We start from the raw sequence: 72,089 nt of genomic DNA, 5'->3' as shown, positions 1-72,089 counted from the left end.
GCATTTTGTACACATTGTTTGGTTAGAGAACTGCATAATTCAGAGAAGTGCGAATTTTGAATGAATTTTGAATGATAGCCATAGAATGGACTGGTGATAGCTGTGTTTTGGTGAGCGTATTAGTTAGAAAAATGTGAATCAGCTAGTTTCTCATTAAAATGCAAACAAAACCACATTCTTCCTCCATCCTTAGCTGCAGAACCGTAGGGTGGAATTCAACACCACATTCTTCCAATCAGCGCAAGCATCTCAGCTTGCCAGGTAGAATGACCCTCCCCTTTTGTCCACCTGCATATTGTTCTGGGGGTTCTCCCGACCCTGGCACCAGAGCCAATTTTGAGAGGCACACAAGGGGGAGGAAAACCTCATTGTGCAAATGGAAGTCTTTGCACAGGATTTCTTTCGATGAGACTGGTTAGGTGAATCCCACCCCTTGGCAGAGAGGCCAAGGGAGTATTAACACTAGGCCCTAGTGTGATGACATAGTTTAAAAATTATGCCAGAGCCATGAAACCCTGCAGGTGTGTGTGTGTGTGTGTGTGCTTAAACCAGGCCTTATTCACATATGATTTTTCTAATTACATTGCCACTACAGATTTGATTCCACTGTCCAATGAATTTTGGTGCATGTCAGGAGGGCAAACAAGTGAGTGGCTTGGACAGGAAAGAGTTAATGAGGCTTTCCCACATTGGATATGGCACAAAATATGAGATGAAGCCTTTACAAGTCCCATCTCATAGGAGGTTGCCTTGCATTATCCCATATCAGACCATTAGTTTGTCTAGCCCAGTGTGGTACATTTTAATTAGGGTAGCCAGTGCACAGAGGTTAAACTGTTTTTTTAAGGCTGGATTTATGAGATTTTCATACTCATTTGTGGCATTTGTTTGTAAATACAGGATAGCATCCCCAACGCCACCCAAGAGCACAGAGTACTGGGGCCTCTCCAAAATGTCCCTTGCTTAATATTGGCTTCATTTAGGCATGCAAAGTAGAAAATCACAAAGTCTGTTTAGGAAGGTATAGTAATGTCCCCATCTTATGGAATGGCAGAATTGTAAACTGATATGGTAATTGCTCCATACCACATTGCAGTGACATCTGTTCAAAACTGACAGGGACCCATAGCTCCTATATTTCATGAAGAAGGACCCTGGTTCAATCTCTGGACTCTCCAGTATGGTTGCTTTTAAAGAATGAGCTAGTGACTGATATAGAAGACATCTGCCTAGAGATCAGTACTGGACAGAATATACAGTATCGGGTAAAATTCTGGCCTAGTATGAATCCTTTGGCACACATGAAACCCTATCCTACACATGGTTACTCAGATGTAAGTGCCATTAAATTCAGAGGAGCTTTCACCTAAAAGTGCATAGGATTTCAGCATCAAGCTTCTAGATCTGTATGAGCAGTCACTCATACTGATTTTGATGACTATGGACCCAGTCCACCTAAAATTAAACACATATAAGTCTCATTCATTCTAGTGAGAAAGATTTAGCCACATATTTAATTCTCTATTTTAAAAATGCTTGAGTTTGATTGGATTGTGTCTCATAACTGTCATTTTGGGCTATTTGATTTGTCAGCTGCATAAATGTTGTTATGATGAATAAAGCCCTTGGAACAGTGTTTCAAGTACTGTTGAACCAATGACAAAAAGAAAATGTCCCGGTACTGTAGATTAGGATCTGGACTCCAAAGTCAATTAACAGTCAGTGTTTTCCCTGGTGTTGGCTGAACAGACATGACCTCATGCTATTGAACGGCAGTTGCAAGCAAAACAGTTCAAAAATTATCAGACATATTACAAGCACATTCCAGAAATGAAGACAGTTGCCTTAACTGGACTGGGCACAGTTTTGTACAGGATGCCAAGTTCTTTGTTGCTATTCATGGGCCTCCTTTGCATTATTTCTGGATATCTTCATCTATAAGACATTGGATCAGGCCAGCATTGCACTCACTTGTCCTTGATGGGGATGGCGTGAAAGCTAGTTTAGTTCCCATTTTAATGTGACCTTACTTAATTCACACTTCTTCTTTTTAATATTTTTTATTAAAGTTTTCACAATACAGTAAGATAATATCTAGATCAGACAGAATTGAGTAAACAAGAAAGAAAGGAAAGAGAGAAAGTGAAATAGAGAAGAAGAAAAGAGAAAAAAGAACAAAGGGAAAAGAAATATTAGTGATAAAGGGGGGGAATTCTGTTGGTTTACATTAGGAAAGGATTATTTAAGACATTCAGTCCATATCAGTAGCCATCTTCTCCCTTTTCTGTTAAACCATATTTCCTTAAAGTCAAAGTCAAAGTGTCTCATCGTCATTCATTTCTTTTTCCCACAAGAAGTCCAAGAGGGAATCCTAAATTGTTATTATTAGTAGTAACTAGCTTTACCTCCTTGAAACAACATACAAACTGAAACACATTGACCCTTCAAAATTAACACTTCTGTTGATTTGGTGACACAGTTCTGCAACCAAAACCATGTTGGTTCAAGGAACAAATAAGTATGGAAGGAGAATTCCCTGGATGCCAAGATCCAAGTTTGGGGCAAGTACTATTTAATGAGAGAACCCCAGCAGAGATTCAAAGTCACATGCAAGAGGGATATTTTCACCATGAAAACAGCACATAAGTAAGTTTAACCCTCCCCACCCCAGCTTCAATTCTGACAAAAATAGTCCCCACTCACGAAGTAATTGGCACCGATGGGAGTTTTCTCAGCTAATTGCTGCATGAAAGGCGATTTCCCATGAGATCTAGTTTGCAAAGAGAAGAGTTAGGTGCATTGCTCCCCTCTCTGCACTTAAGACTGTCAAAGTTTTGGAGTACCAGAGTCTGTTAGTGAATGGTAGAAATTAATAAACGGTAGTATTTAGATAGTATTTTGGGATTTGAAGGGAAGATACAAGCTGCAGAAATGTGCCAGGGAAATTTTTTTTTGGGTTAGCTTATGCAAACCAGCTTGGCCAGGCTAGCTAAGTGCACAGCCACTGAGAAACAATGAGGAACCAGGTACTGGACCACTGAGGTCATTGACAATGCAAACAGCTATCCTCACCCCACCCCTTCCCACTCCGAAAAGTGGGCAGAGACAGGAGATTTGGGAGGCTGCCAAGGTGACAGGGGGCATGATGTAGCAGGAAAAACAGAGAGGTTTGGAGAAGCGGAGGGGCCACTTAGCAAAGGTTATTGGGAAGGAGAAAGGAGGTGCCAGAACTCCAGGCAGAGGTCATGCAGGACAGAACCATCTTGTCAGGCTGGGACAGAGGCACAGAGATGGTGTGCTGGATGCCTTGGGCTTCAGTGCTGCACTGCTGTAGGGAACAAGCCTCTCTGGAGGTGTAATGCTGTGAGCTCTCTTTCTCTACCTAGACCCAGGTGTATGTCAGGCTTCAGTGAAACTAATTCCTCACATGGTGGGCAGCCAAGAAGCAGATAACAAGAAGAGTACTTACCAAGTCCTTTATTCAATATTCACAGAGAGAGGCTTTGAAAAGTGCCTCTTCATTCCAGTAATGGCATTGCTCCAAGTAAAGTCCCACCCCCTCTGTCTCTCCTATTGTACTTCATCCCTGTGCTGGCTGATCTGTGCTTTCTGCCTCTGAGCTTTCTGTTCTACTACTCTCAATGCATGCCAGGTCCTAGGAGAAGGGGGGTCAGGAATGCTTTCTAATGATAACGTGTCAGCCAGTTGCTCCGGTTCTGCTGCCCCCCGCTCCTCTCCCATTATCTCCCAGCTTTTTTCCTCAGAGTCATGACTTTCTGCAAACCACTGATGTAAATCTATACTACCATCCTCTTCTCAGGAAGGTTCAGGAGAAGGGGGGGGCTGTCTCTACCATTCCTCCTCTGATGTCCAGTGCCTGACAGTGTATATACCATATTTTTCCATCTATAAGAATGCCCCCCCCCTGTATAAGATGCCCCCTATTTTGCAGGACACCGATTTAAGAAAATGAGGAGAGATCTATCCATGTATAAGATGCCCCCAAATTTTGGACATCATTTTTAAGGGGAAAAACCTAGTCTTATACACAAAAAAATACAGTAGATGTAAAATAAACCGTATATCTTAAAACACTACAGTCTCTGACGTGCCTGAATTCTCAATGGAAACATGACCCTGGGTAAGCACCTGGAACCCCCTGGAATCTTGCTACCACTCGTCAGAGATTGGGGGCGGGCTGCAACCTTCATAACAATAATTGGGAAGGAGGAATGTAGATGAAGCTGCACACAGCATCTTTAATGTAATGTGCAGTTGAGTCCTTTCTGAAATCTAGATTTTGCCGTTCCTGCTGCACTTCCCAGCCTGTTTCCCCTTTTCTCCAGCCTTCGTTTTGCATCTACTCATGGAACGAGTCATCTTGGCTATGCAATGCACCAAGCCCCATGGGGGCAGCGGTAATGCTGTAGAAAATTTCCCTTTGCAGAATTATTATCAGTGTATTAAACAGGAGGGATATACAGCTTCCTCAGCAGACAGATAGGCTTATTTACTTTGTCTAGCTGAGATGAATACCCTGTCCTGTGATCCATCGTGCCCCACCTGAGCAGGCTCAAAGCTCTGACAACAGATGGAAGATGGAAAAATGCCCACATCTGGAATGCACATGACTGTCTGATGCAGGTGTCTCAGTGCAGCTTTGCTGCCCTCTTAGCCTTTTTATACAGGTATCCAGATCTACCAATATTAAATGCCCTGGAGCACTGGGAATTTCCTTCCTTTCTTTTCCCCATGCCTGGATGCAACTTTGTGTTATTGTACCATTCATTTTCATAAGGCAGAGCTTCATATATAAAAAAGCGCACTGTAGGAACAGACCTCCTTTTTCTTCATTAAGCCTGGTTATGTCAGTCCACTGATATTCTCTCATAGTATTTATATGCAATTTAGATGTTCATTGTACTTTAAAACCAGCAGTTGGGCAATGCTATTATCGGGGATAAGCAAACTATCACAAAATACTGAACTAGCTTTCAGATTCTCCAGAAGTCTTATTTATCAGGAAATTAGGAAAACAAAAAATAGGCTAGATGTTCTTGCCATGAAGCCTGCATTTAGATTCAGTCTCAAAATAGAGTTTGAACTAATCTCAGGTGCTTCAGGTATCAAGATAAACCTAGGATTCTAGGATAATGAAGTAATGGCTGGTCCCCATTTCCCCCATTTTTTAAAAAAGTTAAGTCTAGCTGTTACCCAGATTCATCCTACTTCAATCATTGTGTCCCACCAATTAGTATACACAAGGCTTGCTTCTACAATAAATTCCCTAAAGTTTGCAGGCAAAATATGTAGTGAAGTTGACAATGGCTTTGCCAATTTCACTCGGTTCTGCTTTGAAACAGCAGCAATTTCAACTCCAAGAGGAACTCCATAACTGAATGAAAACACCGTAATGGTGGAAAGGGAAGCAGCTAATGCAGAAAGCAAGCCATGATGTCATATTTGCGTCCATTGCTAAAGCCTAGCAGTTTTCATTTGTTTATGTGAGATGGGGAAAAACATCTGTATCCACGCAGGAGGGAGTGCTATGTGACACTATCAAACTGGGAGTAATCAAAATGATCAAGGGGTGGAGGAAAGGTTACAACATTTGGGGCCCTTATTTCTAAAAGGTACATAATAGAAGTGTACAAAAGGGTGGATAACAATAGTAACCAGAAATGAGGCCCATCCAATGAAAGTGAATGTTGGAAGATTCAGGGCAATCAAAAGAAATAGTTCTTCTTACAGTCCATAGATGCTCTTCCACAAGATGTCGTCATGGCCGCCAACTTGGATGGCTTTAAAAGACAAATTCATATAGGATAAGGCTATCAGTGACTGCTAGCCAGAGGTGCCAATTTGCGAGGGAGATTTGGAGGGGGGTGACATTGCATCAGGACGGCGTGCATCACATCAGGAAATCACGCACGCAACACACCGACGTTGCATCAGGTCAAAGGAGCTAGGGATGCTGTGGCGGCGCAGATTCAATGGCCAGCAGCTCCTCCTCCTCTTGCTGCAGGAGGAAAGGAGGGGAAGAAGCAGCCCCTGGTCAGTGGTGGAGGATGAGGAGCCGGCAGCCAATGAAGCCACACTGCCGCTGGATTCCCGACTCCCCTGACTTGACTTTTTTTTTAACATTGGAGGGGCTGCGCCTCCCCAAACAAATATGGAGGGAGGCAAAAGGGTTTGGCCCCTGGAGTTGGTGCCCCCGGTGCTAGCCAGGATGGCCATGTTCTGTCTCCACTGTTGGGGGCAGACAGTACCCTTCTGAACACCAGTTGGACTCGGGTCCTGCTTGTGGACATGTAGCTGACCATTGTGAGAACAGGATGCTTGGTAGCCTCTGGCTTGATCCAACAGGGCTTTTCTTATTCTTAGCCTTCCTATGTTTATTCCTTTCCTTTTTTAAATTGCTTCTGTTTATCGTAAGCCTGTAGGCAGGGTTTAGTTTCATTCTTACCACCTAGGCAGTGGCAAGAAGTGAATTAAGAAGAGTGTAAATAATATGATGGTGGAAAGTCATGCACAGGGGTGGGATGATTGTCCTCTTCCGCTTGTCATGGTCTGGGTTACAGGCAGTCAAAGTCCTGGCTGAGGACGTCAGGACTGGGGGCAAGATGGTGGGGTGGGAGCAGGAACAGGAGTCTGGAAGCCAGAAGTCAGGAAGCCAAGGGTCCAAGGATCAGAGAGCCGGGAGTCAAGAAGCCAAGGGTCAGGAACCAGGAGCCAAGGAGCCAAGGCAGGGTCCGAGGATCAGGAACCAGGAGTCAAGGAGCCAAGGGTCCAAAGATCAGGAAGCAAGGAGTCAAGAAGCCAAACACAGCAAGACAGGAATCGTGTTGCTGTGGCAAAGAACCAAAGGAAATGCTGACCTTATATCCCTTCCCAGCTCTTGCCACCAGGTGCTGTGTGTTACCAATAGGCCTCACCTGTGCGGCTGCGCCTTGCCTCTTCAGAACAAACTTAGGAAAGCCCCAATCCTGTGAAGTCCTACTGGTCACAGGGCCTGGCTCCTGCACACACTCCTGACACCGCTGAGCAAACAGTTTTGGGAGGGAAGTACATGGAGCAGTGAGGGAGGAAGGGGACATCCGCCTAGCCAGCTAGATCAGCTGAATCGACCCTGGCGATCAATGGGATGACAGATGTCACAGCCAGATCACCCCCACAGGCATTTCCTATTGCGCATGCTCAGTGTTTTGCTGCTCACCAAAGAGAATGTGGAACAGCCTCCATATGTCAGGCACCATGAACGACACCATCACTGGAAATGTCTGTTCCCAGGCAAAGACTTTGGTTAACCAAGGCCAGAGCTTAGGGATAGTGGGGGAATTAGAGAAGGAAGTGACTGTGAGATGGTGCTGCCATTGTGTGTTATTGCCTTTCTCATAGCATTAATTTCCTTTATTCTCCCCCCTTTTTTTACATGCTTGGATTTCGCCCTACTTAATGAGTGTCATTCATTTTAATGTATACTAATAAAATAAATGATACCATGCAGAAGAAGATGGGGGAAATCGCTTTTGGAACCATACCACTTCATTTTGTCCAGTGTTTGGACAGCTAGAGGGATAGTCAAAATATTTAACCTCTTCTACTTTGTATTATATATTTTGATGTTAAAAAAAATAGAAAAAGCAACCATTTAAGCTCCACGGCATATTTGAGGAAGCCCTACCAATGAAATTCATTAGTGCTTTAAGAAGAAAAAAGCAAAGTAGTTATTTGCCAAGCACATGTTATAGATTATCCATATTTCTTCTTTTTTTCATCATTTTTTCATTGTTCATAAGTCTCAAGACTGGAAACAAACCTTATGACATCTGGGCTTCAAGACAGAGGAATTACTGCATGTCTGAGTCACATAACTGTTTTGTTTTGTTTTGTTTTTTTGGTCCTTTGCTCATAATATACTTACTTTACTTAGCTTTATGCTTTAAGTAACTGTGTTGCAAGCAAATCCGCTGAAAACAAGGAATGAGTAAGGCAAATAGCTGATGCCCTTTCATGACCTTGTGGGGAGGGAAAAGGAAGGATATGGCTTAGCTAGGATGGAAATCAAAACTATACAATGACTGGTTCAGGTTGCTAGCAGCTAACACTGGCTCTCTGCCACTGTGCTGCTTCTCACTGTGTATCCCAAGTTTTAATGAAACAAAGTCATAACAAATATTTCAGCTTATTCCTGTTAATATGAAGGTTAACAAATTCCCAGCTTATTTGCCCAGCAAGGAAGCACTTTCTCAGACATTTCGCCTAAGGTTCATCTCGGGGCTATAGCTGTCATCTGCAAGGTATGATCCAGTCAAAGTGAAACACTTTTGGGGAGCAGAGGTGGAGCTAGCTGCCATAGCACTCGGAGCAGCGCACATGCTGTGCACCTGGGGGTGGGACCATGGGGCGGGACCAGTGTACCAGGGGGTGGGGCAGCATCCCAGGGGGGCGCCGCACGTGGCAAGTGTCCCAGGGGATGAGACACTCATAGGGACAGAGCAAGCCGCCCATGGGGGGTGGAGTGAGCTGCCCATGGCAGGATGCTTCCTGGGCCCCCACTGGGAGGGAGCTGTGCTGCTTTGCCAGCAGCCTTCCTCCCTTCCCTCTTCCTTTTGACAGCTCGGGGGAGGCTTCCACCCCCCCCCCAGGAAGCAGCTCGGGAGCGGGGGGCAACGGTGCGCCACCCGCCCGTGACTCTCAAGCCTCCCCCGAGCTGTCAAAATGAAGGGGGAAGGGGGAAGGGGGAAGGAGGGAAGGCTGCCAGCAAGGCGCAGCTCTACCCCTTCCCCCGACAGCTTGGGGTAGCCTTGGGAGTCACGGGCAGGCAGCGTGCCAAATGTCACCCCCCCTCAGTGATGACACACGGGGCAAACCGCCCCCACCGCCCCCTTCCTCCACCCCTGCTTGGGAGCCAGTTATTTCAATGGGAGAGTTGAAACAAGTGATGGAATCTCTTTCATTGATATCCATGGGTCTTAATATATTAGTTTATTATTTTGTGTAGCTCATACCTGTTGTTCTTCTCTGCCAGTACAAAAATATACACTGTGCATACTGGTGTGTGTGTGTATCAATTTTCTTTTAATTCATTTCCATGTCTCTCATCCAGGCCAGCATCCTTGACTCACAGTGGCCAACCAGGTGTGCAAAGAAAGCCTGCAAGTAAGACCTTACAATTCATTAATTGCTAATAAGTAAGCCCACATTTTGCATTATTCCGGATGGAAATTCAAATTGTAAGACAGGCAGTGACTGCTGTTGGTTTCTCAATTAAACCTTAATGGCCTATCAAACACAGATACAAAGATGACATAATGGGTAATTACCAGGCCTAATTTATTTATTTTCCTTTTATAGTTCCCTATGTTCCTCTCTTGCTTTTTTTCCAAGTGAGAAATGATTTTGATTAAACCCTAATTAAATGAAGTTATTTCTGAGGGAGGTTTTTTTTTTATATATAGACACCAGGTGCTTGTTGTCCGCATCACTGATGGGGCTTTGTTCTGTGCTTCTTATTTAGGAAATCTTCTGCTCCAGCCACCTGTCCTATGGCAGAGCCACGCAACCCAAACAGGCCATCATAAATCCATGAGCAGAGATCTGGATCATGTTAGGATGCCCACCTTGCAGAACAAAGCTGCAGATGGTTAGTGTAGGTACAGTAGCTTCACAAAGGGAAGAGGAAATGCCAATGAATTGTGCTTCCTCGTATTGTTCTCTTAATCTATAGTATGAAAAGGGCAAAGACTGGCATCTATTCAAAGGCAAGGATGGAGGTGGCAAACAAACTAAGGTTAGATCACTGCTGGCATTATGAAGGGTAGAAAAGGTGGAGAGGCCACTTCCTGTTGAACGTTTTCCGGTCATGTTTCAAGACCTTGTACTCTCAAGGTGTTAACAAGCAGATCTAAGGTGATCCAGCTAGCTCAGAACAAAGGTGTTGACAGCTGCCTTGTTGGATATTAATAACACCTGTTGCACTAAGCCATTTACTATTTCCATTAAGTTTGAAAAACACTGAATGCTTGACCTAAGCATAGTGGGTGTCAGGCCAAGAGAGATTTAACTTTTGCTCAACAGTGATTCCTGCTTGAGGTGAAAAGCAGCCGGCATTGGTAACTACTTTGATTTCCACAAGAATTAGCAGTCACAACTGTGTTCCTAGGAATATTGGGATGGCAGGTGACACAAATGGGTTATGGAGCAAAGAAGGAAGAATTAATTCTGATAAAAGCTCCATTCATGGGGAGGGGGGAGAGCTTTCCAGCATGAATAACTTGTTTCATTTATTTTCATCCTGTTTTTTAGGCATCTACAGCACAAATAATCCAGAGAATCAGTGCAGTGTAGTGGCTAGAGTTTTGAACTTTGAATGGGGAGACACAGGGTTGTTGTTGTTTTTTTTCAGGGGCAACTCACAGGAACTCAGTCCCACCATCGCTCAGGTGAGTTCCGGCAGCTCTCAAGTGGGCACCATTCTAAGAGAACGAGGGAGGTGTTCGTGTTGAGTTCCAGCACCTCTTTTTTTTAATAGAAAAATAGCATTGAGACCCAAGTTCAAATTTCTGCTCACTCATGATTCTCAGTGGGTGACCCTGAGTCGGGAACTGTCTGCTTAACCTGTCTCACTCACTGGCTATGTGGTGTAGTCATGAAGCCAAATCTGAGGGAGGGCATTAGATTTTTAGTCATATCGTGGAGGTAGAGAGGTGGGGAAATGGCATCCATCAGTTACAAATGGGAATGTGGCAGCCCCCCCTCCCACTGCAGTGCCAAATGGAAGCAGCTTTTTTCATAACTTGTAAATGGTATTCGGAAAGAAGGCCTTGAGGTCAATAACGTCGGTTAATTTTTGACTATTCCTTTCTTCACTTTTGTTAATTTTTGATAATCTCCCCACCCTTCCACCCCCTATAAACTTGGTGTTATCTTGGAGAAAGTCAAGCCTGGCTGTCATCCAGTGGTATCTGAAGAAGTAATGAAAAAAAGATACATTCTGGAGTTTTAATAATTCAGCTTTTATTCTACCGCTGCATTGTATTTGGACTGTGTATTATTCAACAGATGTATAACATTAGAAGCATTTATTACTTTACTCAGCTGATACATAATATTTAAACTATTTATTACTTTTGTTTGTATGCCAGTTTTAGTTGCTTACTCCACTGAGACACATGGCTTTCTATTCTTTTCTGTCCTCTCATTATATATATGATATATGTATTTCATTATTATTATTATTATTATTATTATTATTATTATTATTATTTTATCAGGTCTTTCTTTCAGCCAGAACTCACCAGAACTCAGCTCTGGCATCTCTCAGGTGGGTGCCATTGTCTTTATAGGAGAACAAGGGTGATGTTCATTGTGAGTTCCGGCACCTCTTTTTCTAGAAAAATAGTACCAGCTGTTATTGTCATCATTCATTGGTTCGTATCTGCTTTGGGGGCATTTGTCTCCTACAAATTATAGACTGTCAAATGGTTTGAATAAGGAAAACCAAAAGGAGACACTCAAGAGTGCGCAAAAATGAACATTTTATCTGTGCATTATACAACCAGGGCCACCACAAATAAGAACAATAGGTGGATTTTCTCCCATTCTATGTATGCTTCTCAATGTCATTGAGTGTGACATTAAAGAAAGCATGTATGCGCACATAAGGAAAATGTACAGGTGTGTAATGGCGGAGCATGATTTGCACACAAATTATAATCATGTACCACAGGGGAGTTCCAAATTTCCCTTTTAGAAAGCCCTACCCCACAAACCATATTTTTAAAATGTTGTGTGCACAGGGTAAGATAGCAGTTTGATAATAGCTTGGCTTGTTCCCTTTTCTTACAATACGAGAATGGAGAATGTAAACAGGCAAGTCTGCGTAGGCTATGTTGGAGCAGTACTGGTCATGTAACAGAGTTCATGTTGAGGACAGATCTAATGGATCATACTCAAGACTGTATTCGCCCCCCCCCCCTCCATGTCTCCAGTGCTTCACTCTCAAATTACTTCCAAGTTGGAGTGTGAGAATCTTCCATTTGAGTGTGCCCTTGATTGGTGAGTGTGCACAGCTTTTGTTATAAAACCATAGAATCATAATTGTAGAGGTCCATGTAGTCCAACCCCCTGAAATGCAGGAATCTCACAGAATACTATCTAATGCTGCTGTACTGATGTGCTAGGATACATTTCAAGGGCACTGGAAAAAAGCAGTGGTTTCTGCATAATACCTTTGAAGGAACTGCCAGTCTGCAGTGATTCCTGTATTTAGATCACTAAATGCATCCTTATAAGCTTTGCCATCAGATTAGAATGAATGAAAAGAGGAGGATGGAATTGCATATTTATGGGGGAAATCCTTGCATCATTGTAACATGTGCTATTTGTTTAGAAGACATTATTAGGGCTACTCGTGCCCTGCCAAAAAGAAGTCCAAATTCTGCTCCAAGAAAGTTCAGATTACTGTGTACTACTTCTATTCCCAAAATAAAATCTGCAATGTTTATGCAAATGCAGTTTGCTTGATATAAATCTGTGTGCTTTCTTTTGAATATGTGGAATGCCTTCCACAACTTCCCCAAGGAGGGGAAGAAAACAGCAGTGGTGCATTATGGGAGCAGCGGCTCACAGGTCAGGAAATATAGCTGGAGGCTGTTGTAAAAGGAAGTATAGCCACAGAAGGAACTGAACTTATGTCTTCTGAATGTGTAGACATTACATGTATGTATATTTCAATGACCATGGTGGCAGTGTTTTTTCTGGGGGTATGCAGTACCAGTACCTTTTTTCGTCTTCAAATGTTAAAAGTGCAGCACTTTCTGTAACAATTTCATGGTAAGTACATACACACTTTTTTCTATAAAAAGCACTGCGTGTAGGCCCAAGTCATCCATTTAATAAATGCAGAGACTTTCACAATCAATGCTAAGTATCAGATTCCTTGTGAAACTCTGCATAAAGAAAAACACCACAGCCAAGCATAAAACATACATTTTAATATAATGATAAATGGGGTAATTCTATATTTGTCATCTATTGTGTTCAACTTGTCCACCACCACATTTCTTCTTCTCTTAAATTCATGGGTACAATTTGAAAGTAGATTGTTCATGGCACAATGTGGAAAGGAGTTTGGGGCTTATACACACTCCTACTATGCGTGCATGGAATATTCAATGATTTGCTGATGGGCAGTGAAACTGAGGAAACATTATGCTGAATATTTAGAAAGGTGGGAAGATTAAATTCTTGAACAGCTTTTCTGAGAAAATTGTCTTCTGGAAAATGCCAGTTAATGCTGAATGAAACTGTTAGTTCATATGGGTAGATAAAGGAAGCAAAGGGCTAAGAGAACTGGAAGGAACAGGCAATTGTTTCTGTCAAGAATTTCATTCCTGGCATTTCCATGTTGGGTTGGGAGAAACTCCTGTCTGAAACCCCAGAGAGATCCTAGTTCAGGGTGGACAACCTTCTAGAAGTTGTTGGACTACAACTCCCATCACCCCTGTTGGCCATGATACCTGGGACTGATGAGAACTGGAGTTCAACAATGTGTGGAGACAAAACAAAATATATAAGGGTCTGGTGATTTCTGTTTCAGTGCATTTGAAGAAGTGTGCATGCACACGAAAGCTCATACCAAGAACAAACTTAGTTGGTCTCTAAGGTGCTACTGGAAGGAATTTTTTTATTTTTTTTATTTTGTTTTGACTATGGCAGACCAACACGGCTACCTACCTGTAATGTGTGGAGAGTAACAGATTATCCACCACTGCTCTCTGGACAATACTGGGCTTGATCCACTATTGGTTTGACTCAGTATTAAGCAGCTTTCTATGTTCTATTATAAGAGCAAGACCCCGATGAAAACATCATTTAGGAGCTACTCAAAGAAATAATTGTGTACTATGAAAAGATTTAACTGCCAAGGCTTCTGCTTGAGGCACTCTACAAATTTGGATATAAATGGTGGAAATAAAGCTTTGATTCAGACCCAGGATAATGAGAACACTCTTCAAAAATGTCCCTTTTTCTTAAAAAGCTGGACCACATCCCTGGGACATGGATTCTAGAAGAATAGGGAGGTGCCTCTGGAAAACTGTTTTGGAGGGAATTCAAAACACTTGAAGAAGAACATCACCTTTCGGATGCTCATTTGATGAGCTTCAAACACTATACTCAGACAGTTACCACATCAAACTTATGGACTAACCTCTTGAGATAGCTGAGTCAGGTACATCCAGTAAAATATTTCCAGCTTGTTTTTTTTAAATAAAAAAACCCTCTTAAAATGAGTTTTCCAAGGTTTCCAGATGAATTTCTTAAATGCCAACAGCTGTTCATATTGTTTGCAATCATGTTATTTTCCTTCCAGTGATGTAGTGTAGCTTCCCCTGTTGTCATTATTCAGTTGAACCTGTTTTTGTGTGTGTGTGTGTTTGTGTGTGTGTGGAAATACATCCAATACTGCTGATGAAGTACATGCTCCTCGGCATGCAGCATGGTTCAAACTGTATTGATTGTTGTAACATTTTCTTTGAGGGCAGAAAAAATGAAAAATTTAACTGGTGCAAAATATTGATGCCATGTTGCTGCCTAGGACTAGACAGTTGGAGCATATTATTCCATTGCTATCTAACCTGCACTGGTTGCCTATTCACTTCTAGGTACAGTTAAAGGTGGTTGTCCGTCCCTATGAAGCCATAGATGAGTTGGGACCTGGGTACATCAACAATTGCCTTCCATTCAATTTCTTCACGTGTCCTCACTGTTTGAAGTTCAGTAGAAGCCTACCAACAGCAGGGCATTTTTGGTCGTGGCACTAACTGGGTAGGATGCCCCCCAGGTCCTAAATCATGTAGGGAGCCTACCAGCCAGTGGTGGGGCAGAGACATCCTTCCAACACTTGTATCAATGCTGCTTACCTGGGGCAGAACAGCAGTGAGGTTGGAGCAATGTGGGCGCACTGGTGGGAGCACCAGATTTGTGGTGGTAGACCTCCTACTGCCCCTCCCACGTCCAGGTAAGTAGCAGTGATGCTGGTGTCAGGAAATTGAGTGTGCTCCACTACATGCCCCACTACTAACATAGGTTCTTCAGACCTCCCCGCACCAACATGTGGACTGGGGAGTGGGCAGGCTGAAAAGGATGCAATAGTGGAAGTGTGGTCAACATGCATGGACCCACTCCCCACCCCTTACACAGCTGCAATCTTGTTGGGGTAAACATTCATATCAAGCTATTACAAGGATTCCAAGAAAAAGAGATGGAGAAGACCACCTCAAGGTTTCTGCCACTTGAACTCCATCCCTGCCCTAGCCAGGACAATGTACCATCAAGCGCTCTGTGGAAAAGATCCTGGTGCCTTTTTAATATATTTAAAATATGTAATTTAGTGCTACTTGCAATCCATATTTGAAGGAGTTGTATTCTGAAAGGTGGGGTGTAAAGAATTGTAACGATTCTATAAATGGCAGAAAGCTATTCTGAGTTATTTACATCTGAGTTGGCCACAGGTGGTGGACATTATGCTAGCACAGTGATCATGTCGGATCCTGAACATCTATTTCCTGGCGCAACAGCTAATGAAATTTGGCCTAAAGGGGACAATATATTATAATGAACACTCCCACACAAAGAGCTAGACTATCCAACTCTGAAAGATTCTTGGATACAAATAAGAACATACAATCAGAAAACATTCCTTCATGAGCTTGTAAAACAATCTCAGATTACATATTAGAGCAATTCAAAATGGAAAAATGTTTATGGGAGATGTCTAATAACTTTGCCTTTTAGTTTATTGCGAATATTTGGAGAAATTAGTTTCACATTTCAGTCACAGTTTGGATAAAGCCGCATTTCAAGGAAACTACAATGAAAGAGTCCAACTTATTAGAACAGTAAAGATGGAAAGAAGAAGAGGTAGAAATGTAAGTCCTACCACACAGATCATAAGGCTTCTGTGGGTTATTTCAGACAACACAATGACAGCCACCCAGTGCTCATCAAACTGTTGGGAAAGGGGACCTGGGATATCAGTAGGTCTTGGGCAGTTGCTTAAAGATGCCAGACCTGAAAGAGCTTGTAGCATTGGCCTCAACTAAAACTCTTTGGGTGCTTCCAGATTGTTGCTATTTTCTAGTGAGATTCAATCAAATACCAGCAAGTTCAGGTTGTGCATACACAGCTCATAGGGAGGTCTTACCACACACACACACACACAGAGAGAGAGAGAGAGAGAGAGAGAGAGAGAGAGAGAGAGAGAGAGAGATTGGAAAGTGTGGGATGACACTTGTTCTGACCCATCATCTAGCCTTCCCACAAACAAATCAGAATGAATGCTCATTAACTGTAAGAACATAAGATGCCTGTGGGAAGCCAGCCAGCAGGACCTAAGTACAACACCACTTTCCCCTCTTCTCACCTAATCTCCCTACAAACAAATCAGGATGAATGCTCTATAAACAGGTCACCTGTAAGTGCCTTCACAATCTGAGACACCTACAAAGGGTTCCTGATACTCCTCCCCAAGGTACCTACTGAGAAGCTCCATTAGAAAAGCAACTGTACCAAGAGGAATCATCTAGGGAGGGATGCCAAATGTTGTCCTTGCTCAGGGTACCTTATTATCAAAGCCTGCCCCTGCTGGAGATCATGGAAGTTGTAGCCCAGGAAAATCTGGGGACCCAAGGTCGAGGAACACTATTGCAGGCAATAGCCTCAGCCCTGAAGGAGAAGATGGTATATACAAGCTTAAGGACATGTGTGTATTGTTTGGTGTGGTGGGAAGTCAAGTTATAAAGTTTATTTTGGAAAAGAAAGTGTTGGGAACATACATTGTCCATTTGTTTGTTTGTTTTACTCCATAGATTTTACTGTATAGAGCAGGTTATATTGGGATGAATAAAAATAACATGAAGGCATGTTCCTTATTTAACTCTGCACTCACTGAATGGGCTGTCTTTTCATTTCATAGTCCGTAGAGGGCAGAGGTATCTGTTGGTTTCACTATTACAACATTGCAGAGATGGTATATATTTCCTTAGGAAATGCTTTATCTCCTTTTGTTTCAGTAAATCAGTGCACCTTCTTTTTGAGTACTCAAATAAAATATGACCGACCCACTTTCCTATTCCACATAAAAACATTTAAATACTAGTTTTATGCCCAAGCATTTCTGATGTATGGCTTGCGTGACCTCATGCTCTATAGACATTATCCAGAGAGATATAACCAAAATCAATGCAATTAACAATACTATAAGGTAAGGGGTTTAGGAGAGCATTTATATGTTGGAGTCATCTGGAGCTGTGCTGAATAAAATGTTTCAACCTAGCTAAAACCACGTTCTTGGATTTAAGGAAACATGCAGTGTGATCATCTACACTGAGGGCTACACTGGTCATTACAGACCCCTCCAGGCATCCTGTTTATTGTGCATGATTTGTGCTCAAGTTGGTATTGGGGCAGTTATTTGCAATCCTGCTTTCAACGCTTGTCTGTGCCTGCAACAGTTTCAGGGTGGACACCCTGCTTCTTTCTCAACCAGTGTACCATCCTGCTGAAATCCTGTAACTTTTAATCCCACAAATGTTCCAGTTTGGTTTTTGGTTGTTGTTGTTTTTTTTAATCCCACGTTTGCTGTGTTACAGTGCAAGAATACTGCTGCAGATGGCAATAACGCCTATAGCCACTCCCAAGTCTGGAAGGGCCCTATGTTAAACAATGTGTTGTATTTAATATGCACTTCTAAAATTAGAAACAAACACTAAGGGTGGGGAGAACAGCATGATTCAGGCCACAGTGTTCACGGAGAGTGAAGTGAACCCCCCCCCCGCGCAATCCTAATGAACATTGCCCCACTCTGAGGCATTTGTCAATGGCAGCTTTCCACTGGATTTGTTGCTGTTCAGTTATTCAGTCGTGTCCGACTCTTAGTGACCCCATGGACCAGAGCACTGAATACAACTGAGCAAACGTGGAATTGCACCTGAAATCACATTTGGTTCCAGTAAGACCAGCTTTTCTCTGTATTTCAGCTTAATTCATTCGTGACGCTGCCTCTTAAGCTCTAAAGACCATTGGGCATGGCTTTAATTCACACCCTGTTATATTACTGGGCTGCATCCATATCGGGATATTAGTCACATTGACAAATGTACCAAATAAATCACCCCCATTGAAACATCACTTGCTCGGAGCCCGGTGCTGAATTCTTCTATTTTATACAAACATCAACATCATTACAGTTCAACAATGCTCACAAGAAGAGAAGCCTGGTTCTTTACATGGTTAATGTATTGTGCATAGTATATTTTTCACAGATTTTTTTTTTAGAAGACTTGTTAATTAATAGCACCTTTTACATAAAACCATCCCATACACATAGTCATCTAAATCAACAAGAAAACCTCAGTTCTAAGAAATACTTCTGCAAGCATACAGTACTGGTGGTTGTTGGCTGCTTTTTGTAAGTTGAATTTACATAGTGACCTGGTATATCGTGCAGCAATGTGCAAACCCACAGGAGAAGTCTTGAGTAACATTGATCAGTTCTCATGGGCATTTAAGTAACACGGCATGACTGCATAGCAACATTCTGAAGCATAAGACTCTGCCAGTGGAAGGCAGCAGAGAATCCCGTTAATAGCAGTGGAAAGTGGTTAGCATTCCGTAATGCAAGCAAAGCATGCTTAAGTCATTCCTTGCAAGATACATCACCATTCCGATTTTTCGTGGCTAGCCGAATATATGAGGTTTCAGTGAGCACAGGTAGCACCCATTGTAGATATATCTCCATGCCTTTTAGAGGCAAGGAGAAGGAAGGCAGGACTCCCAAACCGAATCCTGTCTGCGCTCTAAAGCAGAGTAATCAAGCAGCACCATAGACTTAGGTTTACAAAAGTCTACACAGCATGGAGTTTCATCCGTGTCTATCGTCGACTCTTCACTGGTTCCATCCTTTCCGTGTTTCAGTTTTTTTCCTTTCTTTGCCAAACCAACTGCTCAGAGTCCTCCAATGACAGTCATTCAAAAGGCACTGCTGGCTGGACTGCGCTGAATCGTTGCAGGAAGACCTCGGCACAGTTACCATTTCCCTGGAATAGGCACACCACACTCATACCAGCCCACATAGTAGTAAGGCGTCATGTATCCAATGCGCCCAAACGATACAGGCTCTTGCCGATACTGGCGATAATAACCTGTAGGAGTCAAAATACAGCATTTAGTATCTGAGCAGCATTGCAGGATGTCAGTTTGCATTTCTTAGTGCAGAAAGTATTGATCTGATGTGTAGAGATTATTCCTATTCTAATTAATTCAAGGGGCTTCTGGAAGCTTGACTGTCTGAAAGAAACAAGCAGAAGGTTCATAGTGTTTGGGTTATTCCTTCAGAGAAGCTGAGTACAGCTGGCTTAAACTGGTTCTGTTATCTCTTTCAGTCAAGGTCATGCTGACTATAATAGTGAGGCCAAAAGGATCCTGGGCTTCACTTTCTCTTTCTATCTCTCTTTCTTTCTGGTGTGGTGTTCTGTATATAGTGTTAAGGTTTAGACTTATTATAAGTTATTGTAAGTTTAAGTTAAGTCTGCTGCAACTGGATTTCTTATGGACAGTGCCAGTCCTGAATGTATTGGATTTGTGACCATTATGCTCATTTGCCTTCAGTAGCAGTAAAGCTCTGCTGGATGAAATATAATTGCCTCTGGTCTATTTTTGGGGATCCTGCAACGTGCTTAAGTTTTTGCTCTGCTAACTATATGTTGGAGTTCTGCTCTGGATCAATATTGAGTAGAATTTCATGACATAGGAATGTTATGGTAAAGTCTGGTCTAATCCTGCTGTCTGGGAAATCACCTCAAATGCCATGTCCTTCCTCACTGGATTGCCATTGTGTTATTGCACATGGCACACAACTTTCTGTTGGGTATTCTTGGAACAGTTGCATAGAAAAGGATACATAACTGTTCCAAGAAGCACCTTAGATGCCCAACAGAAATAGTCCCCTTCCTCTTGGGTAATCAGTACTGTTTCTAGACCTACAATTCATTCACATCCAATACCCAGCTTTGCTCTGCACATACTGCTCCATATTTCAGGTTTCCTGTACTTCCCAGTGCTGTGGCACAGAAACTGGTACTTCATACTTCACAAAGTAAGAACAAGAGTGGCATGGGAAGATTCAGCCATGTAGCTTACTGAATTTGACAGGCATGAAGAAGTTCAGTTACCTGTGATGATGTCAACTGCATTCTGCATAGCTATGAGTGCGCCAGCTGGAGAAATAATAACTTTTTGTCTATGCAATTTGAGTGCTGGGAAAATGAAATTTCCCTATAGCAGATGCATCTCTTTGTGGCAAGGTGTAAGGATGCCTCAGAATAATTTGGTAATTTGGATAATTAAGGTCCCCAAAATATGCTTACCTAGGAAAGGACTTTAGTTTCCCATAGAGGAGTAAGGAAAATGAGGGAGGCTGGAATATCAGCACTCACAATTAAAACAGAAGTCAAAGGTATCAGGGTAAAAGCAACATCAAAAATGCTATTTGTAGAGAAAAAGTGACTGCTTAAAGCATTAGCAGACTTCCCAACATTGTTTTCCACACATGTGGTGTTCTATCTGATCACTGTGCCAGTTCCATACTTTCCTTGTGTTTCATATTTCTGCTTTTTAGAGCCAGCAACCAGGCACATCTGGATTAGCTGCCCTTGCTTAGATTGCAAAGCACAGTATGATCTTGTGACTTCTGCATTTTCTGCCCTCAGAACCCAAGGGTTATAAAAACACCACCATTCTCAAAACCCATCAAAGGTGAGTGAACAATTTACAGCGCAGATTCAATTCAATGCATTTGTGTGATGATTGCTTTGCTTGAAACTGCAATATGTGATTTTGTTGAGAATTGTTAATGCTGAGCACCTGCAATCTGCAAGCTGCCTACAGTCCATTCCACCACTGCTGTGTAATGTAGATTTCTGGTACTCCATACTACCAATTTTGCTTTCTTTCTTTTTTTACCTTGAATTGGAGGCAGGGCTTCTACATACGACTGCGGGCCTGTTCTTCCATCCAAGTGTGAATCCACAAACTGGCAATGATCTTCACCTCTTCCCCAGCTATCCCCGATGCTGTAAAATGTATCTGAAAAAGTTGCACATGGGGTTAGAACTTGCAACTGCTGTAACACAGCAAGGGAAGAGGCTCATGCGCAAGAAGAGGCATCTGAAAACATCTGAAAATGGACGGGGGTTGTTCCCTGTTGAGCTCTTTTAGATTGGAGCAATAAACTTATCCAGGTTACTCAAACCTGAGTATCTGTGGGTTGTAATGATGAAATATCAGCAGACTCCACTGAGGCTGGCAGAGGCATCAGACTTTCAAGTTAGGGGCCAGCTCTGTTTAAATTTAGCAAAGACAAAAAATCTATCTGCATTCAAAAATTAAAGGTGAGGAAGTGCTTTAAAATGTCAGTCCAAAAGTCCATACATCCTCACCCAGGCATCCCCATCCAGACATTTAAGGGTTTTAGAATGTCTCTGGTTTAAATACTTTGCCTAAGCAACAGATTACAGTTGAATTTTCGATCTAATGAGAGGGCAAGGAAGGGCTCAGACAGAAGTAATGCTAATCTAGAAATGAAGGGTGCAGATCTCGAAAGTAGGCTTATTTGCTATTTTTGAATATAGCTGAAATAATAGGAGCGTTATGGTAAAAGAATCCACTGGCACAGTATGAAAGGAAGCCAGTGGTCGTCGCCAACATTCCTGAAGTCAGTAAAACAGATTTTAATGTCTGCTATTGGCTGAGAATCCCACTTGAAGATCTCGTGTCTTCTCCTTTTTTGAGTTCATTTTGCCACTGTGCTGGTAGCTGCTTTCAGAGGCAAAGACTCCCTTCTCATTGCATTAAGTGCAATTAGTTGATGTATAATTAAGAATGCACATCAACTAATTGCACTCAATGCAATGGGAAAGCTTTACCTCTTAAAGCAGCTACCACCACAGTGGTAGAATGAACTAAAAAAGGAGTAATTCAAAAAGTGTAATTTAGAATGCAGTGACCAGAGGAGGAACGACCGCTGGGAGTAGCACAGAAGGAAGAAACGCCATGCTGCATCTGTAGCAGCACAACTGGGCATCTTCATTTGCCCCAGCTACAACAAAACATGTCTCTCCCATACCAGTCTCTACAGCCACAGCTGGCGCTGCAATTGTACAACAGTTTGACTTCACCCCCCAAAGGAGCACTCCTCCATTGTCTCCCAAGACAGACGGACACCAACAATTAAGAATGCACATTATTGTGAAGTAGCAGCATATTCTCATCAGAAGAGAGAAGCACACACTTCAGAGCAGGGAGAGCAATACTGAAGCTGGCTTAGAAAATTGAACTGAGCTATGAATTTCTGGTCCCAGTCATTTTTGTATGTGTTCCCTCATAAGTCTTTTTATTTCTGCTATAAATATTTTAAATCAGCACAAGAAGCACATTCAAATATGCATTTTAAGCGCATTTCCTTCTCAAAATATGCATTCTTAGTATTTTTTCTCATGCTACATATGTCTAAACTTTACAAACTGGTGTCTGAGCTTGTTTTCCCACCACATCCTTCCTTTTCCTTTTGTAAACCTGAGGGCAGAGATTGTGGGGTAGAAAAACCAATCAACCAAGAGCAGAATCTTGGGCTTTACTTTATGTCTAAGGCTCTATAGCATGGGTAGGCAAACTAAGGCCCGGGGGCTGGATCCGGCCCAATCGCCTTCTAAATCAGGCCTGCGGACGGTCCGGGAATCAGCATGTTTTTACATGAGTAGAATGTGTGCTTTTATTTAAAATGCATCTCTGGGTTATTTGTGGGGCATAGGAATTCGTTCATTCCCCCTCTCCAAAAAATATAGTCTGGCCCCCCACAAGGTCTGAGGGACAGTGGACCGGCCCCCTGCTGAAAAAGTTTGCTGACCCATGCTCTATAGGATGCAAAGACAAATGGAAGGCTCTAAATCAGGCTGGGGCCAGAAGTCACAACATCCACAAGCCTAGACACTATTTCACTTTTATGTAAGACCCCAAATCCTCAGTCATGGTAACCCCAATGTAAGCACATACAGAAAAAGAATGGCCAGCCACACATCATGTGATTATATCTTGAAAAATTCTAAAGCACATGTTCTTTTTACCACAGTCAAATCCTCCAATAATCTAAAAATCACCCTCCCCTGCAAAAGCGGGACAGCATTTCCCTACCAATTTCTAGGAAAGGATAAATTCTTGATATGTTGGAGGGATGGGGGTTTACCAGCAGCAATGTTCACACTAAATATGGAATTTTGGCTCAGCCATAATTCTGTTGACCCAGATACATACCTCTTAGGTCATCGCTGAGGTAAATCTTGTATCTCAATGAATTGCAAAGGACAACACCTACAAATTTTCTGTACCATGTCCGTTTCACATATTGCTTGCCACTGCATTCAGAATATGTGGGGTCATATTTAAAACTGAATGGGATCCAGATTGGTTCACCACCTAAGAAAAGAGTTAAAGTAACACACTTAGAAGTCCAGTTATCAAGTTTCTTAGCTTGTTTATGTTAACCATCCTTTCTTAATTGATGTTCTATTTTCAGAGGTCATAAAAAGTCTTCAAAACCAACATATGAATCCATTCCTAAAGACATTTTCTTGGAAGTCTGTTGATTTTATCTAATGGTGTTGACTTACAATTAAATATGTTTAGGACTGTAGCCCAAGTCACAAATGGCATAAACCTGATATTCTCCACCGAGCCTTCAGGGCAGTTGTCAATATCATAGAATGAAGTAATAACATATTGTAATATAGCACCATGTCATTGTGTTAGTGAAATTGAGGTGTGCTTTGTTTCCATGGTACTTAATAGAATGGTGTGTCCAACATTACCACTCGATGCTTTTGACTTTTTAAAGTATATTAGCTTTATAATCTTAATATAGTTTAATGTGTTTGAAACTCAGGACAGCTGTAAAATGATACTGTTAGGATAGCCGCGGCAATGGGCATTTTAAAGATGATTTCTTGTCAAAACAAATATTTAAGCACAACTTTATTTTTGTGGGTCTGTATTTCTTTTAAAAAGAAAAAGAAAATGAAGAGAGCTAAAGCCAACAAATCACAAAAGCATTATTGACTTCGGTGTGCATTATTATCTGTTAACTTGATATTTTAAAATAAGCCTAGAAACATAAGCACTTTTGAGGGGTTTTTTTCTGAACTGAAATTCTGTTTTGTTCCCCCTCCCCTAAAGCTAACATTAAATCAAAACAGATTGCACAAAAGCAAGAAAGCCAAGCAGGTCTTTTCTGAACAGCAACTGTTGTTCATCCAGTTGCTTTAGCCATTTCAAACTATGTGGCGGCAATAAGTAAATGCCGCCACTTATTGACAGCCCAATCCACTATCTAATTATACAGAAGCACTTGGATTTAAAAAGGCAAACTCACACGACCCTTGTATTATGATGATGCGTCCAAATGAGGGAGTGGGTCCCCGATTCCTTTCCCGTGGCTGTCTATACCACTGCAAAAGGTCTCAAAGAGATCTGAGTGGCGATGAGGAGTGGTGGCTGGCATGGTGGGAATGCACTGCTCACCTGACCGCCATCTGGCTGAGTCACTGCAGCACACTGGGATTGGAAGGGGCGCAGTAGTGGCATGGTGGAAGCTTACCAGCAGGAGTGCCTGACTGGCTCCACTGTGCCATTGGTACCTAGCCAGCCTTGCCACCACATCCCTTCCTGTCCTAGCATGCTAACAGAGGTCAAGTGAGCGACACAGCCCCACCACAACATCTGCCACTGCTGGTAAGACAGTAACCACAACCAGGGCACCATGGATCAGAAAACTACTTCAGTGTGCATTCAAAGGCCCTATTCAAGCATTGACCCTTGCCTGCTCTGTGACCTCCTCCCTTCTCTTATGTCTTTGCTGCCCAGTTCATGTGCCTCTCGTGTGCTGTAATGGGACCTTGTGGGGAGCATGCTGGGTTTGATGGCCTTTTAAATGCATTCCTGGGAGAAGGGCTACTGGTTTGTTTTCATTATGTATTTTGTGTTCTCGTTTTGTATTTTTATGCTGTGAACCGCCCTGTAATCTTCGGGTAAAGGGAGGTGTACAAATCTAATAAATAAATAAATGAATAAATATAATGCAAAGAAATCTCATACAAGCAAAGCATGCTCTCCACTGCAGAAGCTGCCCTTACAGAAAGAGGTGCAGAGACTGGACAACAAGAACACAAGAGAGGGAGTGGAGCTACCAAGTGGCCCCACCTCCTTCTCATGTAATCGTACGAGGGGAGGGGATGCTTGAAAAGGGTTAATGTTCACCACAAATCTGGTCATAAGCTCTAAAAGCTTGTGAGAATCTGTAAAGACTCAAGCTGACATCAATTGTCCTGAATGAAAGTCCCATGAGCTCTGGCGTGTAAACATAGGCAGCAGAGGGCCATCCAAATCATTTCAGATGTAAATTGTAGTTTTGTGCATACGAAAGTGTGTACATAGGGAGCTGCCCCATTGACTGAAATAAATAGGGCAGTGTCTGTGTGGAGGGTGGAGTCCTGCACCTGCCCCAGGGCCCCCCACGCCTGCAGTAAATCACTTGATCGAGCAATAGGCACTTAAATACTTGGACTTCCTAAGTGTTGGATCAGACTATAAAAATATCAGCACAGACTGAACACATAAAAGAATTCTCGGCTACAAGCTGTAAACAGATCAAATGGTAAAATCGATGTTGCTTCTATAATAACTGCTACTCTACCCATGCACGAGACAAGGGAAGGTTACAATGTGAAAGCTGTTGTTTCCTTGCTTTCACCGCATTTCCCCCTGTGCTCTGTCTCCCTTGGCAACTGTTCCATGGGATGGGAACCACATTTTTAAAAGGAGGAAAGACAAAGCAACATTTGGTCTTTTCTTTAATCGGTTCTTTTGACTCCAAATGAAGCACACCATAATCTCGTAAACACACATAAATTTGTGAATAACACACAGGGGTAGTCTCATTGAGTTTGGCTGAAACGGGCTTCAGTACAACTGACTTGAGTTTAATGGGACTTCTTTTGTACCCAAAAAGGTTTTTTTCACATGTGCCATTCTTTCCAGCATTTCAGCCAGAATATTCTCAGTGCGGACAAAACAATGAACTGTTCATGGAAAGAAAACTACACAATGAATGTGAATCAGAGCACTCAGCATTCTCTTGCTATTCATCAGCATAGTGTCTCCCCATGAACAAATCTCAGTGAAACTGGCTATCCTTCACCATAGTTGGTGCTGTGAAGCATGCCATATGGTTTTCATTATACGTTCAGTTCAGCTTGGAAGAGTTATTTGGCACTTCTGAGTTATCAGGCACAAAACTCTGGGGTAAATTATCACTCCAATAATAATTTTAAGCCTTAATAGTAGCAGATAATCGCATGTAAATATATCTTAGTTCACATTTCCCATTGAAGTCCCTTAAAAGACAGAGATGTGGGGAACGTCAGGCACAGAGGCTGGATGTGGCCCTCCAGACCTATCTATCTGGCCCTCAGAACACCCATTCTCTCCAGGCCACACCCCCTCAGTGGCCTGCTTCAAACCCTGAGTATTTTTGCCTAACTGGATTGTGTCCTTTAGCTCTGAGACTGCAACTTTTTTGTCAGGGCAGAGGAGAAAGAAGGTACCGTATATACCCGAGTATAAGCCGACCCGAATATAAACTGAGGCACCTAATTTTCCTACAAAAACCTGGGAAAGCTTATTGACTCGAGTATAAGCCGGTTCACCTTTGCCGCTGTGGAGGAGGAGGAGGAACGAGCAGCCCGAAAGCAGCCCTTTGGGCTGCTCCTTCCGCTTCCTCCTTTGCCAAGTTTGCATTTATGCGAGCAGTTCAGGAATGGAACAAGCTGCCTGGGGAGAGTAAAGAACTGCCGTTCTTGTACGCTTCTTAAGGAATGGTTGACTGGGGAGAGCGGGTGGCGGCACGAGCGGAGAGAAAGGGCTTCTTTCTCGTCGCCCCCACTGCCCGCCTTACTCGAGTATAAGCCGAGGGCAGCTTTTTCAGCACAAAAAATGTGCTGAAAAACTAGGCTTATACTCAAGTATATACAGTATGTAGAAATTAGCCTCCTCTACAAAGGTAAACTACATTTGTTCCTCTGCCCACTTTCACCTCCAGCCCTGCTCACCCTGGCATGTGGCTCTTGGAAGGTTTCCCAGAAAGCAAGGTGTCCCTCAAGCTTAAAAAGGTTGCCCATTTTTATGCAAAGATATGTTGCGGATATCTAGCAGCTTTCAAGATGCTTCAAACTGTGTGGTGAAAAGTGGGGTGTATGTGTTTTTAATCAGCCTTGAAAATATCCCATGAAAGTTACTAGCCTGCAAAATGTTTTAGTAGCCTGCCGGGAGCTGGCAGAGGAGGGGAACAGAACTCCAGATCACCTTCAGCAGCCCCCCGAACTTCTCTTATTACTAATGCACATCTTTGCAAGGTGTAGAAGAGGAAGCTTCCTACCTCTGGCAACCTCCCTGGTTTTGATGCTGGGTGCAGAGGAGAGACAGGATACTGGCAGTGGCATGTGTGCTTCAATGGGTCTGCACTCCCTCTTGCTGCTTACTTAGACCAGGCTGGGGCAGCAGCTCATAGGACACATCACCCCATCCCAGGCTGGTCCAGGTAAACAGCAAAGACCTGGGTGTTCGGTGGGTGGTCCTGCATCAGTATGCAAACCACTCCTGTAGAGCACTCTGTCCCTTCTCCACCCATCCACATGCAATTCCTTGTCACCTGAGCTTACCAGGCCAGTGCATAAATGCAAGGCTGTTCTAAATAAATAAATGGAAATGGAAATATAAGATGGTTAAAAATGGACATACAGTACAGCAATCCACTATCCAAGACTTTAAAACTCTGTATCCTGTCTCCAGAACTTGACTGCCCCAGAAAGCATAAAGGAAGCAGATAACAGAATCAGGTGAAAGGGCAGTTTTCTGCATTCTGGTTTATCCGTAAAACTTATATCCCTCTCTCCCTTTCAAAGGAAGTCAATAATTTTAAATTTCTCTGTCAGCTGCACAATGTCACAACCTTGATTTTTGCAGTACTCAGGACAAGATAATATCTGAAAACAGCAAGGAGACTTACCCGGTGGTCTGACAATAAGTAGAGGATTATCTATAAAGAGGGAACAAGAAAATGCATGAGTGGCTTACACTGAAGATTTACGGTATATCTCCTGAAGCCAAAATAAAAACCAAAATGCTACATCAAAAATGGTGGGTCCAAAAGTTAATTTTCTTATTCCTGTTTATTCTGAAAGCAAAAATACTCCCACGCAAGTCAGTCTACAAAAAATTAGTTGAGTATGCAATATTCCTTTAAAAAAAAGTATTTATATTATGTTTGCCTTTATAACCATCTTTTTTTCATTTATGTGAGTGAAATTAGCATATATGTTTATTATGGATTTGTTTTTTTAAAAAACGTGGCAATGTTTCAATTGCACGGCATGGGGAAGGTAGAGAAAACCATGTTGCGTTGAGCAGTAGCTTGGCAACCATGAAATGTCAAGCTAGCCAAGCATTTGAATAATAAGCCAACCATTTCAACAGGGGATGATGATGGCAAATAACTCTTGCATCATTTGCAACGATAGCAAGCTGTAAACAGCTGAATGGGGATCAATGAAGAGAAACACAATTACAATATGAAACAGGGAAAGGTGATGATCCAAATGATCCATTCAGAAAACCCTATTGTGTGGACAGGCAGAGTCCCCCAAATCCTAGGCGACCCCCGAGCAGAATAATGACACAAGACAATGTGCTATAGATTGGCATGTGCATAATCCAAATCTGCAGGTGGCAGTGGTGGAGCATGCCTGCCAGATTCAGCAGGTGGCATAGCATGGCTAAATCATGCTGCCCTGTAACACACAGACACCCCCACACATACATGGTGTGATTAGCTACTGCTTTTCAGCATGACAAAATTATTCTTAGAACTAAGTGGAATGCTTTCATCCATTCCTGCAACACACTTTTAAAAGTAATGCGACACATTCTTTACTAACAAAACACTAACCTGGCTGTTGCCCAATTTCATAATTCTCAAGACTGTTCATTGTAAGAATTCTAGTCCATTAATCAATTACCGTATTTTTCTGTGTATAAGATGCCCCCATGTATAAGTCGACCCCTACTTTTTTGAGCCCAAAATTAAGAAATAAATATTTTAAACACTAAACAGAACAACTTTGATGTTTTATTAATTATTCAAAACACTGGTATAATTTAGTACCATATATTTAAACATCAAACAGTGAGGCAAGCTGTGTAATGGCAGCTGCTCCTGTCAGCTGAGTGCAACTCCACTGTAGCTGCAGCTCCAGCTCTCCCGCCTGTGTGTTGCACTTTCGTCTCAGTATTTACGGTATGTACCGTATTTACTCCACGAGCAAAAATAAAACAAATAAAAGATTTAACAATCTATGCTTTTAAAAAAAAACCTCTTTAAAAAGCCTTGTCAAAGAAATGAAACAGGAACAAGCTTCAACCAATTTTTTTTAAAAAAATACTGAAATGAAAAATTGTTTCCCATATTCCTTCCAGACACAATTACCTCCAGCTGCTCAGCTGCTCACAATTAAAAAACTGATTTTAAGTGTCTCGCCAATTTAGCAAAGGCACACTCACCATCCTTTTTAATTTTTATTTTATTTAACCTTCTCCCAATTCTCAGGGCAATGATATCCAAGTTCACACCAGGCAGCTCTGAAGACAATTGGCCTCCAGAAGGAACTAGTCAGAAATGTTAGTTAGGAGTTGGCTTCCTCTACTAGAAATGGAAAAAGTTACATGACCTACTTCCTCCCATTTGGCAGAGGATGATTGGAACCCTGACGTGTCATCTTGATTCTGCAAGGTTCATGCTTAACCTCTTGATTGTACAAGCTACTGCTTCTATCACCTGCTGAAAACCATGCTTTACTTTTCTATGCTTGCTTACACCATTTGTCAGCATGCAATCAGGAGGAATAATCTATGAATTAGCCACATGCTTTTGAATGATCCCGGGAGATTCCTTTCTGTTCTGATCCCCCATACCACCAAATTATCTTGCTTCTGGGTCTTCTTTGTCCCTGTTCTCTGCTTTATTGTCCACCCAAAAAGCCTGTCTCCATCTTTTCGATTTCAAAAGATAGACCTGGTTCATACATCTGGCAACCTAATGTGAGCACTTCCTGTCTGTGGGATTAGCACAGAGGTGGTATAATGGCAGCCCTCAAGTGTACTGACTGAGCCATATTTACCAAAAAGGTTGACTCTTGAGCTTTGATTCTTTGGCAGAAATCCCAAACACATGCATGGTTTAATTCAGGGGTAGCCAACATGGTGCCCTTCAGATGTTTTGGATTCTAACTCCCTTCAGTCTCAGCCAGCATTTCCAGTGATCAGGAATTATGGGTGTGTAGTCCAAAACAACTGGAAGGCACCATGATGGCTGCCTCTGGTTTAATTTCTTTGACTTTGCTGCTAGATTTAGTTAACTCTCAACATGACCTTGAAATGCAACCTTGCCTACAATACATCCCACCTCCAGTTGTCTTATTTGGGGCTAATTCTCTTTTCTTCAATTCTCTTTTCAGCTATGCTCTACTATTGGGGCCTATACTGTATATTGGGACCTATAGTAACCTGTTCCTTAACCACTTTCTTCCATCAAAATCTAGTCTTCCTTCATTCCTTCCAAAAATCACAATGATTCCTGCACTCTTTCTACTCACTTGGTGATATTCAGGGGGCTTAAATAATATTGTTCTATACATTTCATGGTGTATTTTTAGATTTTTAACTATGGCAACCTGCCCTGTAGCTTCAGGCAGAGTTGGGAAAACATTAGCAGGGAGGAACACTGCAAGAATGTCAGGTCATGTTCTTTACAAATATAATTAGTGAAAGTCTGGGATTTTCTGAAATCAATGGAAGTTTTTAAAAGCAAGAACGCAATTCCATAGCATGGAGGTAAAATGTTCACATTTGTGAAACCATACCTGATTCTGTGATGTAGGAGATTGAGGAGCTTATAGGTCCGTAACCATAGGGATTCTTCGCTTGGACTCTAAAGTAATACCTAAAGAAGAGAAAGAGAAGGGCAGAGAGAACACAACTATCCATGAAAATGGCACTAAATCCATTTATGATAATGAAGTTAGGGAAATGTCAAACAGATAGTCGCTGTGTGACATAGTATCTAAAGTGCATTGGCCCTTGCAGTTCACCATACAAGGAAATGTCACAATTTACATTGTAGTAAGGTAGCTTATCTAGATCTAAGTCCACAATTCTGATAAGGAAACTATTGTACTGCACCCTATAGCTATCCAATAGTGCAGATCAGAATTTGTAGCTAGCTGGACTATTGACCTTGAAGGAAGGTCAGGATGCATTTCTTTCCACAATGTAGCAGTAATTGCTTCATACCAGGTTCTGGGGAACTGGGTAGACTACCAGATACTAAAGGTAACCAGAGACTTGGCAGACCTTGGACTCAGCTAGACTGGTAAAGAAAAAGCAATTTATATGTGTTGTACCGGTATATGCAATAGAACTTTGTGCCACCAGATGGCAACATAGAGTCCTGCTTTTCTCTACCTGTTTTCCCTGTTTAAATTTACAACATGTTTAACTGAAACTTTTCTCAGTCTAGGCTGAGATTCTGAATAGTGGACAACAAGCTATCAATTTAATAAATCCCCAGTTTACCAAAGATTAGGAATTTCGCAACCTGACTACTTCCCTGTGCAACAGTCCATTTCAATGGAGCTGAATCTGCTGTCAAAATTACAAAGGCGCTTAAAAAGAAAACATCAGAAAATACACCACAGCATGTAACTTGTTATCCTGAAGTGGAGAAATACTACAACTGTAGCTGTAAACTCATGCTCAGCGCAGAAGAATGATTCACAGATAATCAGAAACACAAAAGGTGCAAGCTAAAGCAAACCACACTGGAGAAGCTGGATTTCCTCAGAACATGAATTTTAACAATTGGAACTAACACAAAGGCAGGTGAACCCTGTGTTGTGCTGATGTAAATGGGTGCACATAGAATCATAGAGTTGGAAGAGACCACAAGGGCCATCCAGTCCAACCCCCTGCCAAACAGGAAACACCATCAAAGCATTCCTGACAGATGGCTGTCAAGCCTCCACCTAAAGACCTCCAAAGAAGGAGACTCCACCACACTCCTTGGCAGCAAATTCCACTGTCGAACAGCTCTGACTGTCAGGAAATTCTTCCTAATGTTTACTGGTAGGTGGAATCTTCTTTCTTGTAGTTTGAATCCATTGCTCCGTGTCCGCTTCTCTGGAGCAGCAGAAAACAACCTTTCTCCCTCATCTATATGACATCCTTTTATATATTTGAACATGGCTATCATATCACCCCATAACCTTCTCTTCTCCAGGCTAAACATACCCAGCTCCCTAAGCCATTCCTCATAACTCATCGTTTCCAGGCCTTTTGGTTGCCCTCCTCTGGACACGTTCCAGCTTGTCAGTATCCTTCTTGAACTGTGGTGCCCAGAACTGGACACAGTATTCCAGGTGAGGTCTGACCAAAGCGGAATACAGTGGTACTATTACTTCCCTTGATCTAGATGCTATACTCCTATTGATGCAGCCCAGAATTGCATTGGCTTTTTGAGCTGCTGCATCACACTGTTGACTCATGTCAAGACTCCTAGATCCTTTTCACATGTACTGATCCAATAGGGGGAGGATGTAGGATAAATGGCCCTCTGATCCAATAGGGGGAGGCTGCAGGAAATCTATCACCTGACATAACATCAAGGAACTCTCCAGGTGATAGGTCAGAGAATTGAGGGAGGAGTCAGAGTTGCAGCGCAGGAACCACCTTCTGCTGCATATTCAACAGAGACCTGGATACTGTGAGTTCAGGTCACTAGGTGCTATTAAAACAAGTCTTGCTGGATCCTGCACTTGCAGACACGCACACACTTCCCACCCCAACAGCAAAAAAACCACTGGCATTCTCTAATTACCAGCATCGATTTGGCCACTTCATTTGCTTCTTATCCAAATGCAAGTCTTGCCAAAAGAACAGCATCCCCTGAAGGCTTCAAACCACATGACCTTCCTAACCTACTGGCTCAGGCAGGGAAAATGCCACCAAAACTTGGATTATTTCCCTTGGCAATATTCCTTTCAACTTCTAACTAGGTTAAATACTGCATTGCCTAGAAAAACCTAAGACTGTTCCGAGTGCTAGGCCTCCAGGCTATTGCTAAGGCTGGAGACAAGGTATTTTTCAGAGAGCTGAAGGTGGTATGATAGAGGAGACACTGCTTGTGGCATGTGCTGCAAAAAACAACAACAACCCAGTAAGAATTCAAAATATATGATTGTTTATGAAATAAGTGTGTAGAAGTATGCAATAGTGGTCCTATCATGCCATCCTCAGCTATCTGAAAAGCTAACCCCCTGCCTATTCTTATATCCCCAAAGAAAATCACAAACTTGCTATAATAACCAAAAATTCCATTGTGTTCCGTTGTGTTGCTTCTAGTGCCAATGCAAATATGACAGAAAATCCATGGGGTTAGAAGTGGTTATGCAAACCCTGGGAGGGTGACTTTTGGTGGTCTCACACTAGGATCATCCTTGCTGTGTGTGTCTTATAGATGTGATCCTTTCCTATTGCTGTATATTTCCTCTTTCCTCTTTGGCCACCTCATGAGAAGAGAAGACTCCCTGGAAAAGACCCTGATGTTGGGAAAGATGGAGGGCACAAGGAGAAGGGGACGACAGAGGATGAGATGGTTGGACAGTGTTCTCAAAGCGACTGGCATGAGTTTGGCCAAACTGCAGGAGGCAGTGGAGGATAGGGGTGCCTGGCGTGCTCTGGTCCATGGGGTCACAAAGAGTCGGCCACGACTGAACGACTGAACAACAACAACAAAACCCTGTTATGGGTATCTTTGCCCTTCCAGAGGTTAGAAAGTTGACTTATGCTGAGTTAGGTCATTGGCCCAAAAAGCTCAGAATCGTCTACATCAGGGTTTCACAAACTTCTGCATTCATTGACCCCTTGTCGAGCATATAAAGTTGTCATCAACCCCTACCCCACTTCTTAGGAATGTGAATGAAATAAAAACAAGAAATATCAATATATAATCTACATTTATTAATCATCCATCACCATTACTAGGAATCATATTATGCAAACACTAATGAATACGGTTGTATTAAACACAGAGCTTCAAAACTGGGCATAGGTGTTCTGTACATGCCTATGCCCTTTATTTATTAGCCACAGAGTTATAGTCCTGGCATGTGGTGACAGGGATGTTATCCTTCTTGGTGATGGAGCACCAAGTGTGGAATATTACTCTTAGAGATGCCCTTCCTTTAGAAATCACCTGCCATACTCCACTCAGCAAGGGTACCTGGAGAAGATAGGCAAGTCTTCAGGTACCCAGGTCCAACCAGTACTTTGAATTCCACCCAGTGCACAGTTCTGGTTTATTTGATTTTTAAAAATATTGCCGTACAGTGGAACCTCGGTTCTGGAGTGTCTCGGAAGCCAAACAATTTGGAACCTGAATGCCGAAAACCCAGAAGTAATTGCTTCCATTTTTGAATGCGCCTCGGAAGTCAAACGGTTTCTAAGGCGCATTTCACAATTTTTTCAATGGATTTTGCCGACCGCCCATTGATCCTCAGTTTTCGAATGTTTTGGAAATTGTACAGTCTTCCAGAACAGATTACATTCAAAAACCGAGGTTCCACTGTATTAATTTATTACATATGCCTATGGGTATTGTAAAATAATGAAAAACAAGCTATTTCTTGTTTTCTTCTTCTTCACCAAACTCTGACCTACCTGCAAAGGATCAGTAGCCTTCAACCTTTTCAGACCTGAAACCCAGCTATAGCTCTAACATGTACAGCAGTATCTGAAGAAGTGTGCATGCACACGAAAGCTCATACCAGGAACAAACTCAGTTGGTCTCTAAGGTGCTACTAGAAAGAATTTTCGATTTTGTTTTGACTATGGCAGACCAACACGGCTACCCACCTGCAACATGTACAGCAGTGTTCCCCAACCTTGGGCCTCCAGCTGTTTTTGGCCTACAACTCCCATCATCCCTGACCACTGGCCTTGCTAGCTAGGGATGATGGGAGCTGTAGTCCAAAAACAGCTGGAGGCCCAAGGTTGGGGAACACTGATGTACAGTATCTTGGGACCCACTCCATGTTTTCATTATGCATTTCTAACGTGGTGAGATGAAGCCAAGTTGAAGGCCAATGTGCTAGAATCAAGTTTCGCTCACAGCAGCAGCAATTCAAAAAGTGTCAGCAAGCATGTGTTTTGTGTGTGTGTGTAGACACTGCTTACTTGGACTTTTAAAAAGCTTTTGATAGACTCCCTCATGAGCAAAGCTAACAGTTACAGGAGAAGAGGAGAAAACTTCTTATTGTCTGGTGACTAGTTAAAGAGTGGGAAGCCAAGTGTAGGAAGAAATGGGCATTTCTCACAATGGAGGGATGTATTCAGTTGGGCCCACCAAGGCTTGAAAAGAGGGTAGACAAATTCATAGAGAACAAGTCTATCATTGGCTCCCAATCAAGGATAGATAGTATTTCCAGTGTCAGAAGCAGCATGGCTTTGAATATCTGTCGCTAGGGATCAAGAGTGGGAGAGTGCTCTTGCACCCATGTCCTGCTTGCTAACTTCCCATAGGCATCTGGGTGGCCACTGCGAGAACAGGATGACAGTTTTGTACTGATCTAGCAGGATTCTTCTTATGTTCTCACAAAGAAGAAGGGATTGCTTAAATGTTTGTTTGTTTGTTTTTTAGTAGAAGGTGTCATCTGAATTATTCCCCTGTCCCTATTTGGCACACAGTGAAGATCAACAGAGTTATAGATCTTTATGCCACGAGTCTTTCTATCTCCGTTTCTCATGACCAAAGTTTAATTATTTTTTTCCACTTGTCTGCAAACTGATCTGAATGTAATTAAGGGCCGCGTGATGCCTACAGGGAAAATAAAAACAACACCCTCATAACTTTCTTCTCCATGTAATCCTAGCTGCGGCAGACGAAAACCACATAAAAGCTTGGAACTGAGGAGAGCTATGTTTTCTTTTCTTCCCTTTTGTTTCCCTGACACAGTCCATTGCAATGTGGAAACATTCACCAGCGGTTTAAACATAGGCCCTCATTCTTTTCTGCGGCTGAACGGGCTTTCTGCAGCTCAAGGAGTGCAAGCTAGGATTCAAAGCAACCAGCTATATCCCCTTAACGTCGGGATGGGAGCCACCACACTTCATTTCTCTGTCTATCAGATTCGTAGGCTGCCTTGCCCCCAAGGAGCTCAGAGTGTTATATAGGGGATTATCTCATGTTATCTCCACCATATCCCTTTGAAGTAGTATATGGCAAGAGAGGAAAAGTTGCCCAAGGCCTCCAGCGCCACCTTTCATGCTCCCCAAATCTGGGGAAGTGATGAGAGATGGCGATACTGTGCACTTTGAATTCAAAAGCTACCAAGGAGCAAGAGCTGTTGGAATGACCTAGGAAGATATTTTTGCTCAGAGTGGAAGGAACAGGTGCTACTGCTTGTCCACCCAGCATCACTGCAGACAGCCTCTCTCTAGCAGCAGCTTATGCCGATTGTTCACCAAGATGAATGTCTACACCAGGGGTGGGGATGATGTCACCACCCAGTTGCTGCGGAGCCACATTTCCTATCAGCTCCAGAAAGCATCTCCAACAGCTAAGGATGATGGGAGTTCAGCCACATCTGGAAGGCCACACTTTGCCTGCTCCTGGTCTAAATTATGGCATATTTACTGCAAGAATCTCAGGCTCTGGTACAGGACAGAGCCAAGATTGTTGATTCTGATATGATAACTCAGAGGCAAAATGTCTGCCTTGCATGCGGAAAGTCAATCCTTGGGAGTTCCAGGTGGGGGATAAGGAAAATTTGAAACCCTGGAGAGATGCTGCCGGTCAGTGCGGACAATACCAAGCAGCTTCCTACATTCCTAAGAATGGACAAAAAAAAATTAAGGGGAGAAAAGTGTGCCCCCAAATTTAATTTACAGAAAAGCCAAGTGAGGTTTATTTGACTGAGTGGTTTAGCCATGCCCAATGGGAGTCACTATGGGCCACAAATACTTCCTCATGGTGTTCTAAATGGATGTGAAGATGGGCCACAGAGCTTTGTGAGACCAGAGACTGAGTTGATGAGAAAGCTGCTTGGCAGCTGCACAGCTGCTTAATTTTCATGCATGAGAGCACAAAATTAAGTGGTGCGATTGTGCAAACACTTGGGTCTGCTTAAATCCTAGAAGAGAGCTCCAAGTGACTCGTACATTAGAAGTCTTCAGGCTTGCCAGGAGCTCTTAACATCCAAGTCCTATGACTTGCCCACAAGAAAACAGGAGTCTGGACTGCCAATGGACTTTCTTTCTTTCTTTGAAATGGCAAACAAATAGAAATCCCATGCTGCTTTCTAGGCACTCAGCCATGCACTTATTTATATTGCTGCTTTAAAATCATTGCTTGAAGGAGGAACTAGGGATCACAAGAGACACAGATCTGCTTGCTACTGCTGTACCTCTTTTCCTTGTACCACCATCAAGCTTAATGCAATGCGTGACACAGGTGACATCATTGCCCCACATGCTGCTCCACTCTGCTTCATTGGCTGTTGGTGGGAGAACAAGCAATGCACAATGTGCTGACAACTCATGGCACCTTCTGCTAATGTTTTAAGTAATGTGGGTGAAAGGGAGAAACACAGAGAGTGGTGGCAGGTCTCATAGCATCCAGTTCCACCCTGACAACCATTTCACACATGCACCATTTCATACTGGGCCTTGGCCCAGTATACCTGAAGGAGCGTCTCCACCCCCATCGTTCTGCCCGGACACTGGGGTCCAGCGCCGAGGACCTTCTGGCAGTTCCCTCACTGTGAGAAGTGTTGTTACAGGGAACCAGGCAGAGGGCCTTCTCAGTAGTGGCGCCCGCCCTGTGGAATGCCCTCCCATCACATGTCAAAAGAGATAAACAACTACCTGACATTTAGAAGACATCTAAAGGCAGCCCTGTTTAGGGAAGTTTTTAATGTGTGACATTTTAATGTATTTTTAGTCTTTGTTGGAAGCTGCCCAGAGTGGCTGGGGTGACCCAGCCAGATGGGCAGGGTACAAATAAATAATAATAATTATTATTATTATTATTATTATTATTATTATTATTATTATACACTCCTGTAATCAAAAGGTATGCACATTTTTATGTGTAAAGATAGACGTGTGCACTATTTTATCCCAGGGTCCTTATAGGACAATGGGAATTCATCCTGATTTGCTCGCACCCCAAGGGCTCTTTTGATGCAGACAGAGGCTGGACAAAAAAACCACCAGAATCAATGTATAGATATTGTGGCTTAGAGCTGTGGGTTAATTTAAGCAGTCGATGAAACTCTGAATGATTTACTGTCATATTTGGCAAATTGCATTCCATTTGTATACACTTTCCAATTCCAACAACTGGAAATGAATTATTTTCCGGGAAAGTCAGAGAAGACACCATCACAAATCTTCCCTTCGAAGCTTTCTGTCATAGACCAGAATGTTGGAAAGGCAAGGCAATGTTGTGTTTGAATGTGAACACGCAAGTGGTAATATAATTAATTTTCCCATGAAAATACATCACCACACAACTGTGTAAAACAAGTGCTTAATTTAACTGCAACTGCTTGAATTTATTCCAAACAGCAGTGTTCTACCATGGCTCCCTCCAGAGTCAAGATGTTAAAAACATCACTCAGTTTAATTACTATTTCTAAAAACACATTTTAAAAAGTGATTTCATAGCACCAGAGAGAAACTAGGAACAGGACACAAAGGGGCCCTTAATTTTAGTTAGTGAGAGTTGAATCAGGTATTAAACATACTATAATAATGCTGATTTATACAGTCGGATATATGGCCTTGATTTATTTTCTTTTAAAAGATTTCTGCATTGCAGGGGGTTGGACTAGATGATGCTTGGGGTCCCTTCCAACTTTATGATTCTATGCTTCTATCTCATCTTGCTATCAAATGATAGTCAAGGTAGTTTCGGCAAAAAAAGATCTAACAGCATAATCCTATACATGTCTACTCAGAAGTTCACTTCCATTAAGTTCATTCCTTGGTGAGCTTAATATAGGAGTTCAGCTGATATTGCATTCAGACATAACATTCCCAATATTTCAAACCAAATACAAATATAAAACAGAAAATAATCAAAACCCACCTCAAACAGAAACCACCAGAATAAATGGCATAATTAAAGAACTATCCACAGTTAAATCCCATCCAAAGCTCAACTAAATAAAACAGCTTTCACTTGGTGCCTAAAATATATTAAATTTGGTGCCCAGTAAATATATACGCAGGTGGCGCTGTGGTCTAAACCACTGAGCCTTGGGCTTGCCGATCGGAAGGTTGGTGGTTTGAATCCCCGTGACGGGGTGAGCTCCTGTTGCCTGGTTCCAGCTCCTGTCAACCTAGTGGTTCAAAAGCACATCAAAAGTGCAAGTAGATAAATAGGTACTGCTCTGGTGGGAAGGTAAGTGGCGTTTCCGTGCACTACTCTGGTTCGCCAGAAGCAGCTTAGTCATGCTGGCCACATGACCTGGAAAAACTGTCTGTGGACAAACGCCGGTTCCCTCAGCCAGTAAAGTGAGATGAGTGCCGCAACCCCAGAGTCATTCGCGACTGGACTTAACTGTCAGGGGTCCTTTACCTTTAAATATGTATGGGGAAGGTGCTCCATAGCCTGGATGCTGCCAATCTGACAGCTACCCTGTTAAATTCCAAGTAAGTGCTCATCACTTCCCTCTCATCAACAGGAAGACTGAATGATGTAGTTGTCTTGCTCACAATACAGGATCACACCTATGTTTCAGAGGTGAGGAACCTCCAGCCCAGGAGCCTAACTAAGCCCCCCACATTTCCCCATGATGTGATATATGATCCCAGCTGTGGAGCAGGTAAATATATGGCTCAGCCAAAAGCAATATGCAGGCACCCGCAGAGTCCTGTGCAAAAACTTGCAGAATTGTTCAGTTCCTCAGATATAAGGTCTTGCAAACAGATTAGGATTTAGAAATGCAGGACAATAATAAGCATTTAAATCTTACAGTAAAGCAATGGAAATTCATGCATCTGCCTATTGCTGTTGTTGTATTCCTTTTAGCATATATTTCCACTAAATCACCAGCATTTGAATGACTGCATGCATTGAAATATCTATCCTAGTTTTCTTAGCTTTACTTTCACCTAAACAATAGCTTGTAAACCCACTTTGGAGAGGTATACATATGCCCAATCCTAAATGCTTGCTATTCAACAAGCCTTGGTAACTCGCTTTCCCCAAATCAGAGTCCCCTCACAATATGGACATAATCATGAACACATGGTTTTAGTCGAGCTCCATCTTCCAGATCGTGTTTGCCCAATTACAAAAATGTTGCCAGTGGTTGAAGAGCTATTTTTATGATATGTGTTTATTTCAGCCTGTGGAGTTCAGAGAAAACACAAATGATATTGGCTGGTGGTGCACACGTTTCTGTGCCAAAGAAAAACAATCATCCCACCCCTATGTATTCCTACACCCATGCTTCTCTATTAAAAGCCAGTTGGTTCGTAAGGAACAGCTTGACATCAGTAATCTCTGACTGAAGTGATGATACACTCACAATGGAGACTTTAATAAACCCAGTGGACTATCATATAAAGCCCCATTTCCCTATATTGGGTGTCACTGCTTTTATTTGAACAGATTAATGAAGTAGGAGTTGCTCTGCCAAGATCTTTGCTTGTATCTCCTCCCAGTATGGATGCGTTATTGCTATAATTCAGAAGTGCCGAAAGGAGGACAATTCCAATGCAATTTCAAGAGTGAACACAATAATTCTGCCCCAGCTGTACTGAGAGCTTGATAAAAAACAAATGATTTGGGTAGTTGAGTTACCAATTAAACTCAGTAGCAGCCACCAGATATTTCAAAAGTTTTTTTTTTTAATCATTTTAACCACCTAAAGGATTCCAAAAAATGGACCTCTCAAGGAAAGGCATACTGTAAGATGGGTATCACAATAGGCAAGGTCCTTCTCCTCAAATGACAACAGCACCCAAAGCAGGACTGCCTCTGATGATCTTAGCATCTAGGGAGATGCATATGGAGAAATTGGTTATGGCAGCTAGAAAAAACACACACACACACACACACACACACACACTTGACAACAAAGCAGATGAAAGCCTCTCCAGCTTTGTAGCATTAGTAGGCTTCTCATCTGCCAGTTTTCTTTCTGGGAAAGTCTGAGAAAGTATGGGAAAAGAGCAGCTGAGAGGCCCTCCATAACTTTTCTGCTCTCAGCAATGAAGGTTTCTGAGCATGCTTAGACCCTCCACACTCAACAGGAACTCTGAAAATTGTAGAATCCCCGGCCCCCCAGTAAATGAATTAGAAGGGTTTTAAAATATGTTTCCAGAGTACTCATTGGAAGAAATGCTGGAATGGTTTATGAGCAGCCTTCAGCTTTAGCATAGACTGCTTCCCCTCCACCCCACATGCATATATCTTCAACCATTTGGTACATTATGAAAGGAAAGGGGAGGAGGGGAACAGGCAGATGAGAAAGTTGGTGCTGAGCCATTACAAGCCAAGGTGAAATTTGAGGGCGACAGAGATGGTTTTTCAATGGCCTGGTGACTTCTGAACTCTATTTTCATGAAATTCTTTTCCATTCCTAACACTAACATGCCGTATTATTCCGTGTATAAGATGCCCCCTTGTATAAGCTGCCCCCTATTTGGGGGGACTCTGATTTAAGAAAATGGGGGGAAGATACTATCTGTGTATAAGATGATCCCATATTTTTAACATTCTTTTACAGCTAAAAAAAATAGTCTTATACATGGAAAAGTATGGTATGTACCTATTTTATCATTAGGCCACAAACAATTGCAAACTACATTCTGAAAACATATCAGTACCTTGTATTTGGCTTCAGGTTTTCAATGGGCAAATTAGTGCTTCCTGCAGTCTTAGTTGACCACTTGTTCCTGATGAAGTCGTCATAAGATGCACTGTAAACTAAATATCCTGCCAAGGAAAGGAGATAATATGTCCATAATCCATTTGAACACTTACTTACTTACTTACTTACTTACTTACTTACTTACTTACTTACTTACTTACTTACTTACTTCTCTACCTGCTCTTTGTCTCCATCCCCAAGGGGCAAAAAGAAACCTGTTAGGGGAGACAGTTCCTCTGGAGACAAGAAAGGCCCATCAAGACTTTCCTTCATTTCTCAACTACTGTATTTGAAAAATATCACTCAGCCAAAATTTTATTTGAAAAGGACTTTCAGTTACAGAATTGGGGCAGGGAGGTGAAAAAGGGGTGAAAAGAAAGGAGAGGGCGTTTTTTAGCCTCTCTTTTAACTTCTGGCAGTTTCTTTCTTTCTTTCTTACAACTCTTTGTAGGAGAGGAGTGATGTCAGCATAGGAAAATTCACACCCCATCCTAACTTCTTTCAACAGTACACTCTTTGACACTTCTTCTACTTCTGCACTGAAGCAGAAAGCTAAGCCTACTGGCAACTCCCAAACAGACACACCTTTCACACAGGTTATCAGAATTACCTTGTAGGTTTTCCACCTGTCCATGTCCAGCAGCAACCTTCACGGCTTACAATACATTCTTTATTCACTTCATGGGATTAGTTGTTTACATTCCACATTGCATTTGTGATATGTTATTTTCTCTTCGGCTGGCTTCAAGCCCATGCACCTGGTAGTCTTTTCTTGAGCTTTCACAAAGCTGGAAATCACCAACCCACTAACCCAATCTTAAACTAGATTAATCTATTTTCAGAGACATTGGCATGTGGTAATTAATATGTTAGCAAGTTTTAAAACACCACATAATATAACGTTGGTGTTATGGAAAGGTTTTGTAGTCTGCGATTTCTTTCTGCAGCCACTGGACAAATCCAAAACTGAAACAGAGCATTGGTTGCTGCTTCATTCAACTGTAGCATTAACAGCTGGAAACATGTTTGATTCCAAATACTTCTTCAAACCCGCACTGTGCTGAGCTCCCTGTACCTTGATCAGAAACCAGAAGTGGTGCTCAGAGTTGCCTCATCTACCACTACTGCCTTTTAAACTGGGCAAAATGACTTTGCTCTGGGTAGGCAGTGCAAGACAAAACAACCATCAGTTACCAGTCCAATATTAATGGCCAGGAAATGGCATTACTGTACCTGTGACCAGATCCCCCTGAGTAGGCTTAGCCCAGTCGACAATCACAAAGGAATGGCAGCCTTCCACAGCTACTATGGTGATATTGTGAGGGGCATTCTGAGGACGCATCTCTATGCCTTTGAGGTCACTGGGTATGAGCTCGGCCAGGCTCTCCACTTGGAAGTGTTCTAGTGCCTCTGTCAAAGAGCAAGGAGCTGCTGGGTCTTTGTTTAGATAAGTCACATAAGGAGCTGGAAGAGACAGAGAAAGAGAATATTCACTCCAAAAGTCTGTACAGACAGACAGATTATTAAAAAATAATTCCTGATGTTCAAAAGAAATTTTTCCACACTGTATTGAAACTGCAAAGCGGATAAAGTATACATTTGTTTTTCAAACAAATGTATACTTAGACATTCATTTCCTGGATTTAGAATTTGTGTATTTTCCTACCATTTGCTAAAATTTTCAAGAATACAGAGTGATGCCATCTGGAAAGCTCCTAGAGCAGCATGAGAAGGCACATAAACCTAGTGCTGAGGAAACCACCAGCATGGCAAATATTCATTGTGATTAAGCCACATTCTGATGGCAATAGATGGAGAGCAACAAGCAACTGGTGTGTGTTAGGGTTTGTTTCTGATGCTTGGCAGCAATGCCAGATGTTGCACTAATGTTTTATACTAAGGATCAGCAACTGGTAGCCCCTGGGATAATTCTGGCCCCTTTAGGGACTCTATTTGCTCCCCCGGCAGTTGCCAACCTAGAAGCAAGAGGGCTGTATGAAATGAGTGTGATCATGCCATAAACCCTCTTTGGGGAATAGCAGTGGGATGAGATTCAGCACCTTCTAAAGTGGCCTGCTAACTTAGAGGATAAGCAACCTGTTCCTGTATCATTTGGATCAGCCAAGTGACCTCCGTAGGGTGCACTGGCTTTGCTCCACCTCAGCTTTGTCTGCATTCAGTAACACCGCTACACTTCCTGATTGGTTGGGATCATTTCAAGGAAAGGAGGGCTTAAAATGGCACTGAAAATGCAGTAGTCAGGGGAAACAATGGTAGAAAACAGACATTAGCCACACTAAAAAGAGAGAGGGAGAAAAGGAACACAAGCTGGTATGGGGGAAGAACCATATTGGCCCCCCTCAAAGCCTATTAATGTCTCTCCTCTCAAAAAACAACAACTTGTGAATGAACATTTGGCATACAATCTATAAATTGTATTTCTATTTTATAACAACACTCCAACGTTGCTCAGGAATTAATAGGCACATTTATTCCCTCAAAGGTCATCTTCAAGTTGAAAGATGTTTTACTGTAGTCACTGGAAATGTTTATTCAGCGACAGTTTACAGATTTTGCTAGATGGGTAATTTTTTCCTCTTTCTCCCCTTAAATGCCTTGAAATGTTTATATAAGAGCAATGTTCTTAGTTTATCTTGTTAGATTTCATGCCCTCCAGGGAGCTATTTTCCAGAATGTGTCATGTATTTATCTTTAGACACTCCAAGGGCTCTCTATTCCCAAATGACTGAGAAACCCTGTCCAGGAGACGAGAAGGAGGCCAGTCAACTGCTCAAAAGAGATTAGCTGAACAGCTAGTCAAAGTCTTGACTGGTATAAAACCATTTTATGACTCTCTCTCTCTCTCTCTCTCTCTAGATATATATATATATATATATTACTAATTAGGTCACTAACTTTGCCAAATGACATCTAAGGACTCTGGGGTGGACATTTTACATCATTGTCCCTGCAGGGCCCTCATCAATCACAACTGTTGGGAAGAATCAGGGGCTGCAGAATGTCTGTCATCAGTTTGAGGAGGACCAACACTTCAAAGCCTATCTATAACATTTGTCACCCCAATGTTTACTTCCTTCTTTGTTTCTTCAGCTACTTTTGGTGCTACTCCCCTTTCCTTTTTGTACAATGGGACTTTTAACCCGGAGATAAGATTTGTCCTGACCACTGTTGCAAAATTTTAAGATTTCTCTCCCCTCCCCCACCTTAAAAAGGGCTTTTCCTTATAAGCCTAAGGAGTGCTTCATTCCACATTATGTAGCAAACTTTAATGAAACAAATACACATCATTTCAAACAACAGGGGACCAGATGTTTGCAATTACACCAAGACGCAGAGTGTCATACACTTAATATCTCTGACTCTATGTTTGTTCTCTCTCTCTTTTATGAGTATGGTTTGCTTTCTGTTAAGAAAATCTAATGAAACTCAGTTCATTACTTTCCAACTTCTCCCTTCCAGGAAGGTTGACTTTGGAGCAGAAGTGTAGCAATAAAACCTATTTAAGTCCAGATGAAGCTGAATCAGTTTCAAAAGAGGGGAAATGACTTGCCTGGTGAAGTGCAAATGTAGGACTGAGAATCATTCATACCTTTATTTCTGCATAGACCATCACCTTTCCTATAAGTCAGTAGTTTCTGCATTTGCATCTGGGGTGAATATTGATTTTAGGAAAATATTTCACTATCAGAATGTGGGAACATGCACACATGCACACACTCACTATTTCTAACTTAAGTGTTGCTATTTGGACCATTCAGGAATAAATATTCTGCATTGTGTGTTTCCTTCTTCTTAAAGGCAGCATTTCTTCAGCTGATTTCTCTTCCAAGTAGTGTTAGAATTTGGCATACTGACCAAATGATCAAGGGGTGAGAGCAACACCCTTATAAACAAAGGTTAATCGTCATCATAATCTTTTACCACGTGTCAGTCTGCTTGTGAACATAATGTGTCTTTCCCCCCTCAACGGTTCTTTAACTGAGGGGTTGCTTATCTTTTGAGAAGGGGGACTGCTTCCATAATTTAGCTACTAGATCCTAAGCAATAAATAACTCATTGCCACTTCCCTCCTAAAACACATTGCTTAATGACAACATAGGATACAGTAGTAACATGATAACACGTGATTCTTCGAATCTTACTGATCACTTCATTAACAATGTTTTGTAAAAACAAAATAAAAAATAAAAAAATCCTTCCAGTAGTACTTTAGCCTTGTGTCTGTTTGTGTTGTGTACTTTCTCGTTCTCAAAAGAAAGATGCCTTTTGGGGGTTTTTTTGTGAGTTAACATTAATAAAAAAAGTCATGATTGACTGCAACTCCCTACTGAGGGTACAGTTAAATGGCAAACTCGGGTTAGCTGACACACAACGCAAGGAATGGCTCTCTCCATAGGAAGTATAGTGGAATCCCAGGACTATTCCACAAACTTGATATAAAATAGCCTGCCATTCTCTAAACCATTCCGCAAGCAGGGCTGATGGGATGATGGGAGTTGTAGTCCAACAACATCTGGAGGGCACCTGATTGGGGAAGGCTACTCTATAAACATTAGTAGAGCACTACAAGAACAGACATAAATAACTCCTCCAAGGAGAACACCCCATTACGCTAGGAGAATATCTCAGTTTGAGAATACCCAAACAAGTGAGTTTTAGCTATGGCTCCTCTACATGCTCAACAATAAGAACGTAGAGTGCGGGCCAGACTTCTGTAAACATGGCTCTAGTCACGGGATCAAACTTGCCACCAGATTTATACTACACAGCAAGCATCCTAGCATCACACACAGCAAATACTGTGCCAATTGGGAGATTCTGCATCAATGATAGCAGCTGCACACAGCATAGGGCAGCCTTTGCCAATCTGGTACCCTCCAGCTGTTTTGAAATACTACCCCCATCATACCCAGTTCAGTTATAGTCCAAAGCTTCTGGAGAACATCAGGGTGGCAAATGCTGACACGGCACATTCAGGGCATGCTGCGCTTCACACAGGTCTTTTCCCACCCTGGTCCTGAAGACATTGTATGCGGAGAAGAAAATCACAAATGACCATGTGTGAACCACGTCTTCCTTTTATCTGGAATGGTATGGCTCAAACAGTGGCAGAGCTTCATGCTCCGGCACCGGGGGGGGGGAGAGCAGGCGGGGGTGTGGCTGGCGCACGTCCCGGGGGTGTGGCGCGCCCAGTGTGGGCAGGGGGCAGCCGCGATGGCACCCCAGCAGAATCGCGCTGCCGGGAGCGGTACGCTCCCCCGCCCCCCTCTTCCTCCGCCAGTGGGCTCGAACACAGTGGAGAATCAGGATGCATTTCAGTGTGTGCTTACCTGAGAGTAAGCCCCAATGAACTCAACAGGACTTTCTTCAGAGGAGACATCTAAGAATTGGGTTGCCAGCATACTACTACTTAATCCATTGTACTTGCAAGATGCAAGTTTAAAACTTACCAGTGAAACGCCTCTTTCCCGCAGCGTCATATTCTAACAGAGGATCCGAGCCCACCACGCTGAACTCGGGCAGTGCTTCTGTGGTGGTGGTCGTGGCAGTGGTTGTGGTGGTTGTGGGTGCCAAAGTGGTTTCAAAAAGCTCATAATCTAGATAAGAAAGAGGATGAGGAGCGTCAAAGGAACATCCTTTTGAAAATTCCTCAGTGAATTTTTCCCAACATACATGTTTGTATTATTTGATTATTTTTGCAAAGCATTTCCCCCTAATATAATGCATGTTAATCTTGTTTACACTAATATATGGACTTTTATGCACCCTTGGCTGGAGAACTGCGCTGCAAAATTTGGAGAAGAGCCAATTGTGAAGGCTAGCTGTGTTTCAGTTCGCATATTGTTTCCAAAAGTGCAAGGCAGGTAGGTTCTCCTGTAACAGGCACTCACCACTTTCCTGGCGGGTGTCAGTTGCAGACCCTTGCTCTCCGCCTCCTTCCCAGCAGCTGGAAGGCACATGGTCACTGGCTGGTGGAGATTTCCCTCCACTGTCCCCACTGCCAGTACAGTCATGGGGGGGGCGTGACTTCCTGCACAGTACAGTCGTACCTCGGGCTAAGTCCATTTCGGGTTACGTGTTTTTGGATTACGTACTCCGGTAACCCGGAAGTGTTTTTCAGCGCATGCACAGACCGCGGTTTTCAGGTTACGTACTTTTTCGGGTTATGAACGGCAACCTGGAACCAATTAAGTACGTAACCCGAGGTACCACTGTAAGCCAATCAAGACCCAAGTTGTGAGGGAATTTCTTGCTGGCCGGCCACTGCCCACTGCCATGCCAAGCCAGACAGCAACACATAAAAGGTCAGCTGTGCATGGCTTCTGCAGTGCAGTGTTTGCCTGAGTCTAGTTATCTAGTTATCAGCAGGGGGAGAATGGCACTGCGACTGGGTCCGCGTATGTGAAATGAATCAAGTTTCTGCTGCCTCCCTACCCAGGCCCCCTCTCTATTTTCCTTTAGATGCTAAACAAAGGCTGTCCTATGTACCGTACCGGGGCTTTTGGCATTTCCTTTCTCATTCTGCCCAAGTTGTGTCTGCTCAGGTTTGGGAGCTGGGCAGCTGGGACTGTTTTAATTTGTGGTGACTTGCTTTATTGGCAACATTACATTCCTGCTGCTTTGTTTTGCGTCTCTTAATCCACTTTTTCCTTTGAGCTTCTTTGAATAGCTTGTCTTAAGCACTTGCTGTTAGTGACTTCAAATGTTGTTCTCGTGGGGAGGAAGGCAGTGTACATACATTGCAATGAAATAAATAAAATTGGGTCATGCCAAAGGATACTCTTCTGAAACAGGGTGACCATGTGCCCTACTTTACGGAGGGCAGTCCTCTATTTGAAGACATCCTCTGCATGAGGCCTCCCCAGTCAAAGGGAGAAAAGGAGCCTTGAAGTTGCCCATCCACATTTAGCATGTGGACAACACATGGGTCACGTGGCTATAGTCTTGTGGTGAGATGTGCTGCATTTTTATTCATATTATAGTACTTCTAAATGTTAGTATATGCACACTTTACGCAAATGTGTGTCTTTTTCACACTTACTTTGGGTGATGCATGCCCTCTATTTGGCAATATTTAACTGAATACCTACTACAAAAACTCTGAAAGCACTAGGATTTGGTAAACAAGACTAAACTGAGAAACAGACAAATCAGAAGATCAGATTTTTTTATTTTTTTTAAAAAAACACCTGGATCTTTCCCACTTATGCAGAAAGAAGATGTAGGTCAAATGTTGACAGCAATTCTTTTAAATCGCTTCAGGACTGTCTGTTGTGGGTAGCAATTCAGAAATCCAATGAATTAGCTAGCTAACTAAACTACCCACCTGCTACCCCCCCAAGCCTAAGACTTACTTACTTTCTTGCAGTTTGTCTGTCTCCCTGCCTCCCTTTCCTCTTTGGCCAAGCTCTAATATATGAAGTGAGCTGGGTTGAAAGAAAAGCACTTGTACACAAGGTTACAGAAGAGTAAAGCCATGGATGGAGATAGACTTCAGTAACCCTCAGTCATGCATTCCTTTTGCTGTTGGAATAAGCCCAGCCCTTTCTACATAATCAGAGCAGATCCTTGTTTCAACATGAAATCCATCAATCAATTTCAGGTTTGTTTGTTTTTAAATAAAAGCTCCTCATTACACAAGTGGACCTGCCACCATCACTTCTGATGGTGCTCACCAGGGCAAGACGATTTGAACACATTCCACCAATCCTGGCCCAACTGCACTGGCTGCCAATTAGTTTCTGAGACCAATTCAAAGTGCTGGTTTTGACCTATAAAACCTTAAATGGCTCAGGACCCCAATACCTCTAGGACCATCTTTTCCCATATGAACCTACCCAGACCCTGAGATCATCTTCTGAGGACCTTCATCATGTGCATCCTCCATGAGAGGTCTGGAGAGTGGCAACATGAGAACAGGCCTTTTCTGCAGTGGCTCCCCATTTGTTGCATGCTTTCCCCAGGGAGGTTTGGCTGGTGCCTTCATTATACACCTTTAGGCGCCAGGCAAAACATTCCTCTCTTCAACCAGGCCTTTGGCTGATTGACATCCATCCAATACCCTTTTAAATGTGTTGTGGGAGGGGGAATTATTGGTTTGTTTTTATTCTTTTTTATTATGTATTTTGTGTTTTTTATCTTGTATTTTTATGTTGTGAGATCTACTGATGAAGGCCAGTATAATAATAATAATAATAATAATAATAATAATAATAATAATAATAATAAGATGTTGTTGCTGTTGTTCTGAGAGCCCGAGAGTACTAAAAATAGAACAGTAAGCTACAATTTCTTGTTCAGATGTATTTAGACCTAAGTGTTGGCTCTAGGCTATCAGATCACAGTGCAGAAAAGAAAGGGATCCAAAGCTTTTCAGAAAAGGACTTTTACAATTAATCAGTACCTCCATCATATATCACATATGACTCTGTAGTTCCCGTCACATCTGCATCAAGCCCTGAGAATGTATCTATGGAAAGAAGAAGACATTGGAATGATGAAGCAGGTTCCCCTTTGCCCTAGATATTTCCTAACAACAGTGCACCCAGTGCAAAGCTCCCCCCCCCCCCCCGGATACAAATGGATGACAGATAATCACTTGTATGGGAGCTAGTAATGGAGCTATGCTCATGAGCAAGCTTGCTCCTATCTGCATAGTTCTATTCTGGTATATTCTGTCCCTTGGTCATGTTAGAAAGTGACAGAATGTTGGGCACTGGGGCTTTTACATATACCGGTAGATTATTGTTAAATGTATGCCTTCCTTTAAAACATTAATTACAGATACCATTCTGCAGCCGTGCAAACGATTATATTTAAACCTCTGACTATAATAGCCTAGTAATATTTGCCATATATTTTTCTACCCAGTGTTATCATAATACATTTTAAAAACCTTGTATTACTTATTTATGGCAAGTCTTCATAAAACAGACTCTAATCCACTACTAAAAAATGTTAATATAAATTTGATTCATGGTAAAGCAAATGGTTATAATGCCTGGCTGATCAAGTTCAATTTTCAGTAGCAAACAAGCAGATGTAAACGATATCTGAGTAATAGCATTGTTTCTGAAGCATAACCAATCTTTTTTCCCTCCTGGTTCTGCCCTTACATTTTATATATTTCAAAAGCAGTTTAATTAATGTAACTGTTGTTTCCATGTCAAAGCAAACCCTGGGGAGCAGGGAGTAACAGAAAAATGGTTCATTATTCTACAAAAGTGTTGCCAGCATTTCTGCTTAAGAGCATATTAACCACATCATTTTCACTTGATGCTTGTCCTCTGACAGTACATCCATCCACTCACTTACCCCCCCCCCACCACCACAAGCTTACAGAAAGTCTATTGGGCATCAATCCAGTGGATTTTGAATGCACTGAACAAAGCTAATTGAGAAAAACACTAGCTTTACCAAGCATCTTTTAAAAAAAAGAAAAAAGAAAAATTAACACAGCCAGCAAATTACTGAAGCTCAGATATGCAGGAAATATGAAAAGACTGGTCCTTTAATACTTTCATGATTATTACTGTTCTTCAAGTTTATAGGCCTATATTTTCCAGTAATGTGATAGCAGCAGTTATAAAAGTGGCATTTAATGGCTTTGTTGACTAAAGTTCCTCAAAGAAGTTGAGCCGTCTGGAGTTTCAGTGCCACATAAGCTTGGGCTCCTCGTGTATCCTCTGACTATAAAACAGAATCATATCTGGTAAAGTCATCTTTATAAATCCTGAGCAGGAAATTGGACCAAAGGGTTAGTAGAACCCACAGCAGCATTTTTCACACCACATTTTCTTAGCCTGTTTGGAAACATGTCAATAGATCGGATTCCTGAGAAATAACAGTGTGTTCTATTGAGTATGTTGCTTTGTTTTTCCATCCTGAGAGAACATTCTGGAACTTTCTTAGCAGGCTAATTTTTACTACATTTGGTAGCAATATACGTAATGTAAGACTCCATCCATCTTCAGATGTGGTTGTTGAGTAGTGATCTTTTTTGCAATGCTCTCTCCATTATTGCTTTTGTCAACCAGCCAGCCTAAGTTCAGCAGAGCTTGTACATTTATCTTTCATGGAAATGTTCATAACACTCCAGGTGCATTGCTACACTGCTCAGGTGTTTCAGTGTGTAAGAAGCAAAAATAGCTCAAGCAGCATTCTGTTTTTCCACACTTCCATCTGAATTACAGGAAAGAGAGCCCTTGAAATCTTGGACTTCTGAACAGGGACAGCTGTTTATTTTGCAGAGCATCAGTCCCTCAATAGATTTGCTTTACTCCATAAATGATATTGTGTGGTTAGCAATGCTAGGGCCAGACCAGCTGGAGAAGTGGTAGCTGAAAAGAATACACACAGAGAGAGAAATCAAATTCCAAAATATTACTTAGGCAGATATCCCCCTAAGCATGTACATATCCAAAGCAAGAAGTCTTTGCACGCTTATTCATTAATTATGGTTTGAGGAGCAGCTCTGATCACATATGTGCACTTACACAAACATTGTGTTCCACAGAGCAGACTCTAAAAATGCAGTATATGTGGAAAGACCCTCACTGATATTGGAGCTCCATATATGCCTCAGAGCTCGCATGGGGCTTGAGATCAGGGACACAAACAAGAGAGAGAAAATAATGGCATAGACTTGGATAACATTTAGCTACGAGTCCTGTATGACCTGGTCCCTGTTTTCTGTCTTGCTCATTCCCACCTGGCCTGAGAAAATGGGGCTCTGACTGACTCCAGCTACAAAGGCAGTGGCAGCGACTACTGATTTAAATTTCATTTAAGTTTCGGTTTTAGTTTATTTATACTGTATGCCATGTTTGCACAGTGAACTGTGCCAAAAGCAGCTCTCCACACGCACCAATATACACCAGAATACAAAACATGTAAAAAAATTAAATTCCAACAAACTAAAATAAGACAAAAATCAACAATTCAATTTTATAATAATATTGCAATGTGCAGAGAAAATCACAAAGGTATTTACTATAACTTGGTTTGGTTCAGATACAATGTGTACAAGGGCTCATGCGAAGCACTACATTTGAAATACTAAGGTATCCCATGGTGCTGGACAGTTGGCTGTTATTTAGTTCCTGGAGAAGAGGAATTGCTTGTTAAGCCACTGTGGGAATTGTAGCTCTCTGAGCGGAATAGGGCTTGGGTGCCCCGCATCCCTAGTGCCTATGGGTAAGACGGCCCTGGTTCCCATGATTCTTTGAGTGCTAATGAACAATAGTACTAATGAACAATAGTAATTTCATTCAGATCTATTCATTTTTAAAACACCCTCAAACAGAGATTACTCACCTAGTACAAATTTGAAGGGGGGGGGGTCATTTCCTTCTTGTTTTTCTTGCTGAGATTCTGCTTCCTCTTTCAGGTTCATGGTCAGCTGCTCATTCATTTCTTTCTAACCTCTTCTTTGTTACCCCAAGTGCTCCATCCTAATCCTGCTGTTGTTCCTTGATACTAAATCCATTTAGTGGCCATTTTTATAAGTAAATCCTTTAGAGTATTTTATTATCCAGCTAAATGCAGAAAGCCATTTCATGATGTGGTGTTCCATGGTGAAGGTGTTGAAATTTGAATGGATATATATATTACGGATGGTGACAAGATAATACACATTCAATGTCCTGACTGCCTTGATATTTATGGAATGGTTAACCTACCATAGTGCATCTTTACAATCATTGATTTGATTCATTAGTCATTTCCCTTGAAGTCTCAAAGTGATTTACAAAAATAAAATTTCAGTGCATAGTACAAAAACAGTCAAAACTAGATTAGCAACACTAGAAATGACCAAGTGACCACTTGGTAAATCAGTCACCTGTACTGACTTGCTAAATTTTACCACACTTCTCCCCACTCCCCTTGGCAACAAATGGGATTCACCAAACTTCTTACCATTTTACCACATTGTAAATTGTGGGCTCCATGATGGCAGCAGCAGGGATATGGTATAAGGCAGACGGTGCTGACCTCAATATCAGGCCTGGGGAATCCATGGCCCTCCAGATGCTGTTGGACTCCAACAACCATCAGCTTCAACCAGCATTGGTCAGGGATAATGGGAGCTGTAGTCCAAAAACATCTTACAACCATAGGCTCTCCTTCCCTGTTCTATACGATAAATGCATTGCATGGGTCAAGTCTGTACCTAATGCAGTGGTTCCCAACCCTTTTTTTGCCCATGCCCCACCTAAGCATCTCTAAAATCCTGATGCCCTCCATGACATATAATTCTAATTATTCAAAAAGTGAACTACTATTCACGTGGAGGAAGCCTAAAAGGCCATTCACTGTTAATAACTCATTCTCAAATTGCCCCCCTGTAGGGCATGTGCCCCATGTTGGGAACCATGACCCTAATGTCTTATCAACAAAGCAGCCAACATTTTGGCATACCCACCTCATTAGGGATGAGATTTAGTTTTACACAACTAAAGACCAGGATGTGCTTCTCCTCCTGGTTTCAAAGGATGGCATGCAATATTCTTCCATCTCTACTAATTCAAGCAACACGGTGATTCATCACAACAGAAACCGGAAGGAAATGGGAGGGGGCACATCTTGGTTTGTTGCTTCATCCATGGCCAGTGTTCATATGAGGTACCTGTCACCCAAATCTTACCTGTCTGCACTGCTACTGGAACTATTTAAAATAAATACCTCCCCTGACCCCCAGTGCAACAGTTGCTGCACAGCCACATACATATACACATAAACTAGCATAAAAGTTAGTACCTTCAGAATTGCATTCAGGCAGACCGTCAAATCCTAATGCAATATTCCCTTCCTCATCATACTCTGCGTAAGTCCCAGGCGGGCAGGTAGGCTGTGGTTTCTCAGTTGGTGGCTCAGTAGTTGTTGGTTCAGGAGTGGTAGGTTCAGGAGTGGTAGTAGTAGTGGCAGTAGTTGTCCTCACAGTTGTTGTTGTTGTTGTTGTTGTTGTTGTGGAAGGAGTGGTTGTTTTTTTAACCATTTCAAGGCCTATCAGTGGCTTCCCTCCTAGGCTGATGATTGGTTTATCTTGTGCATTTGCTACAGGTTTGCTAAATCTCCCATGCCCAAACAACGGCAAACCATCTGGGCTTACGACAGGAGCTCCTTTGGAATCTAAAAGAACAAAATAAGACAAAAATTGACTTCAGATACAGTTAATACCATGAAGTTTTACTTCGTGGCCTTTGAGGGACTACTTGCGGAGGGGGCAGAGGGATTGTTAGGAAGAATAGGTACATACTTCTGTTGCAACAAAGCTAGCAAGATGTAGGGGCCGCCCTGTAACTTAAGAAGAGACTTGCTGAATCGGGCCAAAGGCCCCTTTTGTCCAACATCTTGTTCTCACATGGGCAAACCATATTCTCATAGGAAGCCCACAAACACGACCTGAATGCAGCAGCACTCTCCCCACCTGCAGTTCCCAGCAAATGATATTCATAGGCATGCTGCATTGCTATCTAGAGAATATCAAACACACACACACAATTTCCCATCTTTTTCATAGCTTTGTATTGTATAGATTGCTATGCCAATGGGCTCTATTCAGCTCATCAGATAGAAAAAGTATCAAGTAACTCAGTAGAACAGGGGTAGGGAAGGTGCAGCCTTTCAAATGTTGTTGAACCCCCAGCAGTCCTGGCCAGTATAGTCAATGGTCATGGATAATGAGGGGGTTTGAAGCCCAGTGACATCTGCAGAGCCACAGGTCTCCCCTCCTGTGTTACAAGAACCCATACTCTGAATAACCCATATGCCGCCCCATGTTCATATTGCTGCTTACCAACAATAGTCCGGCCATCTCCTCCTAATTTCACTCTGAGAGGTTTTCCCTGGGAATCTTGGAGGTACCTTCCTTCAACATTCAGCACCAGCCCTCGGTCAAGATCTACAATCTAAAAGCAATGTGTAGATTGAAAGGCTCTCCAACATGAAATAATATAACGTTAAATCTTTAAAAGTATTTTGTATTTTCAAATAAGGTCACCCTACCCACTTTATTCCTTGTGGACCATTTATTATTTTCTGTCCATTTCGCTTTCCGTTAGTACCAGGGACTACTTTATTATTTTGATCTGGTTTTGTGGTTAGATTGGGTCTGCCACCATTTCCTGAAATATATACAACACAACGCATGCATTATCCATTACTTTGTCTATACTCTGTCCATTCAGTGAAATTATAGTTCCAAATATTTATAATAACACAATATTTATTAATTTAATAAAATTGGTATGCTATGAAACTATAAAAAACTATAAAACTATAAAACCCCAAAGCTGTTTAATAAAACATATGTTAACATATAAATGTATTTTATATACATACTTGTACAATATATTCATTTATGAAATAATGCAGGTATTCCATTGGGATGCATGTTAAAAAAGCAGCTTGCAGTGTTTCTAATAGTTAGCATACATACACTGATTAAACTATACGAGCCCAATTACATTCAGTGGGAATAAACTGGATATATGTCAAACACACTGGTACAGATTTGTGATTTTTATGTTCTGACATTAGGGACCACTACGATTTTACTATGGGCTTCTTTACACATTATATTTTGGCATGGGATATTCATATGTCATAGTAGATTTCACCCGCGGATGTTTTTTGTCTGTTTTTCATCAAAATTCTACATACGAGCTAAATATACAGGATTTGTGTGACAAATAATAAATCAATTTAAGGAATAAAATTCAGTTGACCTATCAGGACATACCCTGAATAAATAAATAAAAAACTATGAAAGTCTCTGAATACTCACCCACTAGTGGTCAGGTCTACCTAATATTAGGTTTGAATTGAATAATCTTCTGCAGAAATAGTGAATTAGGACACACTAGTGAGACATTATGAGAGAAATGGCCAGCTGGGAGCAGTGAGATTTGGGGATGGGCCAAAATGAGGCAAGGAATTAAAGAGGCCCTTAGCAAAGTAGGTGAACTGATAGACAGTTTCAGAACAAAACAATTTCCACTGATGGGATCTCAAAACACCACATTTGGGAGCATCTTATAATATCACATTTTCTCCACAAAAGGGTTAGGATGGGAGGAACAGCCAGTTAACAAGCATTAATACAAGCACCACCAATGCATTACCTTGCCTGTTAGGAAGCCTAAGTTGCTGTCGTTGAGAAGGGTTGGATAACCTTGAGTTTTGTGTTCGTTGATTGGAGGACACTGAGGATGAAGAATGTGTTGGAGAAGCAGAGTGACTGGGATGAAGATGAGAAGATCCAGAAGTAGAACCAGAGGAACGTGGTGAAGCCAAGTTCACTTTAGGCAATGTATTCAGTTTGTTAGAAGCCTGGGAAGACCTGGAAGTTAAAGCAGTAGATCTACTCAATGCAGTGTTCGATGTTTTAGAAGTGGGCTGTTCCTGTTCCTCCTCCTCATCTTGTTTGTACACTTCCTCATCAGCAAATTTTGCTTTGGGGGGCAATGCAAGGCTTGGTGTTTTACTTTTATCACCAGCAACATTGTTATTTAGGTTTTGACTGCCCCTAGAAACCGAAGAAGATAACCACTTTGCTGCTGGAGATGTTGGATTTTCCTCCACTTCTGACTGGTCATAATCCTCATAATCATCATCACTGTTTATCAACTGATGTGTTTTAGAGGATGACATTTTGGGAGAAAGTTCAACTTTTGTTGGGGCAGGCTGCAGGAGTCCATATTTTTTGTCTGTCTGAGATGCTGTCCTGGTAGGGACTCTGGAGCCAGATGGATAACGGGGCACTGAAGGATGAGTTTGTCTCAGAGAAGTTGAGGATGATTTTGAAAATAAAGAAGTTTCTTTGTCTATGTCTCTGTTGGAGGTAGATGCTGGCTGAATGGATTTGGATTGATGGGGAGATGCAGGCAATTTATATGCATCAGGTATATCTTCACTAGATGCAATAATCTTTGACCCAGTATGTTTTCCTGGTGACAGACCTAAACCTCTGGAGGAGGTTAAAGACTCTCGCTGACTTGGAGATCTTTGCCCAGATTTACTGGTCTGAGACTCAGAATGCTTTGAAAGAGAGCTGGTCCTTCCCTGAGATATTGTCCTAGAAGGAGAGACTTCTTTGGCAGGTATTGAATAAGAACCCTTCTGTTCCTCTTTATCACTTGCCTCTTTATAATAGTTTCCCTCCAAACTGTCATAATCTCTGTCTTCTAGTTTTTCATTACTCTGGTGGGATGATAGTGTAAGGTGGCTTCTTGAATGTTGCGACTGATCAGTTGATGCTTTTGAGGAATAGCTGGTTTCTGGATGAAGAGTTTTACGGGATAAAGCATGAGACCTTCCCATTAATGGTTTTTTAGACAAAGGTGAGGCTTGCTTCGACTTAGGAGATGTATCTTTACTCTCAAGATAGTCAGGTTGATATTTAGATGCAGGAGGCTGTAAAGGAACTGACTTTTCCATGGATTTCCTTAATAAAGAATCAGAAGATGGAGATGAGCCTCTGGACCTTGAACTATGGCCATTTGTTAACTGAGAAGAAACACCAGAATGATGGTTTGTTCTGCTTAATGAAGGAGATTGGTTAGACACTGAAGACACAGCATCAGAGTGTTGAACTTTAAGTGAAGAATCTGTATCTGTAGCTTCCCGTTCTTTGCTATGGTTTTCTTGTATAACTCTGTGATGATTCTTAGATTCAGCCAGAGAACTCCTCCTTTTGGTATAGTCCATTGAAGAAGATTGTTTAGAAAAGGATGGTGAATAAGCATCAGGAAGAGTTGAAGGCAGAGGACTTTCATCTTCATCCTCCAGTTCTTTGTCTTTATTGAAATTGGACCTGTGATTACTGCCTGATGCCAAACGTAAACTGGACTGAGGTTGAACATTTGAGGACTGTGTAGTAGAGGGGCTTTTGGGGGGTGGAGTCCTGGTACCATACATATTACTGCCTTTGTTGGCAAATCTGTTGGCAGTAAGGGCTGATCTATATTTGAACAAATTAAAGCGTTCAGATGCAGACAAACTTGAAGAGGACCTAGAACTGAATCTAGAAGATGGCCTTCTTCTGTTCTCTTCATCTTCTCCTTCATCGTTTTCACCATTATTAGCATCAGAACCTTCTTTTCCCTCAGCCTTACGTTTAGCAGATGAGCTATGTGAGTGAGGTAAAGTATGAGTAGCAGCAGCAGCAACCGCAGAAACTCTCGGATCTCGTGGCACATGGCGGTTAGAGTGCAGGAGAGGCCTCGTTTGCACAGATGCAGATGAACTGCCCTGAGGAGAAGAGAGCCTAGAACCTGGTCTTTGCTCTCTCTTTTCTGTTTCTTTGCTTTTATCAGCGTCAAAAGCATCACTGGTATCAGGGGGAACTAGTTTATAAGAGGGATGGTATGAATGACTTTGAGAATTTGTGGCTGCAGATGATACAGAAGGAAGGAATGGTTTTGTGGGATGATTCTGAACTACCTTCCGAGATCCAGATGGCTGCTGATTTGAATGTGAAACTGAATGCTTAACATCTGGAGGTTTCGGTTTTTCCTCTGCACTGTCAACTTGATCATTACTTTCATTATCAACCGGCAGAATATCCAGTGTGACTTCATGGGAAGAAGGTAGTTTAGAGCTGCCCCGATGCTTATCAGTGCTTGCCTGCCCTGTTCTTACAGGTGTGCGTGACCTATGAGGTGTTTTACCTGAGGAAATGACAGGGTGTGGAGGTTTAATTGGGGAGTGTGGCTTCACACTGCTCTTAACATCCTGATTTTGTGGCTGCACTGTTGCAGCTTCTTTGGAGTGATTGTGGTCAGCAGTGTCTTCTCTGGAGAGAGAATCGGTTTCTAGCTCTGCTCCCTTTCTAGAAGACACCTGAGACTTGGTAGGGACTCTGCTCCCAGCTAGGAGTTTATTCTTTAAGTCAGAAGCAGAACTTTTTGAATCTCTGCCACCAAGAAAAGTGGATGAATGACCCATAGTTTGCTTAGAGGAAGAGGACGGTGATGAGGCAGAAGAGGTGTGAACAGAGGAAGAAGGTGAAGAATTCTTAGATGCTTCCGGTTCCAAATCCGCTTCAATATTTGTTTGTTGATCAATATTTGATTCACCTATATTGGCTACAACAGAAGAGAGGGGCAGGGGGAGGGAAGGAGATTAAACATCTATAAAAGTAACCAACTGTTATTAAAAGAAAATGAAAATAGCTTGCCTAATGAAACATTCTGGCAGCAATCCCAAACCATGTTTTAAATTGGGGTGATTCAAAGCCCTTGTCCTTAATCTACGGTTCTCATTCACATAGCCATGGAATAAACACAGTAATGAATATTCATAAATAGTCAAAAATGGACAATTTGAAATGTGAAGTTATGAGGTTGCATTTTAAGACAAATTTTTAATTTGAAATGTGACAGCCTAAGACTTGTAAGCTTTTTCATTTGTTTTGCTTGTTGCAGGAATCAGTTGTGAAATGTCAAAAATTAAATGCCACTGCATGCCAAAAACTAAATGCCATTGTGGATCAAATCTATCTGTCTCAGAGACAAACAGAACAATTCAAACAAGGAAGCAGTGAGGTTCTCAATCAACCACCACATCCCAAGTCCTGCAATCTCAAGCCAGCCAGGGTGCAAAGACTGTGGCTCGGTGCCTGGAGAGACACTGCCAGGCAATACACAATAATGAGTGAGGTGGACCTCTGTCTTGGTAAATGGCCATTTCAAATATTCAACAGATTTGGAAGCGCATGCGCGCACACACACACACACGTGCACAAACACACACACAGAATACTTTAAAATTGTTATGCCAGCACCAGGCTAGTCCCCTCACAGAATCTGCAGGGCTTATATACAGTTGAAGAAACAGCAGTGGTAGCTTCCTACCTAGCTGGCCAAAGCTAGGGCCTCCATGGGTGGAGCTACCCCACCTTCCAATTTGGCAGCACTCCTCTCTGCCAATGGAGGCCAATGTAGAGGCGACTATGCACCATCCTAACCAGCCACCAACACAGGATTGTACTCTAAATGCAACTGTAGAATTCTGATGAGAATGTTCGTTTCTACACTGAAATCTAATATACCTTAGCCAACTTGTAGAATGTTTACATGGTCCATCTCTCTATTATTAATGAGAAATTAGCAAGTTGCTTTATGTACATTTTGGAAGGGGGGGAAAGACCCCCAAACATCTACAGCTATGGTCTCTACAGATGCAGGATCTGGGACAGATGCTACTCCCTTTACTCTAACTCCAAACCCAGCAGATGCTCATGCCTAAGAATTAAATGTCTTAGTGTCCCCCCAAACAAGGTGGGGCGGGGGAGAAACTGTTTCCCCCTGCATACACCTGAAACAAAATGCTCAGCCATATACTAAAGAACCATTGAAAAGAAAAGGCACCACTCCAGAGCGATCCAATGGTTTTTAATGGAAGATAGGGCAAAATAGCAAAGAGGAAATTGGCTGGTTGAACTGTGACAACATCATACTTACTTGCTGGCATCACAACACTGAAGGCTTTAGACTGAGGCCCTTGGCCCCTCCTGTTTGCGGCGCGAATTTTGAAAATATAGCGCTCCCCAGGCTGCAGATCTTCCACTAGGGCGGATGTTGTATCTCCCGGGTAGGAAATGGACTTTGCTCCGAAGGGCTTGAGAGCGGGGGCGTATGAGAGAATGTATTCTGAAATGATTTGGCAGACGGTTGGAAGGAGGAAACTGAAAACAATCCTGTTTCCAGCGGATAGACTGTATGGGTAGGATGAATTAGAACGTGCATTACTAAAATTAATACACTGGCAATGCACGTCAAGTCAACAGCTGGGGCATGAAAGACATCATATACATAGTAAGTTGAGCAAACATTCCGTCAGCCTTTATAGTTGCAAATGTCCAAATATATTTAACTAAATACCCAACTCTCTCACTCACTATTTATCATTTATATTACCGCCTCTACCTTGGACATCATAAGATTTTGCAAATAACACAGTGAACCAGCTGCTTATAAAAAATAAGAGTTGATAAAAGGCACATAGCCCATGGCTATATATTAATACTGCTAGCCCTATGGCCCATGGGCTTAGATAGGCTTGCCAAGCCTCTGAGGTTGGCCTGCCATGCCACTTTCAATGAACCATGCCCACCTTCCCCAGGTAGGTTCAACATCATATGCCATCAAGCATGGGAAGGTTTAAGCCAGATGTTGACTCTTAACTCTTCCAGCTATTGCTTGAAGTGTCAATCATTTGATATCTTAGAACCTTACACCTCAACCAGCCCTAAATGTAAAGATAACCAAGAACGGCTCCATGTCATTTTTAGAGTTGCATTTAGATATTGCTATTACCTTTTAAAATTATGTGTTGTATCCAACGAAGTCATCCCATTCACACAAGTACTTCTGCTTGCAAAACAGAACTTCTCTTTCCTCTTCCTTCCTTGTGCGCCAGCCCCCAAATCTGTTGTAGGGGTTCCACCAACCCTCTGAAGCAGATTTGCAGAAGGTAGGGAGGAAGAGGAGAGGGAAGAGAAGTTCTGTTTTGCAAGCAGAAGTCAGTGTGCAGATGAGATGACTTCACTGGATACAACCCAGTGCCAATAGCAATGAAGATGTGCTCCTTTCTGCACTGCCAAGGTAAGGCAAAAAAACCCCCAAAAAACTATAGGCAACATGAGAGCAGCCCACACCATAGCTGCTGGCTCCTCCTCATGCCAGCATCATCCCTCTCAGAAACTGGGGCACAACTGACACAAGACATTGGCACTTCCTCAACAGCATGGGAAGCAGCAGGGCTTCAGATCAGGAATCAATGAGAAGAGACAAAGCTAACTGGAGAAGGAAGGGAATAAGTAGGTTAGGACAGTATTTTTCCTCTCTGTTCCATTCCTTTCTGTTGCCACTTGACTCATCTGGTGTTTGTGCTCACACTGCTTCACTTTGGAGTTTGGCTTCACACTAGCAAGGATGGAAGGATATGTCAGTTTTGATTCTTTCCGTTTCTCATTTTTCCAATCTTAAATTCTCCAGGTTTCTGCCACTATTTGTGTTTGTTTTTAATCCTCATGAAATTTCATCAGCATTTTGATGAGAATTTCTTAGAATAAACGCATTTCTGTATGCAGTTTTGAGTAACGTACACATTTTTGCAAGCAAACCATTTTTCTAATAGAATTTGTTTTTGTATGTTATTTTCACCTATGTATTAATTGTTATACACCCTCCCTAATATATGCATTTTTGTAAATGTTAGTTTGCTGGAGAACAGAACTGCAAAATTAAGAGATGTGTGAATTTCAAAAGATTACTGTATTTTGGTTCCCATATTTTGGAAAGTGAAAATTTGACATATTTCCCTTTAGATGCAAATTGAATCAATCAGTTTGTAAGAGTCATTAATGCCCTCCCCCAACTCTACATTCACCCCAAAGAAAGATCACATGGATGGGAAGTTAAAGATGAAATGGTGAAGGAGACAATGATTAATTGGGCAATTGATTTGGGGAAAACTATACAGTTAAAACAATGGGAAAAATTGTGGAAGTATTACTGGAAATTTACGGCTTCAGAGGAGATCAAAGAAAATATGATTAAAATGTTTTATAAATGGTATATCACTCCGGTCAAATTACATAAAATGTATAAAACTAAAGATAATCTATGTTGGAGGTGCGGAAAGGAGACAAGGACATTCATACATATGTGGTGGCACTGTGAGAAATCAAAATTTTCTGGAATCAGGTTTTTGAGGAAATTAAAAAAATATTGAAATATAATATCAAGAAAAAATGCAGAAGCTTTTTTATTAGGGATATTGGACAAAGGAATAAAGAAAGAGGATGGGAAACTCTTCCTTGACACAATCGCTGCGGCAAGATTATTAATTGCTATGCATTGGAAAAAACAAGAGATTCCAAATATTAGAGAGTGGCAGGAGAAATTATTTAGTTATTTAGATTTGGCCAAATTAACGGAATTAATTAGAGGAAGTAGCAATCAAATTTTGTCAAAGTTGGGAGAAATTTGGTGAATATATGAAAAAATAGTGCCCCACTTTAAAGACCTGGAACCATATCTAATAATCCGTACTGATACACAAGAAAGAAGGATATATGATATATTAATTTTAACATATATATATTGGTTTAGTGGTAATGGAAAGCAGTAATGATATGATTTAACGAAATAACCCGAGACGACGACAAGTGGAAGTCTTAAGATGTGGACAGGAATGAGTGTTGAATGTATGTATGGTTTGGTTTGTTTGATTTATCAGTTTTTTGGTTTTTTGTTTGTTAGGATGTTTGTTAGGAATATTGAATGGTTTTTTAATTTGTTTTGTGGTGTTTTGTTATGTTTTATTTGCTTGTTTTTGATTTGTATGTTTGATTTGTATGTTTTGATATTATTTTCAATAAAGACTTTTTAAAATTTTAAAAAAAAATCACATGAACCCCTCCACTCCACAACTGATTTGCTGTGTAAAAATGCCTCCTCTGCAGAATTTAACTCTGAATTCTTGATCCCACAGCATCAGTCCCTTTTCTGCAGTACCAAAAGTGGAGCAATTGCTTTGCATGAGCTGCTGTATTCAGAATTTGCTTTATATATAAAAAGAGGCGCCTATGGTGACAACTCAAAACAACAGAAAATTCAAAATAAAGACAAGTGGATAATACTATCTTTGAAAAAAATAGACTCTACCAGCCGTTTACAAGACACATAATACCACGGCTTGCCAGCAATAGCTACACGGGGCACGTGTTCTTCCAAAATAGGCAATATTTGAACAGATGAACAAAATTCATCTAATGTTAACAGAAGGAGTCAGAGTATCTGTGCAAATTAAAAATAGACCTCTCTTGTGGCTGCTTTCACTACCCTGTATAGTCCAGTCCAGTCCAGCATTCTTGACTCACACCATGTTTCCATGCTGGTCTGTCTGCACAACCTTCCCCTCTATGTGGGGTTATGCTGTAGAATTTGGAACTTGCCCATAGATCATGCTGATGGCTAGAAATGTCTTGAACAAAGGTAGCAAAGAGAATCAAGCGGTCAAAGAAAATCCGAGGGATTATGGCTCAACGAAAGTTACGGGAATTCTCTCTTATTGGTCCCTCACAAAACTAAAATCCATGGGGGAGAAGGAAACTCTACCAGGCCACTTTAGATTCTGTGGTGTAGCTGAGTGCTCAGGAGTCAAGGTCAAAATGTTCCACAGCTGAAAGCCCTCTGTTTGTTCCCAGCACTATGAACAACCTAAGACATTTCAGTCTGCCAGCAGACCACCAGGCAATAAGAGCATATTACCTAGAACAGGGCTAGAGAACCAGCAGCCTTCTAGATGTTGTTGGACTATAACCCAATCAACATTGACCCTTGGCAATTCTGGCTGTGGTTGATGGGAGTCAGAGTTCAAGAATCATAGAATCATAGAGTTGGAAGAGACCACAAGGGCCATCCAGTCCAACCCCCTGCCAAGCAGGAAACACCATCAAAGCATTCCTGACAGATGGCTGTCAAGCCTCTGCTTAAAGACCTCCAAAGGAGGAGACTCCATCACACTCCTTGGCATCAAATTCCACTGTTGAACAGCTCTTACTGTCAGGAAGAAGATATGGAGAGCCACAGATCCCCCAGCCCTGGACCTAGAGCAGAGGATTTTCAAGCCACAAACAGAAGCTGAGTACATTATAGCCACTGGATTTTCAGGATTGAATATGTGGTTTCCTTCATCTTTGCTCAGCAGCTCTACCTCAGCTGGAGTTTAGAACATCTCGTGTTAGTTTGTTAACGTGTTAATTGCCTTTCAGATTAATTTCAAGGTGATTTACAGTTGTTCTGCTATACATACAGTAATTTCTATGTGGTTGCCACCTACCTTTCACTTTTCCTTCACTCTCTGGAAGAGCATCCCAGGTAGCAGCAACAGTTGCTGTTTTGCCTTTGATTGGCCAAACATTCAGGTTTTCTGGAGCACCAGTGGGAGCTGTGACATATACAACAGACCAAAAAGAAAAAGAGGGGAAGGAATAGTGAAAATAAGCAATGGAGTTGGGCGGTGGAATCCAGGCATTTGAAAAGAAATAGGTGCCACCTGAAGCAATTTGAAAGCATCCACATTTTTATCAGCTATGTTGTTGTTGTTGTTGTTGAAATTCCAGATTCTGCAAAACACTTTGGACTAAAAAAATGGACTAAAGCAGCCTTCCCCAACCTGGTTCCCTCCAGGTGTTGTTGGACTCCATGATCCCTGAGTCAGGATGTTCCATGGTCAGGGATGATGGGAGCTGGAGTCCAACAGCAACTGGAGGAAACAAAGATGGGACTAAAAGAACCCGAACGAAACCAGCCTCTTTTTCTTACTTGTGTGTATGGCACTGACACCACCATACACAAATGTTCATGTGAGTTTAGGGACCAAACGAGACATCACAGTAAAATGTACACCTTTCACCCAAAATAGTAGAAGTGCATTTAACTACTCCTCATTCTCTATTATGCCTGTTAAAACTTGCCCATGCTATGAAGTTTCCACATTTTCTGAGCCACTTCTAAGGGGCAATGATGTAGCGTGAGTTGGGGACAGAAACAAAGAATGGTGTGACATCACAGTATGAGATATGTGCTATTAGATATTACAGTAGAAGAGAGGGGAGCAATATGATTGTGGCAGGATTCACCTGACGAGTCCCATCAGTGGAAGCTGCATGCAATGACTTCCACTTGTACAATGGGGCTTTCCCCTTTCCCTCCCCCTGCGCTCCCTCATGGCCATCCCCAAATTGGCTCGGGGGGGGGGGTGTCAGGAGAACTCCCAGAACAGTGCACAATGGGAAAAGAGGGGGGATTGTTCCATCAGTCAAGCTGAAAGACTTGTGCTGATGGAACACATTGAATTCCTCCCATGAAATCTGTCTGGGCAGCATGTGCCCATATGGTGGAACATCGTCTATGGCCCCTCAAACACAATTCTTTTCGGTTGGGTAATCAATTGCTGAGTCACTAAGAAATGAGATCTTGAACGATGTAGAATTCTGTGTAAAGCAACCCCAAGTAGTCGCAGATCCAACCCCAAGCAATTAACTCGTATAAATCACATTCTTAAATATAATACATACCAGCTTCTGGGGTTCTCTGATAAACTGAGGCACTCCACTTGCCTTCCCTTCCTCCCTGCGAGATTCGAACTGCAAATTCATACATGGTGTCTGGAATCAGTTTATCTACCAACACCCTTCTGTTGGGTATTTGTTTGTAATCCCACCTCGCTGATTCCCCTTTCTCTCGATAACGGACAGTGTACTGCCTTGGAATAAAACACGGAAGAATGCGTTGTTAACCACAGTCACAAGATAGAAAGCACAATTTAACTGTTCAGCTCATCACAAGTCCATTGGACTATATTCACCAGAAATACAAGATAAATGTTTGGGAGGACATAGCAATTCTGAGTCAAGATAATAAGGCCATGATCACATTTCCTCAAACACAGGAGTGCCATTAAAATTAATCATGTGCCACATGATCTTCTACACTAAATCATAGTGTCTGGAATTTCCCAGACATATCCAGAATACCGCAGTCAGAAGCAGTGTCCGGGCGGAAAACGGCAAAATGACTGGGAAAATCTGGACATATGGCAACAACTATGCCGGCAGTGTCGTTTTTGTTGGTCTTCCTGAAAAATACCACAAAAATGTCCTTTTTTGTAATTTTGCCAATAAAGCTCAGCAACTTTGCCCCCTGCCTCCCCCAAAAGATCAAAACATTGCCCAAGAAAGCTCAACAACTTTTGTGTCCAGATATTTACTTTTTAAAATAGGGCAACCCTGATGGTTCTCGTGCTTCTGTTATAGCTTGCACAAGCAGCTCCAATTAAGTTTCACTGCATTTGCTCAATGCTCCAGCAAGAGGTGTTTGAAAAAAAATGCTTCCAAATGGAAATGCAAGAGTAGGGCAAAGCCAGAGCAATAGCCTCCCAGCAGCAGCATCACTGGGAGGGGTGTGGTGGTAGCAAGATCAGAGCTGTTGCAGGTGCACCAGTGGGAGTGACAGACTGACTCCACAGGAGTGCTGGCCAAATCCTGGCATTGCTGCTGTCTTGTCCCTAGAGCTACGACTCTGCCCTACCAAGCAAGCCACTCCTGAGTAAATGGGCACTGAAGAAAAGGGCCCTTGGTGTGGCAAACATACCTAGGGAACCCCCAATATGGAGCCAGCATTCGGTAAGGCAACTTTCATAAGGCGTTTTATCTCTCTCTCTCTCTCTCTCTCTCTCTCTCTCTCTCTCTCTCTCTCTCTCTCTCCCCCCCCCCCCCCCCGTCCTCATCTATTTCATGTGCTGAATTAAAAACAATCCTAATAGAAGAAAAACAACACCACTTCTGGAAAATGAAGGCATGACCATCTACAACAATACTTTTCACACCTTATCTGCAATGAAAATGGACACCAGTTTGCTAGGCAGTACACTGCAGATAGTTGAGGTCAGATACCCACCAAGATGTGCCAGACATGCTGGTCAGCCTTATTACTCATGTGCAAAGGAAGGTATGAAACCACTCGCTTTATTTTATCCCGAAGTTATCCCCCGACCATGCCACATTTCAGTAGCTTCATACAGGTTGGACTTGGAACACCTCTGGCATATCTAGATGCAAACAAAAGAATGTCTAGTACCTAGAGGAGACAGGCTTCTTCTGTTTCTCATAGATGGGATCTGTCCAGGTAACAAGCACAGACTGAGAAGACATTACACGAACAGCGATGTCTTTTGTCTCCTCCAGCTCATCCTCTTCTGAAATACAACCACAACAGTGAGTCAGTAATGAGAAATCTGGACATCGCCATCATTAGCACTGGCCTCTTATTGCACCAGAACTACAGTACATCCAGATTAGCCCCTTAGCCCACTCAACCTCAGACGGGAGGCCTCTATCAGGACGTTCTTTCTTTACTATTATGGCCACTTAAAGGCTGGCTACTCATGTTAGTAAACCATGATCAGTAGCTCAAATGGCTGGAGTTAAATACCAGTAATTGATAGCAGGCATAGTCTCAAAAATATAGAATACTGTGATTAATTTGTTTTTGTTTTCAAACCCTAAATTAGAAATGACCGCTCCCCACTTCAAATGGGGGGGCGCTTTTTGCGTGGTCACGCGCAGCCCCCTGACCCTACACGATCCCCGGCAAGTCAGATTGGCTTCGCCTCCCCAAGCTGGATACCTGAAGGTTCCCGACTAACCTCAGACAGTTAACCAATCCCAGCTAGGGAGGTGTTGCCAGGGGAGTTGACCAGGTAGGGTTAGGAACGCCCTGCACACACAATAGAGGGTGGAACTTACCTGGGAGTCCTCAGTCGGCTCCAGAGCAATGTCGATGCCACGCAATGTCAGTATCAATCTTAAAATGCAGTAAAGCAGGGATGGAGAAGCCTGTGGCCCTCCAGATGTTATTGGACTCCTGAGTGAACCCAACTAGCCTGCACACATCTGGGAACAGGCTGCAAGACTGGTAGAGGGCACAGTATCTAACTAACTGTGAATCCTAGCAGGTTTCTTCTTTAAAAATATTGAATGATAGTTCCACGCCAGCCTTCTTTAGTTTCCATAGCCACCCACGGATGTGGCACAATTCCCTGTGACCAGGGCCATGGGCTGAAGCCAGTATGAACTACTCAACACACACCAACACTATACAAGTCAACCAGCTAAAACCAAAATCTCTGCTTCCTATCTTGCACCACCTGTTCCCAATTCATCACTAAGTAACTAGGATTTCATCTCTTTTCCCCGGGGACAAATTAGATCAGATAGTTTAAGACTGTACCACATGAAGATAAGATTATTCCATGACATCTGCATTGCCTATACTGCAGCCAATATAAGTTTTGCTTTTTAAGATTAAGCTGATTGTCATTTCCTTCCTTCAAGGCAACCTCCTGCACCTTGCTCTGCGTATTCCTACATGCATTGGCGGACTGGCAGCACAGCCATCTTGAGGTTAGAACTTGGACAAGAGCCTCTAAGCTTAATTTCCCACCAGTTGCTCTTCCCACCTCAACTCAGGGTGACTTCATTTGCCATTGTTCTGTCTTGAGCTAACAAGTTACAGCTGGATTTCCTGCGCTGTTTACACGGAAATTAAACCAGCTTCTCTTCTGAGTCTCAGTTTGAGTATGAAGTAGCAGTCATGAAGCGTGTAGTGAATCATAATGCCACACCTCACATGCAATTCTCTCAAAGAGGAATCACCTGTACACTTTCCTGTGGGAAATTCCTCAGCTGTTCTACTCTGAAATTCCTCTACATTTTACCTCATATGGAAACACTAACCAAGGGGCTATGCAAACCCATCTGACAAATTTTGATAACTTCTGTTGGTTGGGATAGCTCAGTTCGAAGAACATGAGATACTTAATCTCAGAGTCATGGGTTTGAAGCCCACATTGGGGGGTTGGACTAGATGATCCTCGCAGTCCCTTCCAACTCTACAATTCTATGATTCTGTCTTCTCTTTGTCTGGCGATTCAGTGAGCAGTTTGTTGGTGCTTTTCTTAAAATGTGGCACACAAAACTTCTAAAGATGTGGAGTATGTAACATCAGAACCAAATGAGGCTTAAACGAAGTTCAAGTTTGCCCTTAATTTGAAGCTCTTTTGCTTAAAATTGACCCCTAATATTTGAAATTGGACCCCTCTGACTAATTAACTGAAGCTTGGGTCAATTAAACCAATGAAACCTACCAGTTCCAATACTGTTGCCAAGTTTTATCTCCACTAAACTGTTGGAAATGGAGTAACACTTGGCTTGCTAATGCTCAATTTAGCTGAAACATTACAAAAATTATAAGCTACCTCTTCTATGAAGTTACTGCAACTTAGCTTGAGTAATTCAACATAATAACATAATAATAGTCATACTCAGAGTGGACCCAGTGAAAGTAATGTGCATGATGAATTTAGGCTCATTAATTTCAATGGGTCAACTTTGAGGAGAACTTAGTTGGATACAAGCCATTGCCTTTTTCATCCTGGTCAAGAATTTCCTTTTGTTTAATTAAACACCTATAACTGCTTACATAGCAGATCATAACACATGCAGTCAAATTCTAGATATAAGTGTATTAGACACTTTCAGGAATCTGTTCTAATGAGTGAATTAACCCACTGAACCAAATTACTCGGGAGAAGGAATCAGCACAGACGTTTCCACTTGCCCAGCAGAACACACCCACACCCCAATGTGCACTGTTCTGGGCATTCTCCTGACCCTCTAGAGTGGCACAGGGAATGGCACCGGGGGGGGGGGGAACCCTATTGCACTATTGAATGCCCTTGCAATGGCTTGCGCTAGGGTGCCCGGTTAGTTGAACCCAACCCAATGCTTCATCATCCCAAACCAAAGTGCCAAACATTATTTTATGCGAAATAAACTTTGGCCTTGACTTACCTAATCTTTTAACCTCGTGACTTCTTTCTTCTTTTGGCAATGGCTTATAACTCATCTTTCTGCTGCTCTCTCCATATCCCAAGAGGTAACCTGGATATCTACGTAGGCTCCTTGAACCTGAAGAATGCGGCGGCCTCAACCGAACAAACGCCCTGTCACCTGATGATGGTCGGCCACGCACTCTTAAAGGTCTGCTTGGCACTTCCTTCTCTTCAAAAAAACGTAAAAACACACAAACACACAAATCAAGAGTTACTCTTAAGTGCCCTTCATGTGTTAACTACTTAACAAAGGAGGTACTTTTTCCCTTTTTACCTTCACGATTTATTCGTTGAGCAGACAAGTTTGATAAATGGTGAATCTGAAATAAGGCCAGAGAAATGAAGTAGTGGTGCAAGGGGGATAAATAATCAATTCATCACTTTAAGGGTGAGGTGGAGCTTCCTGATTCTACACCACTCCCAGGGAGGCTGCAG

The 72,089-nt window shown here is 42.2% G+C and overlaps 1 protein-coding gene across 1 annotated transcript; it reads right to left on the bottom strand.

Moving 5' to 3' along the window:
* Positions 1-18,207: 18,207 nt before the first annotated feature.
* On the bottom strand, positions 18,208-71,819 carry FNDC1 (fibronectin type III domain containing 1). The gene is made up of 18 exons (XM_033144101.1): positions 71,614-71,819; positions 68,840-68,957; positions 67,279-67,466; positions 66,039-66,146; positions 61,652-61,840; positions 57,311-60,274; positions 56,193-56,311; positions 55,984-56,095; positions 54,945-55,316; positions 50,590-50,655; positions 47,636-47,782; positions 43,398-43,628; positions 42,121-42,229; positions 31,086-31,165; positions 28,178-28,207; positions 23,374-23,535; positions 21,028-21,150; positions 18,208-19,208 (listed from the first exon to the last, which is right to left on the bottom strand). The coding sequence occupies exons 1-18, from the start codon at positions 71,666-71,668 to the stop codon at positions 19,093-19,095; spliced, it is 5,289 nt and encodes a 1,762-aa protein (XP_032999992.1). The 5' UTR covers positions 71,669-71,819; the 3' UTR covers positions 18,208-19,092.
* Positions 71,820-72,089: the final 270 nt, after the last annotated feature.

Source organism: Lacerta agilis, chromosome 3, assembly GCF_009819535.1.
Source record: "Lacerta agilis isolate rLacAgi1 chromosome 3, rLacAgi1.pri, whole genome shotgun sequence".
Classification (NCBI taxonomy): Eukaryota; Metazoa; Chordata; class Lepidosauria; order Squamata; family Lacertidae; genus Lacerta; species Lacerta agilis.
The sequence above is the reverse complement of the archived record's forward strand: the minus strand, read 5'-3'. Positions and strand labels throughout refer to the sequence as shown.

What these genes read in the sequence shown, in the direction of transcription:
- FNDC1 (XM_033144101.1), bottom strand. Translation starts at nt 71,668, where the DNA reads ATGAGTTATAAGCCATTGCCAAAAGAAGAAAGAAGTCACGAGGTTAAA. An exon ending in CAGTGTTGTGATGCCAGCAA is followed by an intron (nt 60,275 to 61,651) that starts GTAAGTATGATG and finishes CTTCTGTTGTAG; the next exon opens with CCAATATAGGTGAATCAAAT. An exon ending in AACCTGAAGCCAAATACAAG is followed by an intron (nt 31,166 to 42,120) that starts GTACTGATATGT and finishes TCTCTTCTTTAG; the next exon opens with GTATTACTTTAGAGTCCAAG.